Source organism: Scyliorhinus canicula, chromosome 6 (genome assembly GCF_902713615.1).
Source record: "Scyliorhinus canicula chromosome 6, sScyCan1.1, whole genome shotgun sequence".
NCBI lineage: Eukaryota > Metazoa > Chordata > Chondrichthyes > Carcharhiniformes > Scyliorhinidae > Scyliorhinus > Scyliorhinus canicula.
In genome coordinates, this window is record NC_052151.1 from 108492428 (window position 1) to 108564516 (window position 72089).

A 72089-nucleotide genomic window follows, 5' to 3' on the forward strand; every position below is an offset into this window, starting at 1 on the left:
AAATTGTTGAGGAACTGATTGGGGAACAGGCCAAGCCTAGTTAGGTATTGTGTATGAGAAAGGAATAATTGGCAATCTAGTTGTGTGAGACCCCTTGGGAATGTGCAACCATAATATGATAGAATTTATCATTAAGATTGCAGAGTGATGCAACTGATTATGAAACTAGGATCCTGAATCTAAAATAAAGGAACCTACGATGATAGACCTGAGTTGGACGTGATTAATTGGGGCGTGTTATTTGAAGGGATGAATGGGAGATAGGCAATGGCAAATATTCAAGAGCGCATGGGTAAACTGCAACAATGATTCATTCCTGTCTGGTACAACATGAGAACATAGAACATGCAGTGCAGAAGGAGGCCATTCTGGCCCATCGAGTCTACACTGACCCACTTAAGCCCTCGCTTCCCACCCCATCCCTGAAACCCAATAAGCCCTCCGAACAAAAATATATATTAAAAAAACATATTTTTATTAAGGTATTGAAAGTTTTTATAATAATACAATAACATTGACATAAACATGGTGTAATAAACATTTCCACCCATCCCAATCTTCAAATCTTCACACACTCCAAACCATAAAACAACAATCCGGGCCCTCTCACTCGCATCTTCCTCCCCCCCCCCCCCCCCCCCCCCCCCCCCCCCCCCTCCCCTGGAATACTGCATCTGCTGACATTTTAATTTTCCCCGAGACAGTTGATGAATGGCTGCCACCTCCGGGTGAACCCAACCATTGACGGGCTTCAGGCAAACTTTATTTTCTCGAGACTGAGAAACCCAGCCATGTCACTAACCCAGGTCTCTACACTCGGTGGCTTTGAGTCGCTCCACATTAACAAGATCCGTCTCCGGGCTACCAGGGAGGCAAGGCAAAGACGTCAGCCTCTTTTGCCCCCTGAACTTCCGGTTCATCCGACACTCCAAAGATCTCCGGACTCGGCACCACCTGTGATTTTAGTACGATGGACATTGCCATAGTGAAACTCTACCAAAACCCTCTAAGCTTCGGGCATACCCAAAACATGTGGACATGATTTGCTGGGCTTCCCGTGCACCTCACACGCCTGTCCTCTACCCTGAAAAACCTGCTCATCCTTGCCATTGTCACGTGTGCCCGGTGGATTACGTTAAATTGTATCAGGCTAAGCCTGGCACATGCTGAGGATGTATTAACACTGTTTAGGGCATCCGCCCACAGACCCGCTTCTATCTCTCCTCTAGCTCGTCCTCCCACTTTCCCTTAAGTTCCTCCACTGGAGTTTCCTCCGCCTCCGAAAGCTCCTGCTAAATATCTGATAGCTTCCCCTCTCCCACCCAGGTACTGGAAACTACTCTGTCCTGTATTGTAATAGTCAATATTTTTCCTGTTTCTTGACTGTGTGAGAAAGACTCAACAAAGTTAGTTTCGACAAATAAGTAGTCTTTACGAAAAGACTGCATGCAGTATTGGCTGCAACTTGAGTTCAGAGAGCAGTTGTTACCCACTGCTAATTCCTCCTCAAGTCTGCGCTTACACAAAGATCAGTTCAGTATTTAGACATTATTATCATCAAGATTGCGTGACTACAGCTTATTCAGGAATTCGATCAGTGGTAGAAACATAAGCAATGGCATAAACCATGGCACAACCTGCTGGCCTCCTGGAACTTTTTGTCTCATCACTCATACCCTTATCTTGTCCTTTGATAGAACATTAAAAGGTCGGTGACTCCTTCATCCCTGACCTTATCTTGTCTTACTCATACAGCACTTGGTTATGAGGAGTTAATCTTATCGGAAATTACAGAGGTCAGGCATTTTGGAATAGCTTGACCTTCTCTGATCTTATTCATGCTTTAGGTTATGCAGAGTCAGCATTATCAGGTCTTACAGGGGTCTGGCATATTGGAATTACTTGGTCAGCTTTTCTTACATTGTACCAAGTAGTTGGCCAGTTTTCCCATCATGCCATTACTTAATTTGTACAACATCACAGTATCCCCTGTGGCGGCAGCAGCAGAAAGGCCAGAACCTGCTTTCTCAGGAAGTCTTGCACCTGCAAATTCCTAAACCCATTCCCTGCCGCCAATTCAAATTTATCCTCCAAGGCTTTCAAGCTGGGCAAGCTCCCGTCTATAAATAGGTCCCCCATCCTTCTAATTCCTGCCCTTTGCCATCTCCGGAACCCACCATCCAGCCTACCTGGTACAAACCGATGATTATTATAGATCGGGGTCTTAACCGATGCTCCCTCCACTCTCTTATATCTCTTCCATTGCCCCAAGAATCTCAGAGCCGCCATCTCCACCGGACTTATGGAGTATCAGGCTGGCGAGAACGGAAGAGGTGCCGTTATGAGTGCTCCCAAACTTGTGTCTTTGCATGATGCCGCCTCCATTCGCTCTCATGCCGACCCCTCCCCCATTACCCCCTTCCTAATCATGGCTATATTAGCTGCCCACTAGTAATTGCAAAGGTTCGGCAGCCCCAATCCACCATTCCCCCCCACCCCCCCAACTGTGCTCCAGCAACACATTCTTCACTCGCGGGGTTTTACCCACCCACACAAAGCCTGAAATAACCTTATTCACCCGCTTGAAAATGACTTTTGGGATGAAGATGGGGAGGCACTGAAAGACAAACAGAAATCTTGGGAGGACCGTCATTTTCACGGTCTGTACCCTCCCCGCCAGTGATAGTGGGAGCATGCCCCATCTCTTAAAGTCCCTTTCCATTTGATCCAAGAGCCGGGATAGGTTTAACTTGTGCATTGCCTCCCATTCCCGGGCCACATGGATTCCCAGATACCGAAAGCTCTTTCTTACCATTCTAAGCGGCAGCTCTCCCAGTCTCTTCTCCTGTCCTCTTGCCTGGATCGCGAACATCTTGCTTTTCCCCATGTTCAATTTATACCCCAGAAAATTGCCAAATTCCCCCAGGATTCACATTACTTCCCTCATCTCCTCCAACGGGTCTGAAATATACAAGAACAGGTCATCTGCATAAAGCAAGACCTGGTGCTCCACCTCGTCTCTTTCTGAGAGCATCATGATAACATTAAAAAGCCTTCGAACATTGGCCTTGAGTTGCCTGCCCTTTACAAATCCCGTCTGGTCTTCCCCTATCACCCCTGGGACACAGTCCTCTATCCTTGTGGCCAGTATCTTAGCCAGCAGTTTGGAGTCCACATTCAGTAGAGAAATTGGCCTCTATGACCCGCATTGCTCCGGATTCTTCTCCTGTTTCAGGATCAATGAAATCGAGGCCTGCGACATTGTTGGGGGAGGACTCCCTTCTCTCTTGCTTCATTGAATGTCCTCATCAGCAATGGGCTCAATAGCTCTAAAAACTTCTTATAGAATTCCACCGGATAGCCGTCAGGCCCCGGAGCCTTGCCCGACTGCATGCCCTCCAACTCCTCGATTATTTCCTCAATCTCAATTGGGGCTCCCAGCCCTTCCACCAGAACCTCATCAACACTCGGAAACCTCAACTGATCCAAAAACTGCCTCATCCCCTCTACCCTAGTCGGGGGTTCTGACTCATATAATTTACTATAAAAGTCCTTAAACATCTCATTCACCCCCACTAGATCCAGGACAGTATTCCTGCCTCTACTCTTTACTTTCCCTATCTCCCTGGCCATCTCCCTTTTCTTGAGCTGGTGCGCTAACATTCTGCTTGCCTTTTCCCCGTACTCATAGATCGCTCCCCTTGCCTTCCTCAACTGTTCCACTGCTTTCCCTGTGGTCAACAGCCCAAACTACGCCTGTAACCTCAGCCGCTCTCTCAGTAGCCCCACGTCCGGGGTCTCCGAGTATCTCCTGTCCGCCTGGAGTATCTCCTCCACTAACCTATCCCTCTCAGCCCGTTCCACCTTTTCTCTGTGGGCCCGTATCGAGATTAATTCCCACTGCCTTAAAACTTCCCAAACCGTCACTGCAGAGACCTCCCCCATATCATTTGTTTCCAGGTAGATCTGGATTGACTTGTGAACCCGCCCACAGATCGCTTCATCCGCTAGCAACCCCACATCCAGTCTCCACAGTGGGCATTGCCCGCTCTCCACACTAACCCGTAGATCCACCCAATGTGGGGCATGATCCGACGCTGCAATTGCCGAGTACTCAGTATCCACCACCTGCGGTATTAGCGCCCTGCTCAGAACAAGAAAGTCAATGCGAGAGTATACCTTGTGGACTTGTGAAAAAAAAGAAAACTCCTTCGCCTTGGCTGTGCAAACCTCCATGGGTCTACTCCTTCCATCTGTTCCATAAACCCCTTCAATTCCTTTGCCTCAGCCGGCCTCCTCCCTGTCCTGGATTTTGACCGGTCCAATTCCGAAACAATGACTGTTAAAATCTCCTCCCATAATCAGATTATGCAACTCTAATTCTGGGATCTTACCTAACACTCGCCTCATAAATTCCACATCGCCCCAATTCGGAGCATATATGTTCACGAGTACCACTCGCACCCCTCCAGCTTCTCACTCACCATTATATACCTACTCCCCTTGTCTGACCACCACACTTTTTAGGCCAGCCTCGAGCTTCTGGTACAAAAATTCAACGTGTAGGTAAACTAACCATGACTTACAAGGGAAATTAAAGATAGTGTTAGATCCAAGGAAGAGGCAGACAAATTGGCAAGGAAAAACAGCAGACCTGAGGATTGGGACCACTTTATATTCAGCAAAGGAGGATAAAGGGATTGATTAAGAAAGGGAAAATACAGTACGAGAGTAAGCGTGCGCGGACCATAAAAACTGACTGTAAAAATTTCCATAGGTATGTGAAGAAAAAAGATTCGTGAAGACAAATGATGCCACTTACAGTCAGAAACAGGGGGATTTTCAATGGAGAACAAAGAAATGGCTGACTAACTAAATATGTACTTTGCCTCTGTCCTCACAAATGGTGGTAAAGAAAGGAGGATTTGAATAACGTACCAGAAAGTTGGGGAACAAAGGTTTTAGTGAGAGGGAAGAACCGAAGGAAATCAATATTAGTAGGGAAAACATGTTGGGGGCATTGATGGGATTTAAGGCTGATAAATGCCCTGAATCTGATAATCTACATCCCAGAGTACTAAAGGAAGTGGGGCTAGAAATAATGTTAGAAATAACACCAAGATCATGTTGGTGGTGATCTTCCAGCATTCTATAGACTCTGGAACAGTTCCTATGGATAGGCGGGTAGTTAATGTAACCCCACTATTTAAAAAGAGAATTATAGAGCAGGCAGCCTGACGTCGGTAGAGTGAAAACACCAAAGACTATTATGTAAGATTTAATGAAACTGAAATGAAATGAAAATTGCTTATTGTCACAAGTAGACTTAAATGAAGTTACTGTGAAAAGCCCCTAGTCGTCACATTCCGGCGCCTGTTCGGGGAGGCTGGTACGGGAATTGAACCCGCGCTGCTTGTCTGCTTTAAAAGCCAGCTATTTAGCCCTGTGTGCTAAACCAGCCCCTTGGTTTAGCAGAACACTTGGTATATCAATGGGAAGAGGATAACCAGGGAAAGAATAGAGCCCATTCGGGACCAAAGGGGAAATTTGTGGGTGGAGTCAGAGGACATTGTTGGAAACGATTCTCAGAGGTCTATGCACATTTGGAAGTGAATGGTCTTATTCATGACAGCCAGCATGGTTTTGAACAAGGGAGGTCATGCCTCACTAATTTGATTGAGTTTTTTGAGGAGGTCACAAAATGATTTACGAGGGAAGGGATGTTGTCTACATAGACTTTAGTACAGCATTTGACAAGGTCCCTTATGGCAGGCTGGTGCAAAAGATTAAATCACACGGGATCAGGAGTGAACTAGCTAGATGGATTCAGAACTGGCTTGGCCACAGAAGGCAGCGGATAGCAGCAGAAGGGTGTTTTTCCGAATAGAGTTTGTAACTAGTGGTGTTCCGTAGGGATCAGTACGGGGACCTCTGCTGTTTGTAATATATAAAATGACTTGGAAGAAAATGTAGCTGGTCTGATTAGCGGATGATACTAAGATTGCTGGAGTTGCGAATAGTGATGAAGATTGTCAGAGAATACAGCAGGATATAGATAGGCTGCAAAATTGGGCGGAGACACGGCAGGTGGAATTTAACCTGGACAAATGCAAGGTGATGCATTTTAGTAGATCCAATTCAGGTGGAAGCTATAAAATAAATGGCAAAACCATCAGGAGCATTGACACAAGAGAGATCTGGGCGTGCAGGTCCACAGATCCTTAAAAGTGGCAGCATAGGTGGAAATGGTGGTGAAGAAAGCATATGGCATGCTTGTCTTCATTGGACAGGGAATCGAGTATAAAAGTTTGCAATGTATGGTACAGTTATATAGAACATTGGTGAGGCCACATTTAGAATACTGTGTCCAATTCTGGTCACCACACTATCAGAAGGACGTGAAGGTTTTGGAGAGAGTACAGAAAAGGTTTACCAGGATATTGCCTGGTATGGAGGATATTAGCTATGAGGAGAGATTGAATAAATTGGGATTGTTTTCCCTAGAAAGATAAAGGATGAGGGGCAACCTGATAGAAGTTTCTAAAATGATTAGGGGTACAGATAGGTTGAACAGTTGGGGGCTTATTCCCAGGGCAGAATTGAAAATTACGAGGGGGCACAAGTACAAGGTGAGAGGGGACAGGTTCAGTGGAGATGTGCTGGGTACGTTTTTTACACAGAGGGTGCTGGCGGCCTAGAATGCACTGCCAAGTGAGGTGATTGAGGCAGATACGTTAGCGACATTTAAGGCTTATCTAGATAGACACATGAACAGACATGAATAGAAGGATACAGGCAGTTGGTCTAGATAGGCCACGTAATCGACGCAGGCTTGGAGGGCCGAAGGGCCTGTTCCTGTGCTGTCCTGTTCTTTGTTCCAATAAAAAATTTTACAGTCAGTTTTTATGCTCCCTGCAAGCTTACTTTCGTATTCTATTTTCTATTCTATTCTAAGCCATAGATTGACCATCTTTCCCATTTTACTTTTGTGCCAGGTACAATTCCTCTCTGGCCGGGGGAGATGCTGCAGATTGGAGAGCAGCTAATAAGGTCCCATCTTTAAGAAAAGTTGTAGAGACAAGCCAGGGAACGTCAGACCAGCGAGTCCCACATCAGTAATAGGGAAGCTATTGGAGAAAATTCTGAATGAGAGACTGTGGGTTGGATTCTCCAATAATGGGGCTATGTCCCCACACGGACAAGAAAACGGGCGTGAATCACTCCGGACTTTTTTGTGGAAAGTCTGGGGTGGTTCTCCATTTTTAAGGGGGCTTGCAGGGCCCGAGTGCTCCACGCAGCTCCTGCTGCCAAAACGGGGCCCTGCACTTCTGGCCGCGAGTCTGCGCTGCCTGCTGGCGGCATGGCGGACCCACACAGCGGGCCGGCGCCGAAGAAGTCGCCCCCCCCCCCCCCCAGATCACGCGTGCCTGCCAATCAGTGGCCCACGATCGCGGGCCTGGCCACCGTGGAGGCGCAACACCGCAGCCACGACTCCGAACTCCCGCTGAGTGTAACCATGTTAGAACCACGGCGGCGGGAACTTGGCCAGTCATCCACGGAGAATCGCCGTGGGGTCCTCTTTCAACGGCCCCGACTGGTTCCTTGTTGACTCCGCGCACGCAACTGCCGACGATTCTCCGGTCAGCGGAGAATCGTGTAAAGGTGTCGCGGGTCCGATGCCCCATTCTCCGCCCCCGCACCGAGTACGATTTTGACGCGGAGGCTCGGAAAATCCCGGCCTGTATCTCCACTTGGAGAGGCAAGGTTTGATCAGGAATAGTCAGCATGACTTTGTCAGACGGAGGTCATGCCTAACAAATTTGATTGAATTTTTTGAGCATGTGACCAGGTGTGTTAGTGTCGTTAATGTAGTTTACATGGATTTCAGCGAAACCTTTGACAAGATCCCACATGGGAGACTTATAAAGAAGGCAAATGGGATCCAGGGTAACTTGATAAGGTGGATTCAAAACTGACTTAGCTGAAAGAGACAGAGGGTGATGACAGGCAACTGTTTTAACGACTGGAGACCAGTGTCCAGTGGTGTACCACAGGGATTTGTGCTGGAACCCATATTGTTTGTCATTTTAAAAAACAACATAGATGACTATGTTGTTAGATTTTGTATGTTTGCGGATTACACAAAGGTTGGCTGGGTGGTTAACAGTGAGGATGGATGCCTTGGGTTACAGGAAGAAAGAGATGAGATGGTCAAATGGACACAAAGTGGAAGTTAACCCTGAAAAGTGTGAGGTGATACACTTTGGAAGGAGTTATGTGACAAGGAAGTATTCAATGAATGGGAAATTCCAAGGAACAAAGGGACCTTGGAGTGTTTGTCCATAGATCTCTGGGCGGAATTCTCCGACACCCCGCAGGGTCGGGGAATCGCCCGGGGCCGGCGTAAATCCCGCCCCTGCTGTGGCCGGAATTCTCCGCCACCCGGAATTGGCAAAAACGGGAATCATGCCCCACCGCGATTCTCCGGCCCGCAATGGGCCGAAGTCCTGCCGCTGACAGGCCAATCCCGCTGACGTGGTTTAAACCTCCTCTGTGCCGGCGGGATTGGCGGCGCGACTGGGTCCCTGGGGTTCTGGGGGGGGGGCACGGGACGATCGGACCCCGGGGGTGCCCCCACGGTGGCCTGGCCCGCGATCGGGGTCCACCCATCGGCGGGCGGGCCAGTGCCGTGGGGGCACTTTTTCTTCTGCCGCCACCACGGCCTCCACCATGGCGGAGGCGGAAGAGACTCCCCCTACTGCGCATGTGCCGGTGGTGACGTCAGCGGCCACTGACGCACCGGCGCATGCGCGGAGCGGCGAAGGCCTTTCGGCCAGCCCTGACGCCGGGTGGTGTAGTGCCAAAAGCTATGGCGCCAGTTTTGGCGCTGGCCGGCGGAGCGGAAACCACTCCGGCGCGGGCCTAACCCCTAAAGGTGCAGAGAATTCCGCATCTTTGGGGAAGCCCGACGCCGAAGTGGTTGGCGCCACTCCACTACGCCGGGACCCCCCGCCCCTCCGGGTAGGGGAGAATCCTGGCCCTGAAGGCTGAAGTGCCGGTTAATAGGGTGGTGAAAAAGGCTCGTGGGGCACTTGCCATTATCAATCGAGACATAGATAACAGAAGCAGGGTGGTCATGTTGGAGTTATATAGAACTTTGATAAGGCCTCAGCTGGAGGGATGCAGAGAAGATTCACCAGGATGTTGCCCGGGATGGAACATTGAAGTTATGAAGAGGGGTTGAATAGACTTGTGTTGTTTTCGCTGGAAAAGAGAAGATTGAGAATGACCTGATCGAAGTGTTCAAGATTATGAGGGGCGTGGACAGGGTTGATAGGGGACAGCTGGTCCCTTAGTTGAAGGGTCAGTTATGAGGGGACAAATGTTCAAGGATGAAAACCTTTTTATCCAGAACAAGGAACATAGAAAATTACAACACAGGCCCTCCCAGCCTGCGCCGATTCAGATCCTTTATCTAAACCTGTCTCCTATTTTCCTACTTCTCTCTGTTCCCCGCCTGTTCATATATCTGTCCAGATGCATCTTAAATGATGCTATCGTGCCCGCCTCTACCACCTCCGCTGGCAAAGCATTCCAGGCACCCACCACCCTCTGCGTAAAAAACTTTCCCCCTCTCACCTTGAAATTGTGACCCCCTGTAATTGACACCCCCACTCTTGGAAAAAGCTTGTTGCTATCCACCCTGTCCATACCTCTCACAATTTTGTAGGCCTCAATCAGGTCCCCCCTCAACCTCCGTCTTTCCAATGAAAACAATTCTCTGGGCTCCGATGGGTCGAGCAGCCGCCCGTTTTCTGCCAATCCCGCCAGCGTGAAATGGACATCGTCCATCCCTGCGGGACCTGGGTTGGAGGGTGGCAAGCGGAGTTGTCAGGGGTGTGAGGGGGGATCAGGCCCTGGGGGGGAGGGGGGGCACAGTGGCCTGGCCCACCGATCTGCGGGCCGGCCTGTGCTGTGGGGGCACTCTTTCCCTCCGCGCCAGCCTCTGTAAGGCTTCGCCATGGCTGGCGTGGAAAAGAAACCACTTGCGCATGCGCAGGAAACTCGCCAGCGGTCCTGCGCATGCGCCAACACACGCTGCCGGTTCTGCATATGCGCCAACTCGTGCCGGCCCACGGCAGCCCTTCGGCGCCGGTTGGCGTGGTGCCGGCCTAGACCCCGGATGTGCAGAGGATTCTGCAACTTCCGGGCGGCCCAACGCCGGAGTGGTTCACGCCGCTCTTGGCGCCGGTGTCGGGCCATCCCGCCAATTCCGGGAGAATCCCGGTCATGGAAAATTATTATTTTGTTTAAAAAAAAGGCTGAATATACGGCAAGTTTTCTCTCTGGTTTTATCGTTGGGACCAACACTTTGAAAAAATACCAAAACTTGATTTCCGTCCACAATGTTCACATGCAGAACATCTTTGATCCAATATTTTAACACACAATGATAGAATGTATCAAAATTCAAGGTCTCGGGCTGAATTCTCCGACCCCCCGCCGGGTCGGAGAATCACTGGGGGGGAGCGGCATGAATCCTACCCCCGCCGTCAGCCGAATTCTCCGGCACTGGAGATTTGGCGGGGTTGGGAATTGCGCCGCACCGGTCGGCGGAGGCTCGCAGCGGCCCATCGGCGATTCTCCGGCCCGCAGTGGGCCGAAGTCCTGCTGGTTCTTTGCCACTTCCGTCGGCGTTGATCAGACTAGGTCCCTTACCGGCGGGACCTGGCGTTGCGGGCGGGATCCTGGTTCCTGGGGGGGGCCGCGGGGCGATCTGGCCCCGGTGTGCCCTCACGGTGCCCGGGCCCACGATTGGGGCCCACTGATCCGCGGGCGGGCCTGTGCCGTGGGGGCACTCTCTTTCCACGCGTGTCAGCCTCCACGATGGCCGACGCACAGGTGAACCCTCCCGCGCACGCGCGGGGATGATGCCAGTAGCCGCTGACTCTCCCGCGCATGCGCGGACCCGTGCCGGCCGGCGGAGTCCCTTCGGCCCCGGCTGGCGCGGCGCCAAAGGCCTTCCACGCTGGCCGGCGGGGCGCAAACCACTCCGGCGCCGGCCTAGCCCCTGAAGGTGCGGAGGATTCCGCACCTTTGGGGTGGCCCGATGCCGGAGTGGTTCACGCCACCCCGTCCCGCCGGGACCCCTGCCCGCCGGGTACGGGAGAATCCCGCCCAAGATAATACAACCAAAGTTGCTGAGATATTTGTTTTTCAAATATATGAGAAAATTCTAAGTTGAAGCGTGCAGTTTAACGGCCTCTTCTTGCCCGACTTGGCGATTTAACAAAATCTCGCAAGTGTCGCGATCTGGTTCTTGCCCTCACTGGGCGTGATCCAGAGCTGCAGATTTAAATGAGCCATATGCATTCGTGGGATGGCTCGATTAGCTCCCAGGACCTAATGGCTGCAGCTGGGTCATCTCGTCAGAGCGCTGAGTACTGTTTTTCACAAATATGGACAACTCATAATGGCACCTGGGGGTGCTTCTCAGGCCATAAGAAACCCCCGAGTGATCAGGGGCTGTGCAGGGTGGTACCCCAGCACTCCCTCTGATACCTGAGCACCTTGGCACTGCCAGCCTGGCACCTGGAAGCACCACCTGGGCACCCTGACAGATGCACTGCCAGGCTGGCAATGCCAGTATGCCCAGGTGCCAAGTTGGCACTGCCAGGGATCAGGACCATGGGGCCTTACCAGGTGGAGGCAGTTATGGGGATGTTCCTGGGGTCTCCCCAACTTTGGGGAGGTATAAAACTAATGGGTGGGGGTTGCTGAAAGGGAGGGTGGAAGATCGAGGCAGGAAATGATGCAAGTGCAACCTTGACAGAGAGAAACTCCCCAAGGCCAAAAATCGGCAAAGTATCTTTGAATAGTGGGGTATTTCTGGACACTGCAGCTGCCATAAAAGGTCCGCTAAACGTGCCCAAAACCGGACATAGATTTTCTCTTCTGAATCGTGCACATAATATCACGATATAGAATTAAATTGTTGCTGGCTGAGTAAGTAAACCACTCCTGCCCTCCAGTGGCTTCAGTCAATTCTGATTCAAAGTTCTAAATGGAACTCACGTAATGAAGATGATCAACTTTATTGATGATTCAAACCACAAATAATAAAATCATGAGTTAGATATAGAACATTTAGTCAGGAATCATGTCTGTGTGATGCACTGTGATTGTATCATAGGTAATGTAAATGAAGCATAAACCAAATTAAATTTACTCTGAAATGTATTTGTACGTATCTGCAAACTTAAAGGCAATTAAACATTGTTATCGTACCATGAAGAAATGACAGTATTCTGTATTCATAAGGTATTTTTCAATAAAGGTAATATCCAGAGGACTATCATGTTTAGCAAACTGCAGCACTTGTTTAAGTTACAACCGCTCTTCTGCATCTCCTCCTGCTTTGTTGCTCCAGGATTTCCAAGGCTTCTGAGGTGGGAACGGGAAGTTGGATCTCTGCTTGAAGATGGTGTCACAGCTTATGAGGTGGAAGGGGACATTCCTACCTCATTTTCCTATTACAACACTCATTGGAAGCCCAGTGAAAAAAATACACTGTGCTTGAATTGGCCTCTGCAGGATTTCCGTGGGCTGCATGGTGGCATGATGGTTAGCACTGCTGCCTCACAGCGCCAGGGACCCAGGTTCAATTAAGGCCTTGGGTGACTGTCTGTTTGGAGTTTGTACATTCTCCCCGTGTCTGTGTGAGTTTCCTCCGGGTGCTCCAGTTTCCTCCCAAAGTTCAAAGATGTGCAGGTTAGGTGGATTGGCCATGATAAATTGCCCCTTAGTGTCCCGAGCTGTGCAGGTTAGGCAGGGTGACAGGGATAAGGAGGGGGGCTGACCCAAGTTAGGGTGCTCTTTCAGAGAGTTGGTCCAGACTCGATGGGCTGAAAGGCCTTCTTCTGCACTGTAGAAATTCTTTAGATATTGGACAGGCAGAAGGTAAAATGGCTGTTCAATTATTCTACTTCTTACACAATGTTCACAGTCAACCTAGTCTTCTGACTGCAAATCTGATTCACCCAGGTGTGCTCGTTTCTCCTCCCTTTCCCTCGTGCTAACCTGGAAGTGAGTTTGCATCAGAATGACCCCAGACCTTGCCAGTAACCTGAGACAGGAAATGACAGCATCATTGGACATAAAAATAAGGTGGCAGGAAACTTGGCCCCTCAGTTTCAGCAAAAAAAGTAAAGGACCCAATGATGTCATCAGGGAAGTGCTCTGATTGATTGAAAAATCAGCATAAATTTGAATGATCGCATTTTAAGCCAGGTTTATGAGCAGAGAACATCATGATTTTAATGCAATCGTCACTGTTGCTTCACAGCGCCAGGGTCCCAGGTTCGATTCCTGACTTTGGTCACTGTCTGTGCAGAGTCTGCATGTTCTCCACATGTCTGCATGGATTTCCTCCGGGTGCTCCAGTTTCCTCCCACAAGTCCCGAAAGACATGTTTGTTCGGCAAATTGGGCATTCAGAATTCTCCCTCAGTATACCCGAACAGGCGACTAGGGGATTTTTCAGTAACTTCATTGCAGTGTTATTGTAAGCTTACTTGTGCCACTAATAAAGATTATTATTATTTAACAATGGGAATATAATACCTTCAGTATACCTTAGCTGTTTTGACAACTGCATTGCTATGGGAAAATATCTTGCATTTTTATAGCACATTCCTTGATTTCAGGATGTCCTAAGGTGCTTTCCAACTACCCATGAATTTTTGAAGTGTCGTCCCTGTTGCAAAGTAGGAAGATAAACAATTAACAAAACAGTGAAATGAATTTCATGGACTGAAAGACTTACTACTGTTTTTATATGGTAAATGTTCTACCCACTGACTAGGAGGAGGTGAAAATCTACCCTTATTTTCCTATACTACAGAAATGGATGCAGTTTCTGAACAGATATCAGAATAATGAGGGTTTGGTCTAAATGATTTGTACACCAAAAAGAACAAAACACAGCAATATCCATCAAACATTATTCAAAGAACACTAGTTCAGCCCCAACTGTAGTAGTGACCACCACACTTTAGGAAGGATATGAAGGTTTTGGAGAGGGTGCAAAATTGATTTACGAGAATGGTTCGCTGGGTTGACAGATAACATTTATGTGGATAGACTGGAGAAATTGGGGTTGTTTGCCTTAGAGTGGAGACATTATGGAGGTGTTTATTATGATGGTTGAGATGAAGTAAACTTATTTCCAGTTGCTGAAGGATTGATAGCTAGAGGGTACAAATTTAAACGGATTGGCCAAAGTACCAGTGGTGAAATAGGAAAATATTTTTTACACAATGAAAGGTTAGGATTTGGAATGCATTGCCAGATAGGGTGATGCATACTGATTCAATCATAGTTTTCAAAAAGAAATTGGATAAATAATTAGAAAAAATTTAGGATTTGGGGATAAGTATATAAACATGTATGTACATAACTTGTTGTTGAAACACCAGAGGAGGGACTAATGAATTGCCCTTTGACAAAGCTAGCATATACTTAATGGCTGAATGATCTCTCCTGTACTGTACTATTCTATGATTTCTATAAATTCAGATTTACCAACTTAACATTGCGAATGGTATGGTTCAAGATGTCAGTAATTTGCCAAAAGATTGCACACGCTGTCCTTACAATTAATGGTGTACTGTCAAAAGGATTGATTGCTGCTTCCATCTGTTTTATGAATTTTACTGTATAAAAGGATTCTTTAGTCTCCTTTCAATTATTGCGTGTGCATTTCTATCATGGTCTAATTTTAAAGAGGTAGGAAAAATTCATGAAACTTCAAATACAAAAATAATAAAGCATCAATAAACATTTGGTTACCTGTCTAATTCATGGTTAAACAATTTATATTGGACAATGAATGAAAAATTCAGAATTTCATTAAAAATTTGTTGTGTTTGTCCATTAAAATCAGAGTACAACAAGCCTCTGTTTATGTGCTTTTAATGGAGAAACACATTCCCAGGCTTTTTACTGGTGGGAAACCATCCTAACATTGCAAGTATAAATGCAGCTACTAAGGCCATTTTGTGACTCAGTTGTGGGTAATTAATGAAGTTCCGGCTCAAACATGAGGGTAAATATTGTAGATTAACAGCCTACATGTGCATCTGCTCAGGCAACCTTTGCAACAGGGACTAGACAGAAGCCCTATCTGATTTCTGCTATTGACGAGTTTCGAGGGCTATTTTCTTCTATAGTTCTAACTAGAAAATTGCATGCAGTCTGACATGAATGGAGAGTATTCTCTCACTGATACAATCACTTTTATAGTGCGCAGCTTCACTGTCTCAGTTTATGAGGGTATCCAATTGCTATAATTCGCATCACAGGTTACCCTTTGAAAAATTCTGTTCCGGCAGGAACAGTCATGGGATGTTACCGAGTTGTCAGCAAATAATTCCTCGTGCAATAAAGGAAAAGGATGAATACAGGAAAACAGGTGTTTAATTCTAGCTTAACACTCTGATCAACCTCAAGTACATTTTCAAAAATTCAGCTTGGTATGTGGGCGTCGCTGGCTGGGTCAGCATTTGGTGCCCATCACTAATTGATTTCAGAGCTGGGCAATTAAGAGTCAACTGCATTGTTGTGTGGGTCTGGAGTCACATGTAGGCCAGACCAGATAAGGATGGCACATTTCCTTTCCTGAAGGACATTAGTGAGCCAGATGACCATTTTATGACAATCGGTAATGGTTTCAAGGTCATCATTAGAATTTTAATTCCAGATTTTTTATTGAATTCAAATTTGATCACCTGCTGCGGTGGGATTTGAACTCGTGGCCCAGAGCATTACCCTGGGTCTCTGGATTACTAGCCCAGTGACAGTACAACTACACCTCTGCCTCCCCTTGATATGAGATTTGCAAATGAGAATAATCCCGATCAGTTATTCCCTATTTAATTTTTAGTTTCACAAATTGCGTTATATTTATTTTGGTTTTCTAATTTTGTCATTTCGTATTATTTGTTAGTTTAATTAATTTAAAAAAAATTAGTACCCAATAATTTTTTCTAATTAACGGGCAATTTAACATGGTCAATCCACCTACCCTGCACCTCTTTTTGGGTTGTGGGGGTGAGAACCACACAAACACAGGGAGAATGTGCAAACTCCACACAGACAATGACCCGGGGCTGGTATTGAACCCGGGTCCTTGGCGGCGTGATGCAGCAGTGTTAACCATTGCACCACCATGCTGCCCTGAAGTTTAAAATTTTGCGTTTGGAAAACTAATTTGAGTGAGTTAAACCTTTCCTGGAAATGTTTGCACTGTCACTTTAGGGAGAGGTATGTGCTTGTACCCTGTGAGGCTGAACGTAATTGACTATGGGCGGGATTCTCCTGTTCCCAGTGGGGCGGGGGGTCCCGGCGGAACGGAGTGGCGTGAACCACTCTGGCATTGGGCCGCCCCAAAGGTGTGCAATCCTCCGCACTTTCAGGGGCGAGGCCGGCACTGGAGTGGTTTGCGCCCCGCCGGCCGGCGTGGAAGGCCTTTGGCACCATGCTAGCCAGGGCCAAAGGGACGTCATCCCCGCGCATGCTCAGGGGGGGTTCACCTACACGTCGGCCATGGCGGAGGACCACACTGCTGGCGCGTAGGAAAAGAGTGCCCCCTCGGCACAGACCGCCCGAGGATCGGTGGGCCAAGCCACCGTGGGGGCACCCCCCCGGGGCCAGATCGGCCCGCGCCCCCCCCAGGACCCCGGAGCCCGCCTGTGCCGCCACGTCCTGCCGACAAGGGACCTAATCCAATTTATGCCGGTAGCACCGGCATAGAACCAGTGGGACTTTGGCCCATTGCGGGTCGGAGAATCGCCGGGGGGTCCGCTGTGAGCATCCGCTGACCGGCGCGATTCCCACCCCCGCTGAATCACCGGTGCCAAAGAATTCGGTGGACGGCGGGGGCGGGCTTCACGCCGACCCCCGGCGATTCTCCGACCCGGCGGGGGGTCAGAGAATCCCGCCCTATTATATTTCAACTGATCTATTGCAGTACAGAACCCCTGTATGATGCTCTGTCTTACTATATTGATATAATTTTAAAATTTCACCTTTTTATAACTATTTTCCAATTTTCTTCCTTTTTTGTCGGTCACCTCTGATATTTGCTGGTTACAGTTCCACAGACATTGACCTTCTATCAAATTAACCCAGAAGCTTTTCTTTAGGTGAGAGCCTAGTTCTTGAACATGAAACATAAAAATAAAAGTAGGAGTAAGCCATTCGGCCCTTCAAGCCTGCTCCGCCATTCGTTATGATCGTTATGACTCAATACAACAGCCTGTTCTTGCCTTTACCCCATTCCCTTTCATCCCTTTCACCACAAGAACTATATTTAACTCCTTTTTGAAAACATATATGGTGGAATTCTCTGACCTCGCAACCGTGTGTTTCTCAGTGGGAGGAATCAGTGCGTTGTTTGCTGGTGGGGGATTCTCTGCTCCCACCGCTGCCAAAGAGAATTTCCATTGAAGCCATCTCAGCCGTCGGGAAACCCACGATAGGGGGTGTGCTACTAGAAGGATCAGCTAATCCCACCACCAGTGAGTGGCCAAAGAATTCGGGCAACATGTTTTGGCCTCAACCACTTTTTTTGGTAGCGACTTCCACAGGTTCACCATTCGCTGGGTGAATACATTTCTCCTCATCTCTGTCCTAAATGGTCTACCCCGTACCCTCAGACTGTGACCCCTGGTTCTGGACACACCCACCTTTGGGAACATCCTTCCTGCATCTACTCTGTCTAGTCCTGTTAGAACTTTATAGGTTTCTAAGAGATCCCCCTTCATTCTTCTGAACTCCAGCAAATACAATTCTAACCGATTCAATCTCTCCTCGTACATCAGTCCTGCCATCCCAGGAATCAGGGACAGCACGGTAGTATAGTGATTAGCACAATTGCTTCACAGCTCCAGGGTTCCAGGTTCGATTCCCGGCTTGGGTCACTGTCTGTGCGGAGTCTGCACATTCTCCCCGTGTGTGCGTGGGTTTCCTCCCACAGTCCAAAGATGTGCAGGTTAGGTGGATTGGCCATGCTAAATTGCCCTTAGTGTCCAAAATTGCCCTGAGAGTTGGGTGGGGTTGCTGGGTTATGGGGATAGGGTGGAGGTGTGCGGTTGGGTAGGGTGCTCTTTCCAAGAGCCGGTGCAGACTCGATGGGCCAAATGGCCTACTTCTGCACTGTAAATTCTATGAATCAGTCTGGTAAATCTTCACTGCACTCCCTCTATAGCAAAAACAACCTTCCACAGATAAGACCAAAACTGCATACAATAATCTAAGTGTGGTCTCAGCAAGACTCTGTATAATTGCAGTAGGACAATCCTGATCCTGTACTCGAATCCTTTCGCTGTGAAGGACAATATAACAATTGACCTCTTTACCATCTGCTGCACCTGCGGGGCGTGGGGCGATCTGTAATCTGCATGATTACCTTCAGTGACTGGTGTGCAGTCACACACAGATCTCGCTGCACATTCCTCTCTCTCAATTTATAGCCATTCAAATAATAATCTGCCTTCCTGTTTTTGCTACCGAAGTGGATAATTTCACATTTATCTACATTATACTGCATCTGCCATGCATTTTCCCACTCACTCAACTTGTCTAAATCACACTGAAGCATTCTGCATCCTCCTCATAGCTCACCTTACCACCTAGCTTTGTGCCATTTTAAATTTGGAGATATTACATTTAGTTCCCTATTCTAAATCATTAATATATATTGTCAAAGGCTGGTATCCCAGCTCCAATCCCTTCTGTACCCCACTAGTCACTGCCTGCCATTCAGAAAAAGACCCGTTTATTACTAGTCTTTGTTTCCTGTTTGCCAACCAGTTTTCTATCCATCTTAATACACTACCCCAATCCCATGCACTTTAATTTTACATGTCAATCTGTTAAGTGAGATGTTGTTGAAAGCCTTCTGAAAGTCAAAATAAACCACATCCACTGGCACCCCCTCATCAAGTCTACCAGTTACACCCTCAAAGATGACCAGTAGATTTGTCAAGCATGATTTCTCTTTTGTAAATCCATGTCGTCTCTGTCCGCTTCTACCGCTGTTTTCCAAATCTTCTGTTATAGAATCTTTGACAATGGATTCTAGAATTTTCCCCACTAAGCTGGTGGGTCTATAATTTTCTGTTTTATCTTTACTTCCCTTTTTATATAGTGGAGTTACATTAGCTACCCTCCAATCTGCAGGAACTGTTCCAGAGTCGATAGAATCTTTGAAGATGACCACCAATGTATCCATACTTTCTAGGCTCACTTACTTAAGTACTCTGGGATGTAGATTATCAGCCTTTGCTCAAATACTATCTCTAATTTCCCTTGTAAGCGATGGTTTGGCCACCTTTCTCATTTTACTTTTGTGCCAGACAGGAATAAACAATTGTTGCAGTTCACTCATGTGCACTTTGAATGTTTTCCATTGCCTTTCCACTGTCATCCTTTTAAATAATGGGCGGGATTCTCTGATCCTGAGGCTAAGTGTTAAAGCCACCGTAAACGCCGTCACGTTTTACGACGGCGTCAACAGGCCCCCAGGAGCAGTTATTCCAAGCCCTTCAGGAGGTCAGCAAGGCACTGGAGTGACCCACGCCGTTCCAATTGCCAATACCGGCCTCAAATGTGTGCCGCGGGTCTGCACATGCGCGCCGCAACCGTCGCAAATGCGCGCATGCGCACTGCGACTTGTGCGATTGCGCGCATGCTCGGTGGCTTCCTTCTCCGTGCCAGCCCGGACGCAACATGGCCTTGGGGTACAGGGGCCGGCGCTGAGCAAAAGAGGCCTTAGCACAAGAGGTCGGCCTGCCGATCGGTAGGCTCCGATCGTGGGCCAGGCCACAGCCGAGGCCCCTCCCCAGGGTTGAGCCCCCCTTCCCCTCCAACCAGGCCGCCCCCGAAAGGATGCACGCCGAGGTCCTGTTGGGTAAGACCACACGTGGACGGCACTGGCGGGACTCTGATTCCTTTGCAGCCACTCGGCCCATCCCGGGCGGAGAATTGCCGGGGGCGAGCATAGAGCGGTCCCCGACCAGCGCCGCGCCGACCGTTTCGGTGCCAATGGCGCCGATACTCCACTCACCGGCGTGGGCTGAGAGAATCCTGCCCAATGTTGCCCAATCCATCATGTCCAACTCGCCATACACCATCACAGTTTCCTTTATTTAGATTCAGGACCCTAGTCTCAGAATCAACTACGTCATTCTCCATCTTGATGAAGAGTTCTATCATATTAAGTTTGCTAATCCCCAAGGGGCTTCACAAAACTAGATTATTATTCCAGTCTAATTGCACAATACACAGTCTAGGATGGCCTGGTGTCCAAATAGTTCCACAATGTAGTGATCCAGAAAACCATCCCAGGAATTTCTGATCTACAATATTGTTACTAATTTGGTTTGCCCTATCTATGTCCAGATTAATTCCCCCATAATTACCGATGTTGCTTTATTGCACGTGTCTCTAACTTCCTGTTTAAAGCTATTCCCAACATCACCACTTTAGTTTGGGCATCTATATGCTACTCACCGTAATGTTTTTTGCTGCTTGGAGTTTCTCAGGCCTCCTGCACTCCCGCAACGCCAAAAATCGCGAGTCCCCACCCTGGTTTGACCCTGGATCCAACCACCCTCGACACCGTCCCTGCCACCCCCTTCCAGAATTCTTCCAGTGCTGGGCATGCCCAGAACATATGGGCGTGGTTCGCAGGACTCCCCGAACATCTGGTGCACCTGTCCTCACCCCCAAAGAACCTACTCATCTTAGTCCCGGACATGTGGGCCCGGTGCAGCACCTTAAATTGGATGAGACTAAGCCTCGCACATGACGAGGAAGAGTTGACTCTCTCTAAGGCATCCGCCCAAGTCCCGTCCTCTATCTGCTCCCCAAGTTCCTCCTCCCATTTAGCCTTCAGCTCCTCCACTGACGACTCCTCCACCTCCTGCATTACCTTATAGATGTCAGACACCTTCCCCTCTCCGACCCACACCCCCAAAAGCACTCTGTCCATCGTCCCCCGCGACGGCAGCAGAGGGAATCCCTCTACCTGTCGCCTAGCAAACGCCTTTACCTGCAAGTATCTGAACATGTTCCCTTGGGGAAGGCCAAATTTATCTTCCAGTTCCCCCAGGCCCGCAAATCTCCCGCCAATAAACAGGTCCCTCAATTTGCTGATGCCCGCCCTTTGCCACCCCCTAAATCTCCCATCCTTGTTCCCGGGATGAACCGATGGTTGCCACCCAGTGGAGGCTCCATCGAGCCCCCTGTTTCCCCCCGATGCCGTCTCCACTGTCCCCAGATTCTTAGGGTCGCCGCCACCGCCGGGCTCGTGGTAAACCTCTTAGGGGAGAGCGGCAACGGTGCCGTTACCATGGTACCCAGGCTCGTACCTCTACATGACGCCATCTCCATTCTTTTCCACGCCGCCCCTTCCCCCTCCATCACCCATTTACGCACCATTGACACATTGGCTGCCCAATAGTACCCCAGAAGGTTTGGCAGCGCCAGCCCGCCTCTATCCCTCCCTCGCTCCAGGAACACCCTCTTCACTCTCGGAGTCCCATGTGTCCACACAAAGCTCAAAATACTGCTAGTCACTCTCCTAAAGAAGGCCCTGGGGATAAAGATGGGCAGGCACTGAAAGAGGAACAAGAACCTCGGAAGCACTGTCATTTTGACGGACTGTACCCTCCCCGCCAACGATAATGGCAGCATGTCCCACCTCTTGAACTCCTCCTCCATCTGATCTACAAGTCTGGTGAAGTTACGCTTGTGAAGAGTCCCCCAGTCCCTGGCCACCTGCACCCCCAGGTACCTAAAGCTCTCCCCTGCCCGCCTAAGCGGGAGCCTACCAATTCCTTCCTCCTGGTCTCCAGGGTGCACCACAAACACCTCGCTCTTGCCTAAATTTAATTTATAACCTGAAAAGGTCCCAAACTCGGCTAGCAACTCCATCACTCCCGGCATCCCTCCCACCGGGTCCGCCACATACAGTAACAGGTCATCGGCATACAACGACACCCTATGTTCCTCTCCACCTCGCACCAAGCCTCTCCACCTCTCTGAATACCTCAACGCCATCGCCAGCGGCTCGATTGCCAGTGCAAACAACAAGGGGGACAGGGGGCAAGCCTGCCTGGTCCCTCGGTAAAGCCGGAAGTACTCCGACCTCCTCCTATTCATGGCCACGCACGCTATTGGGGCCTCATATAGCAGCCTTACCCATCTAATGAACCCTTCACCAAATCCAAACCTCCCCAACACCTCCCATAGGTACCCCACTCCACTCTATCGAAGGCCTTCTCCGCATCCAGTGCCACCACTATCTCTGCCTCCCCCTCAATCGCCGGCATCATGATGACATTCAACAATCTCCGCACATTCGTGTTCAGCTGCCTTCTCTTCACGAAACCTGTCTGGTCCTCGTGCACAACCCCTGGCACACAGTCCTCTATCCTGGTGGCCAGGATTTTTTTTTTTTTTAAATTTAGATTACCCAATTATATTTTTCCAATTAAGGGGCAATTTAGCGTGGCCAATCCACCTACTCTGCACATTTTTGGGTTGTGGGGGCGAAACCCACTCAGACACGGGGAGAATGTGCAAACTCCACATGGACAGTGACCCAGAGCCGGGATCAAACCTGGGACCTCAGCGCCGTGAGGCGGTTGTGCTAACCACTAGGCACCATGCTGCCCTTGTGGTGGCCAGGATTTTTGCCAGGACCTTAGCATCCATGTTGAGGAGAGATATGGGCCTGTATGAACCACACTGCTGGGGGTCCTTGTCCCTCTTTAAAATTAACGAGACCAGCGCCCGCGACATCGTCGGGGGCAAAGTCCCCCCTTCCCACGCTTCATTGAGTGTCCGCACCAGCAAGGGGTCCACTAGGTCCACAAACTTTTTATAAAATTCCACCGGGAACCCATCCGGCCCCAGTGCCTTCCCTGACTGCATCTGCCCGATCCCCTTAACTAGCTCCTCCAGCTCAATCGGCGCACCCAACCCCTCCACCTTCTCCTTCTGCACCTTTGGGAAAGAAAGCCCGTCAAGGAACCTCTCCATTCCCCTCCTCTCCCCCGTTGGCTCCGACCAGTACAGTTCCCCGTAAAAGTCCTTGAAGACCTCATTCACTTCTACCCCCTTCCGCACCACATTCCCACTCTTGTCTCTCACTCCAGCAATTTCCTTAGCCGCATCCCGCTTGCGGAGCTGATGAGCCAGCATCCTACTCGCCTTTTCACCATGTTCGTACACTGCCCCTTGTGCCTTCCTCCACTGTGCCTCCACCTTTCTAGTGGTCAGCAAATCAAATTCAGCCTGCAGGCTGCACCTCTCCCCCAACAGTCCCTCCTCTGGTGCCTCTGCATACCTCCTGTCCACCTCCAGCATCTTTCCCACCAGTCTATCCCTCTCACTCCTCTCGCTCCTCTCCCTGTGTGCCCGGATGGATATCAGCTCCCCATGAATCACTGCCTTCAGGGCTTCCCAGACCGTCCCCATCTGAACCTCCCCCGTATCATTCACCTCGAGGTACCCCTCAATACTTGCCCGGACCCTCCTACACACCTCCTCCTCCGCCAACAACCCCACATCCAACCGCCACAATGGACGTTGGTCCCGCACCTCCCCAATCTCCAACTCTATCCAATGCGGAGCGTGGTCGGAGATTGCAATGGCCGAATACTCGGCCTCCTCCACTCTTGGAATCAGTCCCCTACTCACCACGAAGAAATCTATCCGAGAGTAGACCCTATGTACGTGGGAGAAGAAAGAGTACTCGCGTGCCCTCGGCCTCACAAACCTCCATGGATCCACCCCACCCATCTGATCCATAAACCCTCTCAGTACCTTGGCCGCCGCCGGCCTCCTACCCGTCCTAGAGCTGGACCGATCCAGTGAAGGATCCAACACCGTATTGAAGTCCCCCCCCCATGATCAGACCTCCCGCCTCCAGATCCGGGACCCGTCCCAACATACTCCTCATAAAGCCCGCATCGTCCCAATTTGGGGCATACACACTAGCCAGTACCACCTTCTCTCCTTGTAGCCTGCCCCTAACCATCACATACATACCCCCCTTATCCGCCACCACCTCCGATGCCTCAAACAACACATTTTTCCCCACCAGAATTGCCACTCCCCGGTTCTTCACATCCAACCCAGAGTGGAAAACCTGCTCCACCCATCCCTTCCTCAGGCGGACCTGGTCCGCCACCTTCAGGTGGGTCTCCTGAAGCATTGTCACATCTGCCTTTAGCCCCTTCAGGTGAGCCAGTACCCTCGACCGCTTCACCGGCCCATTCAACCCTCTCGCATTCCAGGTGACTAACCGGATCAGAGGGCGTCCCGCCCCCCCTCCCCCGTTGACTAGCCACAGCCCGTCGACTGCCCGCCCCAGGCCAGCACCCCCTGCCCGATCCAGCGCGGGAAACCAGAGGAAAGCCTGCGCTTTCGCACTGCCCCACCACACCCTTCTGACGCAGCTCCCAAATAACAGCCCCACTCCATACCCCCAACCCGACATAGAATACAACAAACCCCCCCGACCCTCCCCGCAAGATACACAACTCAACCAATGCCCCACAGCAGAAAAAAACATAGCAGAACAACACCCCCATAAATAACCATATCAAAATTGTAAAAGTACAAAAAAAAAGAACATAGCAACAGCAGAATCCAGCGCTAAGATATTACAACCGACCCCGCAACCCCAAACCCCTAGTTCGAGTCCAGTTTCTCCGTCCGCACGAAGGCCCACGCCTCCTCCGGGGAATCAAAATAATAATGCCGGTCCGAATAAGTTACCCACAGGCGCGCGGGCTGCAACATTCCGAACTTTATCTTTTGCCTGTGAAGCACCTCCTTCGTCCGATTAAATCCGGACCACCGCTTAGCCACCTCCGCACTCCAATCCTGGTAGATCCGTACTACCCCATTCTCCCACTTGCTGCTCTTCACCTTCTTGGCCCAGCGCAGCACACACTCCCGATCACTGAACCGGTGGAACCTCACCACCACCGCACGCGGGGGTTCATTCTCCTTAGGCCTCCTGACCAGCACCCTGTGCGCTCCCTCCAGCTCCAAGGGCAGATGGAAAGACCCGGCCCCCACTAGCGAGTTCAGCATTATATCCACATAGGTTGTCAGGTCCGACCCCTCCAGCCCCTCCGCAAGTCCCAAGATCCGCAGGTTTTTCCGCCTCATGCGGTGATCAAGCTCCTCGAAGCGTTCCTGCCACTTCTTGTGGAGTGCCTCGTGCCCCTCCACCTTACTCACGAGGACCACGGCCTCCTCCTCTCGTTCAGTGGCCTGCGTCTGCAACTCCTTGATGGCAGCACCTTGGGTGGTCTGAATCTCCGACAGCCTTCTGTTTGTTTCCTGCAGAGAGCTCAGTACCTCAGCCTTGAAGTCTGTGAAGCAGCGCAGGAGAGCAGCTAGTTGCTCCTGGGCCCACTGTTTCCACTCCTCTGGAGCTCTGCCGGCGGCCATCTTGGATCCCTTCCCCCGTTTTTTCTGGGGAGCTGCTGCTGCTTTTTCCCCCTTTCCACTCCGAGTTCGAGTCATGGACTGCGGGGAAAGTCGTTCAGCACACCTTCCCCCCACCGGGAGACGACGAAAAATTTCCGTTTTGGGCTCTAAAAAGAGCCGAAAAGTCCGTTTAAAATGGGAGCTCCCAAATGTGTGGCTTCCTACTTCATCACAGCCACCGGAAGTCCTCATTCAGATTTTACTGTCGGAGTTAATATCTTTTTTCACTACTGTGTTAAATTCCTCTTTAACTAGCAACGCAACTCAAGAATAACGGTTATTTACGTTTTGAGGAGGCAATATATCTGAGCCCAATCATGTCTTCAAACAACAAGTTCACACAACCATAGTCCTTTGAATAATGATTAAGGGCAGAATCTCTGGACTTGTCTTCTCTCAATCTAACCCAGTTAAAGGCGGGGGAGGGAAGCTAAACCCATGGTTGAACATCCAGCTGAGATCACCTAACCCAAAGCAAACTAGAGACCAAACCCAGAACTTTTCTTAGTATTTGGGATTTGTTCTACCCGACATAATCCATTCAGCAAAATGTTTGCAAAGTAGAAAAATTTCTAAAGTTTCCCAAGAAAATCCAACCAATATAATTGTAAATGAATTCTAATGATGCGGGTGCTTGGGAATGAGTTTTGATGAGGATGTGTTCTCCACTAACTTAGCATGAACCCCCCACCATACTGAAAATTCAGGTCTATGTTGCCGTTCCTTCACTGTCACTGGATTAAAATCCTGGAAGTTCCCCCCCCACCCCTCACCCCGACACGAGCAACACTGTGGATGTCCCTACACCACGTGGACTGCAGCTGTTCAAGAAGTCACCACCAACTACTCAAGGGCAATGTGTAGCCTAACCCACCTCCTGTGAAAGAACAAATTAAAAACAACTAATATGAAACTGCAGTATTTAATTGCAACTTAATGCATTTTTCTAATCTCACTTTGTATTGTGATACAGTTTTATTTCTTCACATTTGATTTCTCTTTTCTTTTCAATTTTTTTCTTTATTTTCTCAGCAATAGATAACTTTGAAAGTAGCATCATGTTTCCCGGTTATTATATTTTATCACCATCACTTTTATGCAATTTCCTCTTCCAAGCAATTCATTTTCATGTGATAAATCAACAACCAAAGGATAACACCCCTATCAAAAATAATGCCATGACAGTCCTCTTAACTAGAGAGTTGAGCTCCACCATTTCACCCACTAGCGTTCAGTAAGCATTGCATTCTGATTGACAAAACAATCTTTCTACATTTCCTACTTTCATCAGATGGTAGCTTCAGGCACATTGATGTACTCGCCAAGATGGCATTCAATCTGGTTCGCTGATATGTGGACACAAGATCAGATGCCATTTTTGCACCAGAAGTGCCCAAAAGAAAAGGTAGGATTAAGCATGATTTCACACCAAGTATGGTTAAAATACAAAATAGGCATAATTCATTGATGATACACTGAGTCCCATCAAAGGCCCAAAATTCAAAAATTCTGACTTTTACGATCTCTGTCCTGGCCTCAAACTTCTTATGTTGATGTCTGCTGATTTTTGGAGCCTGCATATGCAAGAATGTTACCTTGTTTTGTGTGGTACGTTACCTGATTCTGAAATGTAATTTTCTAAATTATAAATTTAATAATAGTAATTATTATTATCTTTATTGTCCCAAGTAGGCTTACATTAACACTGCAATGAGGTTACTGTGAAAAGCCCCTGGTCGCCACATTCTGGCGCCTGTTCGGGTACACAGAGGGAGAATTCAGAATGTCCAAATTACCTAACAGCACGTCTTTTGGGACTATGGGAGGAAACCGGAGCACTCGGAGAAAACCCACGCAGACACAACGAGAACGTGCAGACTCCGTACAGACAGTGACCCAAGTCGGGAATCGAACCTTGGATTCTGTGAAGAAACAGTGCCACTGTGCTACCGTGCTGTCCCAGTCATGACTTTCATCTTTGCCAGTCTTATTTAGCATGTGGTATTTGTGTTGCTCAATCAAAAGGGGATAGAGTCATAGAATCATAAAGCACAGAAAATGCACTTTGCCTCATCACGTCTGCATTGGTCAAAAACAATCAGTTAATTATTCTAACACTCTTTCCACTGCTATTACATCCCTCCTGTAATGTGGACTCCAGAACTGCACACAGTACTCTAGCTGTGGCCTAACCAATGTTTTATACAGTTCCAGCATAACTTCCCTGCTCTTAAACTCAATGCCTCCGCTAATAAAGACAAGTATACCATATGCCCACTTAACCACTGTGTCTACCTTCCTGCAAACTTAAGGGGCCAGTGTACATGCACAGCAAGATCTTCTCTGATCCTCGGTGCTTCCAGGGTCCTGCTGCTTATCATGTGTTCCCTTGTCTTGTTTATCCTGCCCAAGTGGATTAACTCATACTTATCCAGATTGAATTCCATTTGCCACTGATCAGCCCATCTGACCAGCCCGTCTATATCCTCATGTAATTGAAGGCTATCTCCTTACTATTTACCACGCCAATAATTTTCTTTTCAACTGCAATCTTACTAATCAACCCTCCTACATTCCTATCTAAATCATTTATAGTAATCACAAACAGCAAGGGTCCCAGAACTGATTCCTGCAGGACCCAACTGGCTTCCATTCAGAAAAACACCCCTCGACCATCACCCTCTGCTTCCCACCACTCAGCCAATTTTGGATCCAATTTGTCAGACTTTCTTAGATCCCATGGACTCTTACCTTCGCTATCAGCTTCCCATGTGAGACTTCATCAAACGCCTTGCTGAAGTCCAAGTAAAGTACTTCAAATGCATTTACCTGATCTACACACCTGGTCATCTGTTCGAAAAAACTCAATCAAGTTGGTCAGACATGATCTCCCATTAACAAATCCATGCTGACTGTTCTCGTTTAATCTCTGCCTTTCTAAATGCAGATTAATTCTGACTCTTAGAATTTCTTCCAATAGTATACCCACGACTGAGGATAGACTGACTTGTCTGTAGTTTTTTTTCATTCGTTCATGGGATGTGGGCATCGCAGGCTGTGCCAGCATTTATTTCCCATCCCTAATTGCCCTTGAGGAGGTAGTTAAGAGTCACCCATATTGCTGTGGGTCTGGAGTCACATATAGGTCATACCAGGGAAAGAAGCAGATTTCCTTCACTGAAGGACATTAGTGAGCCAGACAGGTTTTACGACAGTCGACAATGGTTTCAAGGCCACTATTTTAATTCCAGATTTTTATTGCATTCAAATTTCACCATCTGCAGTGGTGGGATTTGAATCTGGGTCCCCAGAGCAATACCCAGTGATAATACGACTATGCCACCTCCTCCCTGTTTCCTGGTTTATCCCTTCCTCCATTCTTTATTAATGAGACCACATTGGCCTCCAGTCCTTCAGCACTTCTCATGAAAGGAATTGAACGTCATTCCCAACATCCCTGCTATTTTCTCCCTTGCCTCACTCAGCAGCCTGGGATACATTTCATCTGGCCCTGAATATTTGTCTACTATTAAGCCTGCCAGACTACTGAAAACCTCCTCTCTTTCAATGTTAGTCTCTTTAATTTTATTACAGTACTGTCCGGTGGTGGACTCCGGGGGCGGTTCTTCCGGAACTTCGTTCCTGCGGACTGGTGTGCCGGGTGGAAGGGAGTGCGGAAACCAAATAGATGCGGGGGCGCAGGTGTAGTGTGGGAGGTACATTAGTAGTAGTGGTGAAGGAGCCTGCGGGCGCCAGATCTCGGAGGGAGACGGTATCCTGCTGGCAGTCGGGGTGTTCTATGTTTGCATAATGTGGGTTCGAGTGCAGGAGCTGGACCCTCTCTACCAGGGGGTCGGTCTTATGGGCCCAAACGTGTTTCCGAAGGAGGACAGGGCCTGGTGTCCTCAGCCAGGGCGGAATCGAGGTCCCTATGGTAGTTCCCCTAGAGAAGATAACCAAGCGGTCATGAGGAGTCTGGTTTGTGGCCGTGCAAAGGAGGGACCTAATAGTGTGGAGCGCATCTGGGAGGACCTCCTGCCAGTGGGAAACCGGGAGATTCCTGGACCGTAGGGTCAGTAGGACGGTCTTCCAGACCGTTGCGTTCTCCCTCTCCACCTGCCCGTTCCCCATGGGGTTGTAACTGGTAGTCCTGCACGAGCCGATGCCCTTACTGAGCAGGTACTGACGCAGTTAGTCGCTCATGAAGGATGAGCCCCTATCACTGTGGACATAATTGGGGAAACCAAACAGTGTGAAGACGCTGTGCAGAGCTCTGATGACGGTGGGGGTGGTTATGTCGGGGCATGGGATGGCAAACGGAAAACGGGAGAACTCATCTATAACTCATATATATTGCGATTATTTGAGGGGAGGGGCCCTTTGAAATCAACACTGAGGCGATCAAAGGGCCGGGAAGCCTTTACCAGGTGGGCCTTATCTGGTCGTTAGAAGTGCGGTTTACACTCCGCATAAATTTGGCAATTCCTGGTTACAGCTTTGACCTCCTCGGTGAAGAAGGGCAGGTTGCGGACCTTGATGTAATGGGCGAGCAGGGTGATCCCCGGGTGGCAGAGGTCGTGGTGGATAGTCTGTAGTCGGTCGTTTTGCGCGCCGGCGCATGTGCCGCGGGACAGGGCATCTGGGGGCTCGTTGAGTTCCCAGGACGATATACTATATTGTAATTATAGGTGGAGAGTTCGATCCTCCACCTCAAGATCTTATCATTTTTGATCTTGCCCCGCTGCGAATTATCAAACATGAAGGCAACCGATCTTTGGTCGGTGATGAGGGTAAACCTCCTACCAGCAAGGTAGTGCCTCCAGTGCCGCATGGCTTCCATGATGGCTTGAGCTTCCTTTTCGACTGAGGAGTGTCAAAGTTCAGAGGTGGAGAGGGTGCGTGAAAAAAATGCTACCGGCCTGCCTGTCTGGTGGCGGCGAGAGCGACCTCTGAAGCGTCGCTCTCCACCTGGAAGGGGACATACTTGTCCACCGCACTCATGGCGGCTTTGGCGATGTCCGCCTTGATTCAGTTGAAGGCCTGGCGAGACTCGGCTGACAGTGGGAAAAGGGTGGCTTTAAATAGTGGGCGGGCTTTGTCCGCATACTGGGGGACTCACTGGGCATAATAGGAAAAAAATCCAAGGCACCTGTTGAGGGCCTTGGGACAGTGAGGGAGGGGGAGTTGTAGGAGGGGGCGCATACGGTCAGGGCCGGGCCCCAGGACCCCGTTTTCCACGACATAGCCGAGGATGGCTAGCCTGGTAGTGCGTAAAACGCATTTCTCCTTGTTGTAAGTGAGGTAAAGTTTCGAGGCGGTTTGGAGAAATCGATGGAGATTAGCGCAGTGGTCCTGCTGATCATAGCCGCAGATGGTGACGTTGTCCAAGTACGGAAACGTGGCCCGCAGCCCGTACTGGTCCACCATTCGGTCCATCACTCGTTGGAACACCGAAACCCCGTTCGTGACGCCAAAGGGGACCCGGAGGAAATGAAAAAGACGGCCGTCTGCCTCAAACGCCGTGTAGTGGCGGTCCTCCGGGCGGATTGGGAGCTGGTGGTATGCAGACTTCAGATCCACCGTGGAGAACAAGCGGTAGTGCGCGATCTTATTCACCATGTCTGCAATCCGGGGAAGGGGGTACGCATCAAGGTACGTAAACCGGTTAATGGTCTGGCTGTAATCAACCACCATCCGGAACGTTTCCCCGGTCTTGACGACCACCACCTGAGCTCTCCAGGGGGTATAGCTGGTCTCTATGACTCCTTCCCGCAAGAGACGCCGGACCTCGTACCTAATAAATGCCCTGTCCTGCAGACTATACCTCCTGCTTCGAGTGGCTACTGGCTTGCAGTCCGTGGTGAGGTTAGCGAAGAGGGAAGGGGGGTCGATTTTTAGTGTTGCGAGGCTGCATATAGTGAACGGGGGCAGGGTCCACCAAAACTAAGAGTTAGGCTCCTGAGATTGCACTGAAAATCGAGTCCTAAGAGGAGAGGAGCGCAGAGGTCTGGGAGCACGTACAATTGAAAATTGGTATACTCGGCGCCCTGTATCTTTAAGGTTGCAGTAGTGCGTTCGTGGATTTGCACTGAGTGCGACCCAGAGGCGAGGGAGATTGTTTGTTGCGTCGGGAATATCGGGAGCGAACAGCGTCTTACCAGATCCGGGTGGACAAAGCTCTCGGTGCTCCCAGAGTCGAACAGGCAACGTGTCTCATATCCGTTAACCCGGACGGCCATCATGGAGCTCTTGAGGTGCTTGGGTCTTGACTGGTCCAAGGTACTGCACTGAGTTGGGGATAGTCGGCGGCATGGTCGGAGGTGCTGGGGCGGCCCCGCGATGACTGTCCATGCAGATTGTATGCGTTGAGCGGCGTAGCGGGTGATGACCAAGATGGAGGCCCCCATGGATCGCACGTGGCTTGCCGCATGGGGGAGGATTGCCAAGATGGCGGCCCCCGTGAGTTGCACATGTTGTGTGGAGTCGGGGTCGGCAGACACGCTGCCACATTATGGGGTCTGCGGGCCTGAGAGTCGGTGAATCGGGTTTGTGCGTTCGAGTTCGAGTGTTTGGGCATGTCCAGGCAGACCTTTACGAAGTGTCCTTTTAGCCCGCAGCTGCTGCAGTTCGCGTTGCGGGCCGGGCATTTTTGCCGGGGGTGTTGGGGCTGGCCGTAAAAATGGCAGGATAGCCCCCTGTGGTGGGCGGGCAGCTGCGCGGTGCAGGCCTGGGGTAGTCTCTGATGGGGGCCCACGAGGGAGTTGTGTGATTGGCCGGGAACGCAGTGAGACTCTGAAAAGCGACCTCCAGTGAGGTCGCCATTTTTACCGTGTCATCCAGGTCCTGGGCCCCTTTTTCGAGCAGGCGCTGCCTCACATAGTTCGATCTGACCCCCGCAACGTAAACATCTCGGACGGCGAATTCCATGTGCTGAGAGGCTGTAATGGCCTGATAGTTACAGTCCCGCGTGAGGGCTTTGAGGTCGCGCAGATAGTCATCTAGCGACTCCCCAGGGCGCTGGCGGCGAGTAGTGAAGATATGTCGCACATAGACTTCATTCACGGGCCGCACGTAGATGCCTTCGAGTGTCGCGAGGGCCTCAGTATAGAAGGTGGCTTTGTTGAGTTGGGCAGAAAGGTGATGGCTCACCTGGGCGTGGAGAAGACTCAATCTCTGTTCGTCCATGACGGATGATGTCGACGACGTGGCCATCTAGGCCTTGAAACACCGAAGCCATTGTGAAAAACTTTCTTTCGCCTCCGTGGCCTGTGGATCGAGTTCCAGTCTGTCAGGTTTGAGGGCTGACTCCATCGTAGTTCTCTAAGCTGATTAAATTGATGCGACCATCAATTCTTGGAGACTCGAGTTTTTATCAGCTTACAACTTTGCCTGTCTGTGACTGGTACATTACTGAAGGCGGTCCTGCAGGTCAGCTGCTCTTATACTTCCTATAAGGGGCGGAGCCATGGGTGGAGCCCGTACATGCTCCACATCTCCCCCTGTGGGTGAAGCCACACAGTGGCCCATAGATGGAGCCCACAGGGTTAATGGCATGGCATAATGCAACACAGTATACTGGTGAATTACTAGTGCTTATACATTCACCACAGTCCTTAATGGCCCTCATCTTTCCCTAGTTATCATTTCACCCTTAGTGCACTTGTAAAACAACGTATGATTTTCCTTTATTTTACCTGCCAGTATAATTTCATGTCCCCTTTTTGATCTCCTAATTTCATTTTTAAGTTCTCTCGTGCATATTCTATATGCCTCCAGGGATTCTGCTATATTGAGCCCTCAATATTAGCCATAAACCTCCCTTTTTCTACTTATCCTTATCCCTGTACTCTCCCTATTCCCTTTTTGAATGCATCCCACTGTCCTGTCACAGATTTACCTAAATGTGTTCGCTCCCAGTCCAATCTGGCCAAATCATCTTATTAATATCGGCCTACCCCGAGTTTAGAAATTTGGTTTCAGGCCCATGGTTATCTTTTCCATAACAATCGTGAATCTGATGGAGTTATGTTCACAGTCTGCAAAATGTTCTCACGCTGATACTTCAACCACTTGCCCAGTTTTGTTACCGAAAATGAAGTCCAGGATCACCCCCTCTCTTGTAGGTCTTTCTACGTGCTGGCTTAAAAAGTTCTCCTGGATGCATCTTAAGAATTCTGCTGCCTCTAAGTCTTTCATACTTTGGCTTCCCTGGTTAATATTGGGGAAGTTGAAATCCCCCACTATCACTACCATATTACTTTTATACTTCTCTGAAACGTTCTACATGAACAAAGGAATACATGCATGCATTGACTAATACAAAGGAATGGATACAAAGGAATCCTACCTGAATAACAACACATAGTGTTTTGAGAGAATGTTTAGATAGTAGTTTGTGTCCATATGCAGCAAAACCTGAACAATATTCAAGCTTGTGCTCACAATTAAGTCAGTGTCAAGTAACATTCACAGCCAGCTCTCCAATAAGAGAGAAGGCATCTGCCCTTGACATTTAATGGCATTATCATCACTGAATCCTCCACTATCAACATCCTGGGGATCACCACTGGGCAGAAACTGAACTGAACTGAACCAGCCATATAAATGCTGTAGCTATAAGATCAGGTCAGTGGCTGGGAATTTTGCGGTGGGTAATTCACTTCCTGACTCCCTAAAGCCTGTCCACCATCTACAAAGTTGAAGTCAGGAGTGTGCTGGAATAATAATCTCCACTTGCCGAATGAGTGCAGCTTCAACAACACTCAAGGAGCTCAGCACCATCCAGGACAAAGCAACTAACTTAACCTTTAAACATTTGCTCCCTCCACCACGAACACATACTAGCAGTAGTATGTACCATCTACAAGATGCACTGCAGCAGCTCACCAAGGATCCTCAAATAGCACATTCCAAGCCTGTGACCTCTGCCATCTAGAAGGTCAAGGGTGGCAGGTGCATGGGAAACACCTTCATGATCCCCTCCAAACCACTCACCATCCTGACTTGAAATATATCACTGTTCCTTCACTGTCCATGTTTCAAATCCTTGGACCCCCTCCTTAACAGCAGAGTAGCTGTACCTACACCACATGGACTGCAGCAGTTCAAGAAAGTTCACCACCACCTTGTGAAGGACAATTAGGGGTGGGCACTAAATGCCGCCTAAGCCACTCACGCCCACACTTCTTTCAAGATTTTTTTAAAAATTCAGCGTTAATTCTAAATGACACAAGCTAAAATATATTCTCATTGGAAGACCCAAGTTGCTCACAGGGAGCCTATTCAACTTATATAGAAGGAAAACGGTGTTCTAAGTCAGAACTGTCACATAGTTAGCATCTGATGCTCTTATTTAAAATAATAATTGGCTCAAAAATGTCTAATATGACAATTAAAATTGCATGTATTCCTGAAATATTGAGAAGTCCAGAGAGTTAAGGATTTTAATGCAGACAGCCAGGCATTACTAGGATGGGACCAGTCCTGCCATCCATGGTGCGCTTCATCATCCAACTTCCGCTCTAATCTTACACATAGTTATTTTCCTGGCAACCTTTACACGGGTCACTGAAGTGTCCACCTGAATTGGCAGGAGCCTCATTAAGGTAGCAAACCCATGTCCTAAGGCGTACATTGTATCCGGATGTAACTTCAATTATAAATGTGTGAAACCTGTTCTGTGCATCTAAGATCATGAAAGTTTCAACTGAAATGTAAGCAGAATAAAAGATGGTTCCTAAAGAGGCTGCTGTGGGTTGTTCCTTAAATATCCCACAATCTTTTTTTCAGATTATGATTTTGTGAAGCTGGATAAGTGCAGCTCCATCAACATTCAAGAAGCTCAGCACCATCCAGGACAAAGCACTTAGCTTGATTGGTACCCCAACCACTACCTTAAACATTCACTCTCTCCAGTGCTGACGCAGAGTAGCAGCAGTGTGTACTATCTAAAAGATTAACTGCAGCAATTCACCAATGTTCCTTCAACAACAGCTTTACAATCTGCCAACTCCAACACCTGGAAGGACAAGGGCAGTAGATGCATAGGAACACCAGCAACTGCAAGTTCTCCTCCAGTCGACATATTACCCTGACTTGGAAATATATCGTTGTTCCTTCACTGTCGCTGGGTCAAAATCCTGCAATTTCCTTTCTAATAGCATTGTGGGTGCTCCTTCCACACATGCACTGCTGTGGTTTCAAGAAGGCAGCTTACCACCGCCTCCTCATGGAAAATTAGGGATGCGCAATAAATGCTGACCTAACCAGCGAGCACACAGTGCATGAACGAATATATTTTTTAAAGTCTTGAGTTGCAGTGGGATGTCTGTTCACCGTTTGCAACTAGTCAGCAACATAGAAGTGAGGCTTGGACCTCTGGATTGTTGAAGAATGGGCAAGTCTCAAAACCAACCCTTTAAAATTTATATTCACAACATTTACACATGCATAAAAACATTACCAGTGCAAATTAGTCAAATTGAAAAATAGTTTGTTTGCTATCCAGTTTTACGCACAGTTTGCTATTTATGTTTAGTTTAGTCAATGGTAAAGTCCGATCTAGAAGAACCTGGCTGAAATATCCTGCATGTACAAATGATTGATACAGCTTTTCTAAACCAAGAAAAGAAGAAGCCGTAGATTATGGGATTGAATGTAGAATTCAAGTAACCAAACCAAACAAGAGCATCAAACAAAACGGGTGGGATTGTATAATTGACAAAACCATCCACTGTGTTGCAAATAAAAAATGGAGTCCAACACATCAGGAACACACCCATCGCCAGCCCTAGAGTTTTGGCAGCTTTTCTTTCATTGTTTCGTGAAGATCCACTTTTGCTATCTTGGAGGCTTGAAATTTGAACTGTTATTCTGTTTATGCATCTGACCTGCTTCATAGCCACAAAATAAATCTTACAATAAATACACAACATTGTGACTCCTGGAATGTAAAAAGAAATCATCGAGGAAACCACCCCTGATATTTCACTAAACATAATTACGCAGCTTCCATAGCAAGCAGTATGATTGGAGTAAAACCCTTCAATCCCTTTTAGGTTTAATTCTAAAAAGATTAAGAGAAAAGCAAAAACAGCTGAAATGGCCCAACTGAAGATGATCATCAACTTCACTGACGAGAAAGTCATTCTTATTTTGTATCTCAGTGGGTCACACACTGCATAGTAACGGTCAACAGAGATGACACACAGATGTAATATTGAAGCTGTGCTGAGCATGATATCGCAGCTGGAATGAATCTTGCAAAACAACTGCCCTAAGTACCAGCATGTTTCCACAGATCTCACCATGCTGTAAGGCATAACCAAACAGCCCAACAGAAAATCAGCTGTCGCCAAAGAAAGAATAAGAACATTGGTAGGTGTATAAAGGTGTTTGAAATGCAAAACCGAAATGATGAGTAACATGTTACCAATAAGAGTGCAGAGAATCATTAGCACCATAAATATATACATTGTATACCGAAGGCCATTTGATCGGGTTGCTTTAGGGCAAGATCCATTTACAAATTCAAAACAGCATTGAATGGCTTCTGTTGTCTCAGATAGATTTGTGTCCATCGTTCTTCCATTAAAAGCTCATCAGTATTTGACTTCTCAATCTGGTCCAAAGTCGCTATTGAATCCGGTACTTTGTTGCTTTGCCTCTTCATCCCATCAACATATGCTGGAAGAAGTTCAAAACAAAGTAAATAATGATTCTTTTCAATTCCAGTACCTACTCTAACAAGCTAAAATGCTCAAAATGTCTATGTTTATATGAATTAAGCAAACTTCTATGATTATGAAATAAAGTATGACATACTAGAAATATTAGTCCTTTTAGAATAGTATGTCATATTTTCCAAGTTGTATTTGATTTCATATCAAACATTAAAACAACTTTCTGACATTATGGTCAATGTATATCCAATCTACTCGAATTATTGCTAATTTTTACATGATAATTAGATCAGTATCGGGTTTGATTGAGAAGATCTTTGTACAGAAACAGTATTTATAGAATTTACAGTGCAGAAGGAGGCCATTCGGCCCATCGAGTCTGCACCGGCTCCTGGAAAGAGCACCCTACCCAAGGTTAACACCTCCACCCTATCCCCATAACCCAGTAACCCCACCCAATACTAAGGGCAATTTTGGACACTAAGGGCAATTTATCATGGCCAATCCACTTAACCTGCACATCTTTGGACTGTGGGAGGAAACCGGAGCACCCGGAGGAAACCCACGCACACACGGGGAGGATGTGCAGACTCCGCACAGACAGTGACCCAAGCCGGAATCGAACCTGGGACCCTGGAGCTGTGAAGCGATTGTGCTATCCACAATGCTACCGTGCTGCCCTAAATGAGTAATGCTAAAAAAAGAGACATGTTGCCAAAGCTTATCGTTTTGCACTCATCAGGACAAGTGCAAGAATGCCAAATTTCAAATGATCACAGCAGTTTATACCACAAAAGAAAAAAGGCCTGAATTGTTGGCAGGTCGATTCTGATTGGACTCTGAGAGAAAAATGGGAGACTAATAACTCCCCAACCCCTTTCAAAAAGGTCCTTTTGCTTGCAGAGAACTGGTCTCTCCAGATGTCATTTCCAGCAAGTGTAAAGGTGCAACATTATTAGGCTTGACTGATTATCTTAAATTCACTGTTAGTGTAGCTATTGCACATTCAGGATTGTTCAGCTAGCACGAAATCGTGGCATCGCACCCAACAGTAAGCATTTTATTTGGTATTTTGCAAGTGCAGGGTGGTTGAGTATTGCCTGTGTTGAATAAATGAAGGAACATGCTGTTTGTTTTAACCAGCCAGTTGCCAAGTTTATGGGTGCGATTCTCCGATCGCGGGACAGAGTGCCCGCGCTGTCGTGAATGCCGTCACTTTTCATGATGGCGCGAAACGGGTGCAGGCACCAGGGGGCCAACATGGTGCTGGAGAGGTTCACTTCCTGGTGCGCACTGGGGGCAGTGCCAACCTGCACATGCGCGGTGGCTTTACGGAACGCACTGGCCCCGCCGCAACATGGGGGTTCTGGGGCCGGACGTGCAACAAAGTAGGCCCGGGGGGGGGAAGAGGCCGGCCCGCCGATCGGTGGGCTCCGATCGCGGGCCAGACCCCATCAGAGGCCCCCCCCAGGGACAGAGCCCCTCTCCTCCCCCACAGGCCGTCCCCCGGCCCTTCGCAGGCAGTAATCAGGTGTGGACGGTGCCTGCGGGACTCTGATTTTTCCGCGCGGTCGCTTGGCCCATCCAGGCCAGAGAATCGGCGGCCCAGCCTCGTACAGTGGCCCGCAACCAGCGCCGTGCCAAATGTGCCGGTGTAAATGGCGCCGATTCTCTGCACCTCGGAGATTCGCACGCCGGAGTCAGGGCAGCGTGGCGAGATTGCGCCGATTCTCCGGCCGGCGCGGGGCTTGGAGAATCGTGCCCCATGTATCTGGTATCTCACTGGTTAATTCTGTGGTAAAATATGATTTTGAAAATTAGCATTCTTGCATTTACCCTGATGAATTCAAGACAAAAAGCTTGGGCAAAATGAATTGTTTTTCATAAACAGTACAATTAAGTGTACTTTGTTGGTTTTTGGAATTGGCCATTTAGAACTGAGATACGGAGATATTTATTCACTCAGAGGATTCTGATCTTTGGAATTCTCTGAGGGCCATTAATGTTCAACCATTGGCTATATTCAATTCAGAGACTGATAGATATTTGAGCACTAATGGAATCAAGCATTATGACAGTATGAGGGCAGGAAAGTGAAGTTGGTGTAGGAGTTTAGCTTAGTCATTTTGAAGGAAGGCTCACTTTTTTTATTTGTTCTTGGGATGTGAGATCACTTTCAAGGCCAACATCTATTGCCCAACTCTCATTAATTTTGAGAAAATGGTGGTGTGCCTTCTTGAACTGCTGCAGTCTATTAGGTGTGGGCGCACCTGCAAAATTTTCAGTGACGGAGTTGCAAGATTTTTAACCAGCAGCAGGCAAGGAATGGTGACATTATTCTAAGTCAGAATGTGTGTGATTTGAATGGGATTTGTCGGTGTTTCCATACATTTGTTGCCTTTGTTAATCTAGGTGGTTGAGGTCATGAGTTTGGAAGGTACTGTTTAAGAAGCATTGACATGTTGCTGCAATGTACTTTGTAAATGGTACACACTGCTGCCACTGTGCACCACTAATTAAATTAGTGAATGTTTAAAGTGGTGGATAGGTTGCCAATCAAATGGGCTGCTTTTCCTTGGATGGTGCTGAGCCTCTTGTGTGTTGGTGAAGTATGTACTCATCCAGGCAAGTGGAAATGATTCCCATCACAATCCTGACTTGTGTCTTGCATATTGTAGACAGGCTTTGGGGAGTCAGAAGATCAGTTACTCACTGCAGAATTCTCAGCCTCCTACCTGATCTTGTATCACAGCTTTTATATAGCTGGTCCAATGAAGTTTCTGGTCAATGGTATCCACTAGGATGTTAATGGTGGGGATTTGAGGCATGGTGATATAGTTGAATGTCAATGGAGATGGGTAGATTCTCTTTTATTGGAGATGGTCATTGCTTGGCCCTTGTGTGGAATGAAAGTTAGCTGTCATGTATCCGTCCAAGTCTGAATGTTGCATAAGTCTTGCTGTGTGCAGGTACGGACTGCTTCAGCATCTGAGGGCTTATGAATGGGACTGAAAGCTGTGCAATCAGTGGACATTCTCACCTTTGACCTTATGATGGAGAGGAGGTCATTGATGAAACAGCTGAAGCTGATTGTGCTGAGGTCACTACCCTGAGAAATGGCTGCAGTGGTCTCTTGGAACTGTGAAAGTTAGCCTCCAACAACCAGGCTTACGTTCTGATGTTCCTAAATTGGCTGTCAGGTGCTAAGATCACATGTCTGTAATTAACTTAATTTCCTGTGAAGAAAATGGTCATTTTATGCTTGAGGAGTGGCAGTGGTACAGTGGTGATATCAATGAATTAGTAATGAAGAAACCCAAATTAATGCTCTGAGTACATGGATTCAGATTCCACCATCATAACTGCAGGAGGAATTTAAGTTCAATTAATAAATCTGAAATATAAAGCTCCTCTCAGTAATGGTGATTATGGACAAAATTCGGCATTTGGGAGGCCATCCGTTGCCCAATGCCGATATCATAATCAGTGATCGGGCGGAGAACTCTTGTTTATGACTGAATCGGGAGTGGGGCCTATTTTCAGATGCTCCGCCTCCTCCAAAATGGCGTAATCAAGGAGTACGCTGCACGCCGTTAGGACGGCCTCAATGTACCTGAAAGTTCTCCCCCGTGCTCCGACCATGATATGCCGAGTTCCCGACATGTGTGGGACAAGGTGGGACATGTGTGCTCTCAGTTTTTGTGAACCCAGCGTGGCGGACCGTCTCCAGCGGCAATGTAGTCAGGGGGCGTGAGGAGGCTGTGCTGTTGGTTGGGGGTGGCTTCGGCGAGGGTGGGGGGGACTGGTGGGGGATGGCCCGGGGGTTGGCAAGGGGGTGTCAAGAAGGCCACTATCTAGCAGGTCAGGTCCGCGCACGGCCAGCGCCATGTTGTACAGCGTGACCGCGGAGGTCGTCACTGTACATATGCGTGATGACGGATCCAGCAATTCTCCAGACTTTTATATCGGGAAGGCTGTGTGTTTTACGTGGCGCGACAGCTAGCCCCTCACGGGTCAGAGGATCGGTCCTGGGGCCTCATCGATTTTGTCATCGTAAAACCGGACATAGCCTCAAAATCATAGAATCCAGCCCAATGTTCTCCCACCGGAGTTGAATTGCGATTGATTTTAACTCACTCTGGGAGCACAGATCAGGAAGCAATTCAATATCCTTCCCCATAGTTAAATGCTGTCAATTACAAGCTAAGTACTTCAAAATCACTCAAGCGTGAAGAGGATTGATTGGAATGCACTTAACTCTCTTTGAAGTGGTTGATGTTTGTAAACATTGTGGTTACAGCACTTCAGAGTGATTCCTCTATAAAGGGAGATGAATGAAGCAAGGCTGGTAGGTGTGTTTGTGGAATGTGTCAATCACAGCCCACTAAGAGAAATGAACGAATGGCTTGCAGCTAAAGGATCTGAGGGGTTTTAACACAGGTGATTGCTTTTTTCTTTCCAGAAATGGATACAAGGTGCTTCCTTTGACTGAGCCAGCACATGTATGCCCAGATGAGTGTCACTGCAATAGTTTTTTTTTTACACCCTCCGGCCTGACTGACTGCTCTCTAGCTTCCAGACAGTGGTCTTATTTCTGGGGGGGAGAAGTCTCTGGGGGAGATCCTTTAGTTAGGAGTCTCCATGAGGTCCTTCTTTAGTTAGGGAGTCTGTGTGGGAGGTTCCTTTAGTTATGGGGTCTCTGTGACGGGTCTCCCTATTTAGTAGGTCCCTGGGGGTTTCCTTATATGGGGGTTCTGTGTGGGACGTCTCCCTATTTAGGGAGTCTCTGGGGAGTTCTCCCTATCTAGGGGGTCCTTGGGGGTCTCCCATTTTAGGGGGTCTCTGGAGAGATGGTGGGGGTATCTTGAGGGGAGGGGTGTTCAGATCATGCATGGTTGGGGGGTTGCCCTTCAATGGACTTTGTGGGCAATTTCCTTAATGAGTTAAAGCCTTGCCCCACCGCGAGGCCCAAGTCAGAGCCATGCTAGTAAATACCAAAAGTGATCCTCGCCCCCGTGATTCCTGGCCCAGAGGACCGGAGAATCACACGGGCCTTGAGTTCTGGTGATGGTCCACTAAATGGATGCAAATGGGTCATCAAAACCCATTTGCTTTCTCTCACTGGCGTGTGTGTGCGAACCCCGATCCCGCCACCAGCAGGGGGCCAAATCATCAAAAACAGATTTGCGTCCGCCGCCACCCAGCGCCAATCTCAATTTCCTCTAGCGCCCGATTCCCTGTTGCATCGGGAACTCTGCTGCCAGCGTTGTGAAACAGAAAATCCAGGCCTGTGCCAATTGGTGAGAAAAGTCTTACTTATGTCTTTCAGGGAAGGAAATCTGCCATCCTAACTTGCTCTAGCCCAGTGTTTTTCAAACTTTCTTTTGGGACCCATTTTTACCAACTGGCCATCCTTCGGGACCCACGCCGGCCGACATTCGCGTCCCACCATTTTCTCTTACCTTTTATGTGAGAGGTGAGCCTGGGCTTATATTCTATAGTTTAGAGTAGCGAAGAATGAGAAATGACCTCATTGAAACAGGCATTATTCTCTCAGGACTCTACAGAGCAGATGCAGAATGTAAGTTTTCCTCAGATGGGTGGTTTACAGCCTGGGGATATAGTCTGCAAATTACAATGCGATGAATTTAGACATAGATGAGGAGGAATTAGTTAACTCAAAGTATTGTGAATCATTTTAATCTCTAAAATTCACTATCAAAGAGAGCTCTGCAGGCTCAGCCATTGAACATATTCAACAGATGCAGGAAGATTGAATTTAATTTAAAAAAAAATCTTCTCCTGGATCAGCTCGCTGACGTCAGGAGGAGGCGGTGTTTCTCACTGAGCTCCGGGCATGCGCATAGATGAGCGGGCACGCATGCACAACGCGCCTGCCTTTTTAAAGGCTGCTGCGGCCGTCATTTTTAATGACGCTTGCAGCCGGCATTCTTAAAAGCTGGCTGCTGCGGCCGTTGCGCCTGAATTCCCGTGATTGGTGAGGCCACAATGGATGGCTCCGTGACCTTCCCAACACCCCTCCGCGATCCACCCGCGGGTCACGGCCTTCAGTTTAAAAATGCCTGCTCTAGCCGAGATGTGACTCCAGATCCACAACAATGTGGTTGACTCTTAACTGCCCTCTGAAATAAATGACCTCGTAAGGCACTCAGTTCCAGGACAATTAGGGATGGGAAAAATGCTGACCCAGCCAGTGACATCCACATCCCATGAAATAGAAAAAAAAGGTTTAATTATTCAAGAATAAAAATTGTGTTTGAACATTTTATAATCATATATAAAGTATAGATATAGCATTATACACACATATAATACACGTGAATTCACTTACTTTTGCTTTCTAAACATATTTATGGAAATCCTCTTATGTCTGAGGTATATATCCACAATGATTAATTCTCATTTATCCCAATATGTGATAATAATCTATGGAACATATGTTGATGTTTAGTTCGATATGTCAGTATGCATCACTGATAATAAATTATATATTATTTAAATGAACAAAACCTGGATACTGTGCCATGTAATATTTTTCTATAATGAGGTTTACTTATAGAATAATAATCAATGCATTGTAATAGTTAAGTTGCAACAGAAATTATTGCTTTTGGTAGCCAGAAAACATTTAAGGACATCTAATTGTCAAGTTGAACAGTCACTTTCATTTTCAAGGGTATTTAAATATCTTTCACTTAAGTCACCTTTTCATTGTTGTTATTTATGAAACCTTAAATTAAGATCAACAAGCAATCTTTTCTGTTGAAATATTGCATAGGTGGAACATCTTGAGTTTAAAGGACTGATGTTAACCAAACATTTATCTGAAGCATTTAATAAGAACATAAGAACTAGGAGCAGGAGTAGGCCATCTGGCCCCTCGAGCCTGCTCCGCCATTCAATGAGATCATGGCTGATCTTTTTTTAAAAAATGTTTTTATTGGGTTTTGTTGTACATTGCACAGCATTACGGGCAGCACGGTAGCATTGTGGATAGCGCAATTGTTTCACAGCTCCAGGGTCCCAGGTTCGATTCCGGCTTGGGTCACTGTCTGTGCGGAGTCTGCACATCCTCCCCGTGTGTGCGTGGGTTTCCTCCGGGTGCTCTGGTTTCCTCCCACAGTCCAAAGATGTGCAGGTTAGGTGGATTGGCCATGATAAATTTCCCTTAGTGACCAAAATGGCCCTTAGTGTTGGGTGGGGTTACTGGGTTATGGGGTTTGGGTGGAGGTGTTGACTTTGGGTAGGGTGCTCTTTCCAAGAGCCGGTGCAGACTCGATGGGCCGAATGGCCTCCTTCTGCACTGTAAATTCTATGAAATTAAAAACATACAGAATGATAAGGCTTTTGCAAGGGAGTGCACCTGGGTTGTGCCGCTAATACTATTTACATTTTGGTCATTTTAAAAATTGTTTATTTACACGAGTTTAGACTTTAGACCGTTTCTTCTTTTGGTTCTGTTGTTCCCTTTTCACCTTGCTGCATTCATTACGGCTGTTTTGTTCCCCTGCGTTTCCTTTCCAGCTTGTGTTCCCCTCTCTTTTCTCCCTTCTTGTTCTCCTCCATTGTTCCCCCCCCCCCCCCCCCCTTCTCTGCTGCCCCCCTCCCGCTCGGTTTGGTTACATTTTCTTGTTTCCCCGGGAATGAATGGTTCCTCTGTTGTGGAAACCATCTTCCGACCCACAGATGGAGAATTTTATTTTCTCCATTTGGAGAAATTCCGATAGGTTGGACAGCCAGTCTGCATCTTTAGGTGATGCTGCTGACCGCCAGCCGAGCAGAATTCTATGGCGGGCAATCAGGGAGGCAAAGGCAAGGGCTTCGACCCTCCTCTCCAAGAACAGACCTAGCGTCTGATAGGCTGCCACTTTCGGGCATGGCTCGACCCTCATCCTCACCAACTTGAACATTGCCATGAAAAAGGCTGTCCAGTACCCAGCAAGTCTGAGCAAGACCAGAACATGTGGGCGAGGTTGGCCGGGCCACCTTGGCACCGTTCACATTTATCCTTCACCTCTGGGAAGAAACTGCTCATTCAGGTTCTGGTCAAGTGGTCAAGTACCACTTTTAGTTATGTTTGGTTGAGCCTTGCGCATGTGGAGGTGGTGTTGACCCTGTGTACTGCTTCACTCCAGAATCCCCATCCTATTTCAAACCCCAAGTCTTCCTCCCACTTCCTCCTTGTCGCCTCCAGTTTGGCGTCGGCCCTCTCTATCAATCGTCCATACAGGCCACTACAGTTCCCTATGCCTAGAATGTCTGCGTCCAGTAATTCTCCTAGTTCATATAGGAGGTTCATAGTAGGTTCATTCTCCTTTTCATAGTAGTCACTGTCATGGCAGTCATGGGCATGCCATTGTTTCATTCCTTAGGAAGTTTTTAAGCTGCAGTTACTTGTATTCGTTGCCCCCTGCCAATTGAAATCTCTCCATCAGTTCATCCAGTGTTGTGACCCTACCATCGGTGTATAGCTCTCTAACTGTCAATGTCGCCCCGTCCTGCCTCCATCTTTTAAAGATGGTGACTGCGAGTGCCGGCATGAACCTGTGGTTGTTGCAAATAGGGGCCTTATCGGTTATTTTGGTTAGGCCGAATTGTTGTCGTAGCTGGTTCCAGGACTGGAGTGTTGCCACCACCACTGGGCTGCTTGAGTTCTTCTTGGGTGGGGTGGAGAGGGCCGGAAGGGAGGTCCCCTTGCATGAAGCCTCTTCCGCATGCACCCACTTGGCTTCTGGCTCCTTTATAATAATAATAATAATATCCATCTTTCTGCTGTTGCTGCCCAGTGGCAATACTGCAGGTTTGGGAGGGCCAGCACCCCTCTGGATTTTGCTTTCTGTAGGACCTTCTTTGGGATCCTTGCATTCTTCCCCCCCTCCCCTCCCCACACAAACACCATAATTAGTTTCTCCAGTGAGTTGGAAAAAGCCTTGGGGAAATAGATTGGGATGGATTTAAGTAGGAAGAGTTATCTGGGCAGTACGTTCATTTTGATTGTCTGCACTCTCCCGCCAGGGAGAGTGGGATACACCACCAGTTCCAGGTGGTGAATCCTGTTGCGAGCTCAAACCGCTCCAGCATCTCTATGAGGTACTTCCTCTCAACTCTGTCGAAGGCCTTTTCTGCATCTCGGGAGACGATCACCTCAGGTGTTCTCTCCCTAGATGGGGGTCATGATCCAGTTTAGCAGGCGCCTGATGTTCGATGTTAGCTGTCTACCTTTGACAAAGCCCGTTGGTCTTCTGCGGCCTCCTCTGCTATGCAGTTCTCCAGCCTCTTGGCTAGGATTTTGGCCAATATTTTGGAGTCTCCATTTAGCAGCGAGATGGGTCTGTAGGAATCGCAATCTGTTGGGTCTTTGTTGTTTTTAGGTGTTAGCGACATTGAGGCTAGTGCCATTGTAGGCGGCAGTGTACCTCTCGCCAGTGAGTCTGTGAGCATCTCCCACAGGTGTGGGGCCAGTGCTGTTGTGAGTTCTTTGTAGAAGTCCGCTAGGAAACTGACCGGTCCTGGGGCCTTCCCTGTCTGCATGGAGCTAATACTCTCCATGATATTCCCAGTTCTAGCGGTGCTTCTAGGTCCCATTTCCTGTCCTCCCCATGACTGGCATGTCCAGTCCATCGAGGAACTGTTTCAGCCCCGAGTTCACTACTGGGGGTAAAAGTCCTCGAAGGCTTTGTTAACCTTGACTGGGTCTATTTCTAATGTGCCTCTGCTGTCTCTAATTTGTGCGATTTCCCTTGTGGTTGCCTGCTTTCTCAGCTGGTGTGCCAGCAGGCGGCCGGCTTTGTCTCTGTATTCATATAGTGTCCCCCGTGCCTGGCGGAGATGGTGCACCGCTCTCCTCATGGAGAGCAGGTCAAATTCCATCTGTAGGTTTTTCCTCTCCGCCAGAAGCACTACGGTTGGGGCCTTGGAGTATTTCCAGTCCATCTCCAGTATGGATTCAACTAGCGTTGCCTTGCCGCCCTCTCCTCCCTGTCTCTTTGCCCTTTAAAATTTTTCCCCTTATCACAGCCTTTAGCGTCTCCCAGAACATGGAGGGTGAGAGCTCCACGTTTTGGCTGTTTTTTTTATGTATTTGGCTATGGCCTGTGATATTTTCTCACCAAGGGCCTTGTCGGCCAGTAGTGCAGTATCCAACCTCCATCTGGGGCAATGGCCGCTGCCTGTCTCCAACGTCACATCCATATAGTGTGGAGCGTGGTCGGAGATTACAATTGCGGAATATTCCACCTTGATCACCCCTGGAAGCACCGATTTTGCACTGCAAAGAAGATGATCCTCGAATATCCATTATATACTGGGGAGAAGAAAGTAAACTCTTTCTCCCGTGGGCGGGTAAATCGCCATGGGTCACCGCCTCTATCTGCTCCATAAAAAGACCGAGTTCCTTTGCCATGTTGGAGATCTTTCCCTTTTTGGGGTTCGACGTGTCCTGTATACAGTTAAAGTCCCACCACCTCCCCAGATCAGTTGGTGCATATCTATGTCAAGCATTTCCGCCATGGTCTTTTTTATAAATTCTGTGTTGTCCCAGCTGGGAGCGTACATGTTAATGAGGACTTTCGGTGTCCCTTCTAGGACACCGCTGACCATGATGAACCGTCCCCCTGGGTCCGTAACCTTCCTTGTCACTGTGAACATTGTCCTCTTATTAATTATTGTGGCCATCCCTCTGGCCCTTGTCCCGTAACAGGAATGGTAGGTCTGTCCCACCCAGCCCTTCCTTACCCGCTAATGTGGTGTGCCCCCCACCCGTGAGTTACTGTCCCACTTTTCCTCGCCCGCTCTCTGGAGTTCCTGCTCACTCTATCCCCCGTCTTACCCTGTACTCTACCTGATTGTCACTCTGCCATCCCTTTGTCGCTACCCTCGTTGTCTCGAAGGAGGCCACGTTCTCCCGCGTAAAGCGGTCTCTTAGGTGATGGGTTGCTGTTGTACATGTTGTGGTGGGGAGGGAGAGGGTTTACTCTCTTCACCTCCCCGTGTCAGCCCATTGCCGCTTTGCTGTCTTTTCCCGTGAGCTCCTCATCGCTTTTCTTGTAGTTGCTGCCCAAGCCCACAGTCCACCACAAACCTGTCCGCCTCGGCCGGGCTGTAAACAAATGTTCCTTGCCCCAGTATGTGACCCAGAGCATGGCTGGGTACAGCATACCAAAACATATGGCATTCTTGTACAGGGCGGCCTTTGCTCTGTTGAATTCGGCCCGGCGCTTGGTCAGGTCAGCCCCAACGACTTGGTAAATTCTAACTTTGTGTCCTTCCCAGATGCAGTTCTTGGACTGCGTGGCCCAGCACAGGATTCTCTCCCGGTCCTGATATTGGTGCAGTTTTGCGATTGTTATGTGCCAGGGCTTAGAAACTCCAAAATGTACTTCAGGTGTGATTCATTCGACTTCCTGGGTGCTTTTATCAAAACAAAGTTTATTATAAGAATGTAGTTAACAGATGTAGTACAAGAATTTGTTATCAATTACAAACACAAAAAAACACACAACAGCTACAGTAATCCATGCATATAACTCTTAATGACTCTCCCTTAGTAACTGTTCCAATTCAATACAAAATCCAATAAACCAATAAACCAAAACCCCTTCCAAGGGCATGGCCCGGCAAACTGTAATCTCACTTGAATGGGACTGGTCCTTTCCCTGAGATCAGCCTCCAACCAGCAGATTCAAAACTCCTTCTGGAAAGCAACTCTATCTTTAAAGTTACCAAGTCAGTTTGCCAAACCCAATATATTTTCAGTCACTGGAATAGCTTAAAATGAAAACCGGGAAACACTGCTTCTCTTCTGCAGGCCAACGCAACAAACCGAAACTACAACCAAAAACCTAAACCCCCTCTCATCTGACAGCCACAGCCCAGTTCCACCATCACTGAAGCTGTGCTACAAGTCATGTGGTAAGACTAAACGTTTCTTAAAGGGAGACTCACGTGACACTATTACTGCCCTTGGTTGGACACTGGCTTTGAGCTTTAGTTGCAGCGAACTTTGGTTGTGCTCTGTCTATTTCTGGTGGGTTGGGGAAGATCTCCCTTCCTACCAGGTTACCCAGCATTTGGGCCAAATAGTTTATGGGGTCCCTACCTTTGATCCCCTCTGGAAAGCCCGTGATTCGCAGGTTTTGTCCCCTTGAACTGTTTTCTTGATTCTTGACTTTTCTTTTAAACTGCCCTCAGTCGCGACCAACCTCAAAATCAACTGTGTATTCTTTAGGAGTACATGTCGAATCCAAGTTAGGAGTATTAATACATTTATAGCTTTGTTTAAGTTCAAGCTACTTTGTGGTCTTTGCGAACACTACGCCAACCATCGTGAATTAAGCAATACAAAAAACACCACACTCCCCACACCTGCCCCTTGCACTCCCCCACCACTTATTGACTTAGAGTAGTAGTTACCCAGGAGAAGTTAGATGAATTAGAAGATAGTGACCACAATTCGGTGTCTTTCACTATAGCAATGGAGAGGGATAGGGCCATACGGCAGGGCAAGGTTTATAATTGGGGGAGGGGTAATTATGATGCAATTAGGCAAGAATTAGGGAGCATAAGATGGGAACAGAAACTGTCAGGGAAAGGCACAAATGAAAAGTGGAGCTTGTTCAAGGAACAAATACTGCTTGTCCTTGATAGGTATGTCCCTGTCAGACAGGGAGGAAATGGCCGTGTGAGGGAACCATGGTTCACAAAAGAGGTTGAATGTCTTGTCAAGAGGAAAAAGGAAGAGTATGTAAGGATGAGAAAACAAGGATCAGTTGGGTCGCTTGAGGGTTAAGAGGTAGCAAGGAATGATCTTAAAAAAGGGCTTAGGAGAGCTAGGAGGGGGCATGAGAAGTCCTTGGCAGGTCGGATCAAAGAAAACCCCAAGACTTTTTACTTTTATGTGAGAAATAAAAGAATGACCAGGGTGAAGGTAGGGCCGGTCAAGGACAGTAGTGGGAGCTTGTGCATGTAGTCAGAAGAAATAGGAGAGGCATTGAATGAATACTTTTCTTCAGTGTTCACCAAGGAGAGGGACCATGTTTTTGAGGATGAGAGTGTGATACGGACGGGTAGGCTGGAGGAGGTAGATGTTCTGAGGAAGGATGTATTAGCAATTTTGAAAAACCTGAGGGTCGACAAGTCCCCTGGGCCAGATGGGATATATCCAAGGATTCTTTGGGAGACAAGGGATGAGATTGCAGAGCCTTTGGCTTTGATCTTTGGGTCCTCGCTGTCTATGGGGATAGTGCCAGAAGACTGGAGAGTGGCGAATGTTGTTCCGCTGTTCAACAAAGGGAATAGGAATGACCCTGGTAATTATAGGCCAGTTAGTCTTAATTCGGTGCTCGGTACATTAATGGAAAAGGTCCTGAAGGATAGGATTTATGACCATTTGGAAAGATGCAGCTTAATCCGGGATAGTTAGCACGGATTCGTGAAAGGTAAGTCTTGCCTCACAAATTTGATTGAATTCTTTGAGGAGGTAACCAAGTGTGTAGATGAAGGTAGAGCAGTTGATGTCGTATACATGGATTTTAGTAAGGCGTCTGATAAGGTTCCCCATGGTCGGCTCACAAAGAAAATAAGGAGGTGTGGGATGGAGGGAAATTTGGCCAATTGGATAAGTAACTGGCTATCACATAGAAGACAGAGGGTGGTGGTGGATGGAAAATTTTCAGACTGGAGACCAGTTACCAGCGCTGTGCCACAGGGATCAGTGCTGGGTCCTCTGCTATTTGTGATTTTTATCAATGACTGGAGGAGGGGGCTGAAGAGTGGGTCAGTAAATTTTCTGATGACACCAAGATTGGTGGAGTAGTGGATGAGGTGAAGGGCTGTTGTAGGCTGCAAAGAGACATTGATAGGATGCAGCGCTGGGCCGAAAAATGGCAGATGGAGTTTAAGTGCGGGGTGATTCATTTTGGTAGAAAAAATTTGAATGCGGATTACAGGGTCAACGGCAGGGTTCTGAGGAATGTGGAGAAACAGATAGATCTTGGGGTTCATGTCCACAGATCTCTGAAGGTTGCCACTCAAGTGGATAGATACGTGAAGAAGGCTTATAGGGTGTCAGCGTTTAATAACATGGGGCGTGAGTTTAAGAGCCGTGGGGTTATGCTGCAACTATACATGATCCTGGTGAGACCACATTTGGAGTATTGTGTGCAGTTCTGGTCACCTCATTTCAGGAAGGATGTGGAAGCATTGCTGCCTGGTTTGCAGGATAGGTCTTATGAGGAAAGGTTGAGGGAGCTAGGGCTTTTCTCTTTGGAGCGGAGGAGGATGAGTGGCAACTTAATAGAGGTTTATAAGATGCTGGGGGGATAGATAGAGTGGATGTTCAGAGGCTATTTCCTCGGGTGGATGTAGCTGTTACAAGGGGGCATAACTATAAGATTCAGGGTGGGAGATATAAGAGGGATATCTGAGGTAGGTTCTTTACTCAGAGAGTGATTAGGGTGTGGAATGGACTGCCTGCTGTGACAGTGGAGTCGGACACTTTAGGAACTTTCAAGCGGTTATTGGATAGGCACATGGAGCACACCAGAATGACAGGGAGTGGGATAGCGTGATCTTGGTTTCGGACAATGCTCGGCACAACATCGAGGGCCGAAGGGCCTGTTCTGTGCTGTACTGTTCTATGTTCTATGTTCTAATTAAAATCCTAGGTAAATATAATGCTGACACGCATCATACTCACCCCAACCCCTGGCATGACACAATCCCCCGGTCACCCCAGCCAACAACGCATCCCCCCACCATCCCCATGAGCTACTGCTGAAGAAAGGGGTCATGGCCTCCTTACCTCTGACTCTCCAGCCCTCAGCTGAAGGCCTCAGGAGCACACTACCCTCCACAGTCAGCCTGCCCTGACTTTGATTGACACTCCATAGAAATTCAGACCCAATATATTTTTGATAAGTTTAAGATATTTCAGCTTCTACCAACTTCCAGAGCTATGTCGTGATCTTTATTATAAAGTTATAAAATATATTAAATGGTGAAGGATAAGTTGCTTTTAATTTGCTCATTTGCCGTCAGAAAGAATGCTTCAATAGCCATTAACTGCTTATTCTGCTTTTTCTCCAGGCAATGATCTGGTCACTCTGGTCTGTTGCAGCCCTTTCCATGTCTTTGATCGTCGCATCTTGGGCTTTTAGTCTCTTTTCCGCTTTCTCCAGGGAGAGCTGCATGTGTGCCAATGCTTCGACTATTGCGCCCTTTACCGCTGCCTGGATGTCCATTTTCGTTTCCTGCCTGTGTTCCATCAGTGTTTCCGAGAAGAATGCCATCCAGCTACCCCCGGTGAGGGAGGGCTTTGTGTGCGGCTGGTCTGCCTTTCTCGCTCCGGTGAAACTTGGGCTCCACCACCTCGTGCGCTGATTGGCCCGTCTGACTGTTTCTGCTCCAGGCTCCTTCCATTCCTGGTCTCTGCTCTAGCCCTCGACTGACTTTTTCCGGGCATTTTCCCCTTCTCTCTTTACCCTCGTTTTACTAAGCTTGGGGGTTGAATTTTCAGGGGGGGTTTCGATGAAAAATGGCTCTTTTGTAGGTCCGCGGGAGGAGAGCCACCTGATGTTCAACTGCTCAGCAAATCGTCATCACCGGAAGTCATGGCTGATCTTTATGTGGACTCAGCTCCACTTACCCGCCATTCACCTTAACCCTTAATTCCTTTGCTGTTCAAAAATCTACCTTTGCCTTAAAAACATTCAACGGGGTAGCTTCAGCTGTTTTACTGGGCAGGCAATTCCAAAGTATTTGATTATATTGTTTCTATTAAAGATCTTGAATAAACCTGATATTGAGCTATTCATGTTGTATATAAATCACTAGCACTAGCACGGGTATATAAAGCACCCATTATGTCACAAGGTTGTTTTGATGTCAGAAGTAAAATCATTGCAATTTATGAAAAGGAAATAATTTGTATTTTGGAAAATTAGGGGCGGCATGGTGGCACAGTGGTTAGCACTGTTGCTTCCCAGCTCCAGGGTCACAGGTACAATTCACGGTTTGGGTCACTGTGCGGAGTCTGCACGTTCTCCCCGTGTCTGCGTGGGTTTCCTCTGGGCCCTGCGGTTTGCTCCCACAATCCTGAAAGACATGCTGTTAGGTAATTTGGACATTCTGAATTCTCCCTCTGTGTACCCGAACAGGCGGCGGGATGTGGTGACTAGGGGATTTTCACAGTAACTTCATTGACTACTTGGATAATAAAGATTATTATTGTTATTAAACGGTATCTTAGACGGTAAAAATATGAATGGGTATTTTTAACATGTGGCCCTGTAGCGTAGTGAGTAGTATCACTTCCTCCAAAGCAGAAGCGACTTTGAGTCCCACCCTGATACCCGATGGCCAGTGAATGTGAGTTCATAATGCGGTCAAACAGGTTGAGTGCATCAGCTTGCTGATCCTTCCAAACACATGAACGGCTGGTGGTAAGAGTGGGAGGGACTGCTGGTCAGCCACGCTAGATGTGGAGTGACGCCCCACAAGCTATAAGTTCCTGGTGACAGACTAATGACCTGTTCTGGGAATTACTAGCTGTGGAAACAGACGGACGTCTGCCTTAGTGCACCTGTATGTGGGAATAGAATTGGAATAGAAATTTTAACATGTTGATTTTTCTTAATAACTAACTGGATTGTTTGGCTTGCATAAATTGATGACATTTCTTATTTATTTTTGCGTCATATGAACCATTTTCTACTTTTTAAGTAGCCTAATAGCAGGTGAAATGTTTAAATAGTGAGATGTGTCAATAAGATTTAGATCTAATCAATAGAATTTTTCAGCGTTATCAAATCTGTAACACAGCAAAAATGTTGGGAGATAATTATTTAATATTCTCATTGCTTATGCATTTACACATAAGAAGTTTTACACTTTCTTATAACTGGAATCTGATACTTCAGCTCAAAAGTGATATTAATTTTTTCAAATCCTCTTCTCTCCCCTTTCTCTGACCTGAAGACATAGGGCGAAATTCTCCGCCCCCCACGACGGGTGGGAGAATAGCGGGAGGGCCTTCCCGACATTTTTGCCACCCTCCCGCTATTCTCCCCCCCCCCCCCCGCCGAAGTCCCGACCCGAATCGCTGCCGCCGTTTTTTTACGGCCGGCAGCGATTCTCAGCTGTTAGATGGGCCGAAGTCCCAGCCCTTTCCGCCGTTTTTACGAACGGCAAACACACCTGGTCTTGCCGTTCGTAAAACCGGCGTCACAAACTCGCTATTAATAACCATGGCACCGATTGGCACGGCCGTACCACGCATGCGCGGGTTGGAGTCTTCCAAACTGCGCATGCGCGGCTGACATCATATGACGCGTCAGCCGGCGCTAACTCCGGCAAGCGGGCTTAACGATTTTCGTTAAGCCCGTCTTGCTGGAGCCTACGGCGTCAGGCTGCTAGCCCCGACCGGGGACCAGAATCGGTCCCCCGTCGGGAAGGGGCGCGCTGCCGTAAAACCCGCCCGGGTTTTACGGCAGCTTTACGATTTCTCCCGTTTTGGGAGAATCTCGCCCATAATGTTTCATTTTGGGTGTATAATTCCATAGAATGCCTTCTGATACCTGATTCTAAGTGGCTGGCAAGCATTTGTGATCCCAGGTAGTGTTCATCAGCAGGTTATTTAACTGTGACTTGAAGGAATAATCCTAGTTGATGATTATTCTTTCATTTATCAGACCACAAAGGTATGCTCCGACTAAAGACCTAACCACATCACTCAACACAGAACAGTCAAAGGGTAGGTGTAATCAACAGTAAATTTTGTACAATATGTTTTATAGAGCTTAAAATGTAATCCTACAGAACATTAAATGAAATATGTATTTTTTAAAATATAAATTTAGAGTACCCATTTATTTTTTCCAATTAAGGGGCAATTGAGCATGGCCAATCAACCTATCCTGCACATCTTTGGGTTTCCAGGGGTGAAATCCACTCAGACGCGGGGAGAATGTGCAAATTCCACACTGACAGTGACCCAGAGCCGGCATTTGAACCCAGATCCTCAGCGCTGTATGCAGCAATGCTAACCACTGTGCTATGTGCTGGCCTTATATGAAATATATATATAGACCAGTTGTTTAAATGGATGAGCAGAAAAGCAGCACACTGCCAAAATCAATTTTTTATGTTTTGATGAGTTACAGAAACAATGCAAAAGGAAGAGAGACTGATCACAAGACATCACAAGGAGAATGATGAGAATAGTATTCAGTTGGCTCAGTTATAGAGTAAGGTCATGTTGAAGTCCAAAGTTGAGATCCTGGTCCTGCTTATGGAAAGACCTGAATAGAATAACAGCAATGAGCAGAGAGCTGTGGGAACTCGCAGAGAGTTAATTCCAAGGATACATTTTGTGGTGTTTCAGAATTACCTGTTTAATGACTGACTGGCTAAAATGACATGGATGCCTGAAATGCCAGGGAGGTATGGTCCTCACACATTGCCAAAAATATGTCTGTCAAAATGTGTATGCAGAACAGGTCCAGTATCTAAAACGCCACTTCAATTTGAACTCGCCTGCCAATTCCCAGGTGGTCCATTCTTGCTGGGTTCAGCAGAGGATGAGGTGGTTTTTGCACTGGGGGCACGTGAGGAGGTGGGGGGCGGGGGGGGGGGGGGGGGGGGGGGGGCGGGGGCGGTGGGGGGGGGGGGTTGCGGGGTGGAAGGTTGAGATGGGAAGTGGATAAATTCAGTGTTGTCATTTCTGAATAGTGGAACCTGGGAAAGTTCATACACGCTCATACACATATATTTACACGCATATCACACACACCGCACACATATACACCACACATGCATACAGACTAACGTTGCAGGTATGCCCACAAGCTATACATACAAAACACACAAACATACAACATATACACCAAGCAGACATTTACGCCACACCTACCTACGTACACCATACTCACAAATATACATCATATGCAAAACACAAAATTACACATAAACACACACATACACACACACATGTAATCCCACATTTGTTTCAGTTTGAACAAACTGTTAGAAGTAGCTCATGTGGAACACCTCTTTGGAATGAAATAGCAATCTGTGAATTGAAGGACAATAACATGCAATGTTAAAAGCAGTACTGAAACCTGAAGAAAGATTGGGCAAAATTAAGCACCTTCTAAGAAATGACAAGTTGAATTAGAACATAGAACATAGAACAGTACAGCACAGAACAGGCCCTTCGGCCCTCAATGTTGTGCCGAGCCATGATCACCCCACTCAAACCCACGTATCCACACTATACCCGTAACCCAACAACCCCCCCCCCCCCTTAACCTTACTTTTTTTTATTTTATTAGGACACTACGGGCAATTTAGCATGGCCAATCCACCTAACCCGCACATCTTTGGACTGTGGGAGGAAACCGGAGCACCCGGAGGAAACCCACGCACACAGGGGGAGGACGTGCAGACTCCACACAGACAGTGACCCAGCCGGGAATCGAACCTGGGACCCTGGAGCTGTGAAGCATTTATGCTAACCACCATGCTACCCTGCTGCCCCCTTATTGAATTGAAATGGGAATCCATGTACTGAAATGTTCTGCCTGGTCACTAAAGAATTATGGATGTGAAGCCTGGAGCATTGGGAAAGAGGAAGAAAAGTCAACCAATAGCTTCGGTATGTGCTGTTTATGAAAGATTCTCAGGATAAGCTGACAAAGAAGTAATGAATGAGATCAGAAGAAAAAGAGAACTCTTAAATAATGCCAAAACAAGACATAAGGAATTATTTGGACTTATCCATGCAGAAGGGTTGGAGTGCCTAATTACCACCAGAGAGATTAATAGAAACAAAATAAGAGATTGATAGTGATGGAAGCAGCTAGATAACATTAAAGACTGGCTTGATGCGAACTCCCACAACTAAGTCATTCACTATTGCAATGATTCTAAAGTTTGGAAGCCCATGGTCATCTACTTCACTCAACAATATGGCACTTAGAAGATGACAACGTCAACGCATGAATAACCTTATCCTAATGAGGTAGTAATACTTTTGCTAAAATAGAGAAGTTAATGTATACAAATGCATTAACCTATCAATTACTAACTGAGCACATTATGGTTACAATTTACAAGAATTTAATAACTAAAAATGGAAATATAACTGAGATTCACAATTACTGTTTATAAGAGACAAATACTTTCTGCTTGATTTTCTTTAAGACCATATCGTGTAGCAACAACATGCTTATAGTACACATGATGAGGTCACCTATCAGAAGAGAAAGATTATGAAATCTTCAATTAATCTGATAATTTCTCAGTTTACTACAAGTATATTTTCAAGAAAATTTAAGCATGCACACCATAAAGCTTTGTAAACTTCATGGGTTTGAATCAAAACTGAATACTTACCACATATACTTCTTGCCTCACTGACCCCTGTCATCATCAGTGCTTACCTCCTTAAAATCAGTATTGTTTATATACTTTCAAATTAATCTGTTCTATGAATCAGATTTAGCCACAGTCATTGTAAGATGCAAACCAAGAATTCAGGTTATTCACTCAAGGGACAAACAACAGGCTCAACACCCAGGACTGCATGGGCATTAGAGAATATTCTCTCTATTTATGAACAACACTGTATTAGCCCTTCACAAATATTTACATAAAGCGAGTAGTTAGTCATTATTCCTTATACTACGAAGTGCTCTGTACAAATGCCTTTTTGACAATGTCCTTTACATTCAAAATGTCAATTAAACATAAGGCTAATGGCAAACAATATCAATGAATGGGTTGTTAAGGGAACAAAAGTTCTGATAATAATTGCATTGCCCAGAAGTAAATACCAATATTAACTTTTTAACATACGCATTTATCCAAGAATAGATATTTCACAATCCCAGAATGTAATTTATTTTACTTGCTTATAAAATACTTTGTTTTTTATTAAATTTTGTGTTTTAAAATGAAAGCAAACAAAGTTTAATGCCGTTAATAGGAACATGTTGCATAAATGACAATTTTATAGTACATATAAAGGGCAATAAAATGTGTCACTTTTCTTCCACCTACTTAGGCAATAGGGTTCATAGTTCTATTATTACCTACCTCTCAACTAGAAGTGTTAAATATTTATACAATCTGAGGTGTAAACTACTATATCATATAGTTATTTCCACACTTTGAATATTTTAAACAATGAGGTGAAGGTTTTCCCATTCCAAAAGACCATTTTTTATTTGTCCATGGGATGTGGGTGTCACTGGTTAAGCCAGCATTTATTGCATATTCTGAACTGCCCTAGAGAATATGGTGGGAGCTGTCTTCTTGAACTGCAGTTCATGTGTTGTAGAAAGACTCACAATGCTGTTAGGGAGGATGCTCCGGGATTTTGCCGCATTAACAATGAAGGAACAGTGACATATTTTCAAATCAGAATGGTGCATGGTTTGGAGGAGAGTCTGAAGGTGGTAGTATTCTTGTGCATCTTGTCCTTCTTGATGATACAGGACATGGGTTTGGAAAGTGCTATCGAATGGGACCTTGGTGAGTTGTTGCAGTGTATCTTGAAGTGCTGCCACTGTGCGTTGGTTGTGGAGGTAGTGAATATCAAAGGTGGTGGATGGGATGCTTATGAAGCGAGCTGTTTTGTCTGGGGTGATTTCAAGCCTCTTGCATGTTGTTGGAGCTGCACTCATCCAGGCAAGTTGCGGGTATTCTACCACACTGCGGACTTGTGCCTTTTAGATTGTAGACAAGCTTTGGGGTGTCAGCAAGTGAGTTACTCGCCAAATTATCCCAGCCTCTGACATGCTCTTGGAGCCACAGTATGGGTGGGATTTATTAACCAACCCACTGCATGTTTTTTGGCAGTAGAGGTGGCCTGCCAGCAGGATTCTCCGGTCCTGCCATTGTCAATGGGATTTCCCGTTGACAGCACCCCTCATCATGGGAAACCAGTGTGCCAGCATGGGATCAGAATATCCTGCTGGTGTGAACAACTGGTAAATCCTGCCCTATTTATCTGGTTGATCCAGATCAGTTTTTGGTCAATGGTAACCCTCAGAATGTTGATATTGATGGAAATGTCATTGAATGTCAAGGGGCAATGGTTAGATTCTTGCTTGCTGGAGATGGTCATTGTCTGGTACTTGCATGGCGCCAGTGTTACTTCACAGTTATCAGTCCAAACTTGAATATTGTCCAAGTCTTGCTGCATATGGCCATGGGCTGTTTCAGTATCTGAGGAACCGTGAATGTTGTTGAACATTGTGTAATCATCAGCAAACATCGCCAATTCTGACCTTATGATGTAAGGAAGATAAAGTAGCTAGAATCATCGAGTCAGAGATGTTTACAGCATGGAAACAGGCCCTTTGGCCCAGCTTGTCCATGCCACCCAGTTTCTATCACTAAGCTAATCCCATTTGCCTGCATTTGGTCCATATCCCTCTATACCCACCCTGCCCATATAACTGTCTTAACTGTTATTTAAAGGAAAACAATTGTACCTGCCTCTACTACTGCCTCTGGCAGCTTGTTCCAGATGCTCACCGCCCTCTGTGTGAAAACATTTCCCATCTGGTCTCTTTTGTATCTCGCCCTTCTCATCTTAAACCTATGCCCTCTAGTTCTACACTCCTCTAACTTTGGGAAATGATGTTGACTATCTACCTTATAAATGCTCCTCATTATTTTATAGACCTCAATACGATCACCCCTAAGCCTCCTATGCTCCAGGGAAAAAAGTCCCAGCCTATCCAGCCTCTCCTTATAACTCAGACCATCAAGTACTGGTAGCATCCTTGTAAATATCTTCTGAATTTTTTCAATTTTAACAATATCCTTCCTATAATAGGGTGACCAGAACTGAACACAGTATTTCAATGTGGTTTTACCAATCGTACAACTTCAACAAGATGTCCCAACTCCTGTATTCAGTATTCTGACTAATAAAACCTAGCATGCTGAATGCCTTCTTCACCACCCTGTCCACCTGCGACTCCACCTTCAAGGAGCTACAAATCTGTACCCTTAGATCTCTTTGTTCTGTAACTCTCCCCAACTCCTCACCATTAACTGAGTAGGTCCTGCCCTGATTTGATCTACCAAAATGCATCAACTCACATTTATCCAAATTAAACTCCATCTGCCATTCATCAGCCCACTGGCCCAGTTGATCAAGATCCTATTGCAATCTTATATAACCTTCTTTACTAACCACTATGCAACAATTTTGGTGTCATCTGCAAACTTATTAATCATGTCTCCTACATTCTCATCCAAATCATTAATCTATACATAACAAATAACAGTGGACCCAGCGCTGATCCCTGAGGCACACCGCTGGTCACAGGCCTCCAGTTTGAAAAACAACCCTCCACAACCACCCCTTGGCTTCGGTCACCTAGCCAATTCTGTATCCAGTTGGCTACCTCACCCTGGATTCCATGCGTTTAACCTTTTGCGACAACGTACCAAGTGGTACCTTGTCAAAGGTCTTGCTAAAGTCCATGTAGACAACGTCGACTGCACTGCCCTCATCTACCTTCTCAGTTACCCCTTCAAAAAACTCAATCAAATTCGTGAGACATGACTTTCCCCTTACAAAGCCATGCTAACTTTCCCTAATCAGCCCTTCCCTGTTTAAATGCCTGTAAATCCTGTCTCTCAGCATACCTTCCAACAACTTACCCACTACAGAAGTAAGGCTAACCAGCCTATCCCTACAGCCCTTCTTAAACAAGGGCACAACAGCTGAAGGATTGGACAAGGTAGGGCATTACCCTGAGGAACTCCTTACCAGCCTCCCCGAACAGGCGCCGGAATGTGGCGACTAGGGGCTTTTCACAGTAACTTCATTGAAGCCTACTTGTGACAATAAGTGATTATTATTATTATTATGTAGTGCTATCTGGAGACTAAAAAAATTGACCTTCAACAACAACAACCACCTTCATTTATTCTAGGTATAACAGTTATACGTTCCTATCTGGTGGAATCATAGAACAGGAAAAACAGCCCAACAATAGCTAACAAAAGACATTAAGGATAGTATTAGATACAAAGAGAAGTCAATAAGTTGCTATAAAAAGTAATAAGACCAAGGATTGGGAACAGTTTAGCAAATCAGCAAAGGAAGACCACGAGATTGATTAGGTAGGGAAAAATAGTATGAGAGTAAATTTGCAAGGAACATAAAATCAGATTGTAAACAATTCAATAAGTGTGTCAAAAGAAAAGATTAGAGAAGACAGATGAAGGCCCCTTACAGTCTGGAACAGGATAATTTATAATAGGGAGTAAAGAAATGGCAATTAAACAACTGCTTTAGTTCATGGAAGAAGACACAAATAACTATCTAGAAATGTTAGGGAACCAAGGGTCTCGTGAGATGGAAGATTTTAAGGAAATTAGTTTCAACAAAATATTTGTGCTTGAGAAATTATTGGGACTGATATTCCACACCCCAGGGTACTAAAGGAAGTGGATGCACTGGTTGGCATCTTCTAAAACTCTGTAGGTTCTGGAAAACACCCAGCAGATTGGAGAGTGGCAAATATAATCCCACTATTTAAAAAAGGAGGGAGGGAGAAAGCAGGGAATTGAAAACCAGTTAGCCTAACATCAGTGGTAGGGAAAATGCTGCAGTCTATTTTAAAGGATGTGATAACTGGACACATAGAAAATATCAATGTGATTAGACAAAGTCAAAATTGAATTATGAGAGTTAATTATGTTTGAAAAACCTACTGAAGTATTTTGAGACTGCAACTAGTGGAACAAATAAAGGTGAACCAGTGGATGTGCTGTATTAAGATTTTCAGAAAATGTTTGATAAAGTCCCACATGAGAGGTTAGTGTGCAAAATCAAAGCACATGGGATTGGGAGTAATACGTTGGCAATGGTTGAGAATTAGTTAGCAGACAGAAAAAAAAGAACAGGATAAATGGTTTTTTTACAGAGTGGCAGGCGTTGTCTGGTGGGGTACCACAGGAGTCAGTGCTTAGGCCCCAGCTAGTCACACTATACTTCAATGATTTGGATGTGAGAACAAAATTTAATATTCCAAGTTTGCTGATGACACAAAACTAAATGGGAATATAAATGGTGAAGAAGATGTTAAGAGGCTTCAAGGTGATTTAGACAAATTGAGTGAGTGGGCAGTGGTAGCAAAACATGGATGTGGGAAGTTATCCACTGAAAAACAGAATGGCCGAGTATTATTTGAATGGTGATAGGTTGGGAAATGTATGTATGTGCAGCAAGCAGTTTGAAGGCAAATTGCACTTTGAGCTTCCTTGAAAGAGGATTTGAGTACAGGAGAAAGGATGTCCTGCTGCAACTGTACAGGGCCTTGGTGAGACCACAGCTGAAGTATTGTATGCAGCATCCACAGATGATGTCAGGCCTGCTGGGATTGTCCAGTATTTTCTGCTTTTGTTTCAGATTCCAGCATCCACAGTAAATAGTTGTTATATTATTGTATGCAGCGTTTATCTAAGATACAAGGGGTCACAGTCTCAGAATATTGGGTAGGCAATTTGTACTGACATGAGGAGACATATCTTCACTCAGTGTGTCATGAGAATGTCGCTTTAAGAAATGTTTGGCTGCTCATATTACTGCAGAGATGTCAGAGTGTGGATGGAGCTGGGCTGTCCTATCAGCTTTTTACTTTCATTTTTGAGCAGGTTGCAGGGTGTGTTTTAGTTTTGTTTTCAGATCTGGATAGCTGCAGTCACAGCCAGAAGGTGTATGAATCTCTCTCTGTAATCTAAAGACTGTAAATCGAACCTGGTGATTTAAAACTCAGAATTGTAAAAGATCTCAGTATTGAATGTAAACCTATTGTGCTTCTGTTTGGAGGTCTGTTAAGTCTTTTGGATATTAAAAGGATAGCTTACAGGGCTACTTAGTGTTGTAGTCTTTGGGGTCATGTTTGAATTAATGGTTGCTTAGATGTTCATTGTTTGTTTTAAAAAAGGTTAACTTGCGTTCCTAGAATAAACATTGTTTTGTTTTTTAAAATACTTGTCCATTTCTGAAGTACCACTCTTGTAGAGTGGGCCCTGTGCTCCCCATACCACAATCTATTAAAGGTTGTGGGTCAGGTGAACTCCATGATACACCTTGAGGTTCTCTAAACCCTGACCCATAACAATTGGGGGCTCGCCCGGGATAAAAGTCTATCTATGGGATTGGTTTAGTGAACTTAAAGACAGTGAGGGGTGAGCATATTGTGGTTGCTTTTCAGGTGTGGTATTCTCTAAGTAGGGAGTGCGTTGTGGACAATGGCTCTTTCAGAGGCTCTGATGTTTTTGGGGGTGGAGACGGTCACATGCAGTATCTTACGGACAGAGACTAAAAGCAGACTGTTAGATTTTGCAAAAATATTTCAGTTAAAATTACCTGACAAAATGCGAAAAGATGAGGTAATTATGGCGGTGGTTAAGCATTTGAAGTTGCCTGAGATACAGTCTGACTCATTAGAAATGGCAAAGATCCAATTGCAGATTAAGCAACTTGAACATGAAAAAGAATTAAAGCAGCTTGAATATGCAATGAGAGAAATAGAAAGAGAGAGGGAGATACAGATCAGGGAAAAAGAAAAGGAGAGATAAGGCAGAAACAAAGAAAGAATAGCCCTAGCAGAACAAAAAGAAAGAGATAGAGAGGAAAGGGAAAAAGAGAGAGAGATTGAACTTCAGAAAATGGCCATGAAACATGACAGTCAGTTGAAATTGGCAGACGTAAAGGGAAACGTACCGTTGGATAATAGTGATGAGGAGAGTGAGAAAGAGCGTCATAGTCGAAGGCGTGGTGGTATTTAAATATGTCAAAGGATTGCCAAGGTTTGATGAGAAGGAGGTAGAAGCCTTTTTCATTTCATTTGAGAAGGTAGCTAAACAAATGAAATGGCCACAGGACATGTGGGTATTACTGATTCAAACACAGCTGGTAGGTAAGGCTAGTGAAGTGTTTGCATCACTACCGGAGGAGGTATCTGAGAGGTATGAGGAGGTGAAAAAATCCATCTTAGGTGCATATGAACTAGTGCCTGAAGTTTACAGACAAAGGTTTAGAAATTTAAGGAAATAATTTGGTCAAACAGACATGAGTTTGAAAGGCTCAAACAGAGTAATTTTGATAGGTGGATAAGGGCTTTGAAAATAGACAAAACATATGAAGTTCTCAGAGAAATTATGCTTTTGGAGGAGTTTAAAAATTCAATTCCTGATGTAGTGAGAACTCATGTGGAAGAGCAGAGGGTTAAAATTGCGAGATTAGCAGCAGAAATGGCAGATAATTATGAATTAGTTCATAAATCAAAGCTTGGTTTCCGACATCAGTTTCAGCCTGTGAGGGATAGAAACTGGGGACATGAGAAATACTCAAGTGGTAAAGGTAAAGGTGATCTGATGGGAGATAATAAGGAGAGATAAAAGATATGAAAAGTTTCAAAAGTTTTCACTGTAATAAACTAGACCATGTAAAGTCACAGTGTTGGTGGTTGAAGAAAAGCACTGGGAAGGCTGATGTCGTAAAACAGGACAAGACAGTGGGGTTTGTTAAAGTGGTAAAGGAAAGCCCAAGTGAAGTGAAGGAGGTGCAAAAGATTGTACAACCTGATCAAGAGGTGATTGATAAGAAGGTGCCAGATCTCTTTAAAGAATTTACTTGTGTGGGTAAAGTTTACTCACTTTTTTGGCAGATATGTCCTGGTGATTTGTCAAGTTCAGTTCAGTGGTGCTACCGAGTCACTCTTGGTGATGAACTGTGAAGTACTCCCACACAGAATACATTCTCATAGAGTCAAAGGGGGAAATTTTCAGCCCGTGTTAGTCAACAGCGAGAATGGCGACGCGGGAGGAAAATGCGATTCTCACCAGCTAGATCGCGTTTTCTGATTTTACGCACCCCATTGCTAATGACATAATGAGGTTCCCCCCCTTAAAGGGGGCACACTATCCCCCCTCACTGAATATTCATACCTCACTGATGGTTCACAACAGGTTTTGAGGAAAATGAATCAATTGAGTGGAGTCCCCAGGGGACAGGTAAATGTCGGCCAGAGGGGGAGAGGGACACACCAGGGCACTGGTGGATGGATTTGTTTATTGTCACATGTACCAAGGTACAGTGAAAAGTATTTTTCTGCGAGCAGCTCAACAGATCATTAAAGTAATGCTGACCCCTGGCATTGCCCCTGGCAACTATGAATGATCCCGCAGGAGGGGGGTAGACCAATACCCCACCATCAGAATAGTTACCTGGCATGTCAGGTGACTTAACGGCCCAGTGAAATGATCCAGAGTCTTCACTCACCTGAAAAGTCTGAAAGCCGACAGAGTCTTCCTCCAAGAGACAACCTGAGGGGAAGGACCATCTGCGGTAAAAAAGGACTGGGTGGGACAGACACACCATTCCTGCTACGGGATGAGAGCTAGAGGGTAGCCACACTGCTCAATAAGAGGACAGCATTTCCAGCGACGAAGATGTAGGGGGAATGGTTAGTCATGGTTAGTGGTGTCCTGGAAGGGGCATCAGTGCTTCCGGTTAACATGCACGCTCCCAACTGAGATGACATATTTGTGAAAAAGACAATGGCAGAAATCCCCAAAATAGCTACACACAGATCATGGCCAGGGGGGGGGGGGGGGGGGGGGGGGGGGGGGGAGAGACTTTTAACTGTGTACAGGACCCATGGACAGACAGGTCAATTCCCAAAGCGGGGAAAAACATCAAGACTAACTAATTTAGTGGAATTTTTTGAGGACATTACCAGTGCAGTAGATAACGGGGAGCCAATGGATGTGGTATATCTGGATTTCCAGAAAGCCTTTGACAAGGTGCCACACAAAAGGTTGCTGCATAGAATAAAGATACATGGGATTAAGGGTAAAGTAGTAGCATGGGTAGAGGATTGGTTAATTAATAGAAAGCAAAGAGTGGGGATTAATGGGTGTTTCTCTGGTTGGCAAGCAGTAGCTAGTGGTATCCCTCAGGGATCCGTGTTGGGCCCACAATTGTTCACAATTTACATAGATGATTTGGAGTTGGGGGACCAAGGGCAATGTATCCAAGTTTGCAGATGACACTAAGATGAGTGGTAAAGTGAAAAGTGCAGAGGATACTGGAAGTCTGCAGAGGGATTTGGATAGGTTAAGTGAATGGGCTAGGGTCTGCCAGATGGAATACAATGTTGACAAATGTGAGGTTATCCATTTTGGTAGGAATAGCAGCAAACGGGATTATTATTTAAACGATAAAATATTAAAGCATGCCGCTGTGCAGAGAGACCTGGGTGTGCTAGTGCATGAGTCACAGAAAGTTGGTTTACAGGTGCAACAGGTGATTAAGAAGGCAAATGGAATTTTGTCCTTCATTGCTAGAAGGATGGAGTTTAAGACTAGGGAGGTTATGTTGCAATTGTATAAGGTGTTAGTGAGGCCACACCTGGAGTATTGTGTTCAGTTTTGGTCTCCTTACTTGAGAAAGGACATACTGGCACTGGAGGGTGTGCAGAGGAGATTCACTAGGTTAATCCCAGAGTTGAAGGGGTTGGATTATGAGGAAAGGTTGAGTAGACTGGGACTGTACTCGTTGGAATTTAGAAGGATGAGGGGGGATCTTATAGAAACATTTAAAATTATGAAGGGAATAGATAGGATAGATGCGGCCAGGTTGTTTCCACTGGCAGGTGAACGCAGAACTAGGGGACATAGCCTAAAAATAAGGGGAAGTAGATTTAGGACTGAGTTTAGAAGGAACTTCTTCACCCAAAGGGTTGTGAATCTATGGAATTCCTTGCCCAGTGAAGCAGTTGAGGCTCCTTCATTAAATGTTTTTAAGGTAAAGATAGATTGTTTTTTGAAGATCAAAGGGATTAAGGGTTATAGTGTTTGGGCCGGAAAGTGGAGCTGAGTCCACAAAAGATCAGCCATGATCTCATTGAATGGCGGAGCAGGCTCGAGGGGCCAGATGGCCTATTCCTGCTCCTAGTTCTTATGTTCCTATGTTCTTATTGTGAAGGATCGAGGAACATTCATCAAACAGATGGGGGCAGTGGACCCATGGAGGGTCACACACCCAGGGGAGAAGGAGTTCTCCTTTTTATCCCAGATGCACATGGTCTACACCAGGATCAGCTTCTTTGTAGTGAGGAAATCGGTGCTTCCAGGTGTTGTCGGAACAGAATAGTCCGGAATCGTAATCTCTGAGCACACTCCACACTACATGGATATGAGGTTGGAGTTGGGCCGGGCTCATGGAAATTGGAGATGGAGGTAGGGAATATATATATATAGAGAAAGACAAGAAAGAAAGAAATGGTAAAAGAAAGTTAAAATAAAATGGAATGAAAACAAAGGAGTCGACGTGGGATAGACTTGATATCTCTGCAGGCTACAGCCTTCCGGTCTCAACATTACATTCAGCAACTTCAGATGATTAACCCGGAGGAAAGGGAGGTCGCTGACGCGGAGGTCGGCGGCGGGTGAGCAAGTGAGACCCTGCTTAATTGCGCATCCCCATGACACATGTGTGGACACTTCCTCCCCCTCCACACCTCTCTCAATTTCCCCCCCCCCATGCCACCCCCCCTCACCAAACCCCCCCACCCCACCCCCCCACAGCCCACACCCTCCCCAAACCCCTGTTGTACCTTTTAAGCCACAGAGTAAGTGTGCCTGTAACTCGTATATGTTGGATAAATGACCACAAGTTGTTCAATATGGTAATAGTTTATTATGCACACTCACTGTCAACACACACATACAATTTGCACTCGTCCGAGGCATATAGGCCTTCCCAAATAAGGAAACCCACGCCACCAAGTTTGCCACATATTGTTACTTTCTACCTGGAGTCCATTGTCCCTGGATTGGGTTCTGCAAGATCCAGGCTGCAGCGCTTGCATATTTGACCAATTTCCCATCGATCTGTGTGGATGGCCATTTTGGATGCCCATACCCCCCAACCTCATCCCTCAACCCTCACCCTCCTCACCCTTAACCCCCTCACTCCTCTCAACCCCGCCTGTTATCTGCCAGTGCCCCCGGTCCTGGTACCCATCCCTGCTGCCAGGGGCACAGTTGACTGGCATTGCCCTCACTGGGGGATGCCGTGGGTGAGGCCCTGGGTGGTTGCCGGTTTGGTGGGGTGTTCGGTGCCGGGGGGGAGGGGGGCGCTGTGGTGGGGGGGGAATGCGAGGGTTGGCGTACCCGTTCGGCTGGTGCCACTGTGTAGAACCAGGGGCCGGGGTGGGTGGTCGATCAGTGGGTGTTCAACAGGATGTCGATCAGTGTCTGAGCACTGCCCCAGTCCTGTGGGGGGGCACCCCGGCTGCTCGGCCTGTCCCCCCTTCCCTTCCCCTGGCCCTGGCAGAGCCCCCCCCCCCCCCCCCCCCCCCCGCCGCAACCCGCACGGCCGGTGTCAGGGCCAGCAACCTGCAGTCACTTCACAACATTTTCTTCTGCCGCTCTCTTGCTCAACAGCCAGGACGCCAGGTTCACGATTTGTGAGAGCACAAGTGAACCACGCATTCACAGACGGGGACCAGGCATCCTGGCACTTGGAGGGGTGGTCTCCCAGGTGGTTGGAGGTCACTGGGTGGTTGACCTCTGGGCTGGCTGGCACTCTGGCAGTGCCACCTGTGCATCCTGGCAGTGCCATCTGGGTATCAGCCTGCCAAGTGGCTCAGTCAGGCTGTCAGGGAACTGCCAGACTGGCAGTGCTCAGGTGCCAAGCTAGCATTTTGCCTACACCAGGGATCGGGCCCGTGGGTGGCTTGCCAGTATGTTGTGGGGGGGGGGGGGGGGGTGGACTCGAGGACTCCCCAACAGGTGAGTTAGGGGCATTGGGGGGGTGTCCAGTGGGCACTTCGGGGTGTTGAAAAATTGGGGCACCAATTAGAAATGGCACCCTTTCACAAGTCTAGAGGATTTGGGAGAGATGTATGGATTGGCACAGGATGAAAGGTTTAGATACATGCAGATTTGGGATTTTGCAAGAAAGATTTTCCCGATCATCCCGACTGCACTGGCCTCTTCATTGCAGTCAGCGGGCTGGGGTTGTCTCGGCGATCTATGGGAAGATCCTGGCAAAGGATAGGGTGTCCATGGAAAGGATTAAGGCGAAGTGGGAGGAGGAGCTGCGGGGGGGGGTTTGCTGGAAGAGAGAATATGGTGTGAGGTGCTGTGGATGGTGAATGCCTCGACTTTGTGGGTGAGGTTGGGGCTGATACATTTGAAGGTAGTGTACAGGGCGCACCTCACAAAATCAAGAATGAGCCGGCTGTTCGAGCAGTGGATGATGTCTGTGATCGACGTGGGAGGGCCCCTGCAAACCAAGTTCATTTGTTTTGGTCCTGCCCGAAGCTGGAAAGGTTTTGGAGGATGGTATTCATTATAATTTCGGTGTGGTCTTCCATGTGGATGTGGAGCCCGGTACCCTAGAAGCCATATTTGGGGTGTCGGACCGGCCCGAGCTGCAGGTGGGTGCGCGGATAGATGTCTTAGGCTTTGCTTCACTGATTGAACAAAGGTGGATCTCGTTGGGGTGGAGGTCAGCTACTCCAGCCTGTGCCTCAACATGGCGGGGGGACCTGCTAAAGATTTTGACCCTGGAAAAGCTGAAGTTTGAGCTGAGGAGGGTGACAGATGGGTTCTACGACTGCGAGGCTTCTTCATCATGCACTTTTGGGAATGTTGGGGGCGTCTGGAGAGGGTGCTGGGGGGGTTTCCTGGGTTTCTCCAGAGCCTGCAATTGCAGCAGAATACCTTGAGATAATCCCAAACAGAATGGACTCTGAATTTTTTGGTTAAATCATGCCCTTTGTCATTTTTTGAGCCTTGGAGAGTTTCTCCCCAGTCTAAACCCACTTAGAAATGTTTTCATCAGTGTGGAACTGAACTCTCCAGCAAGACCGAGTGCTCAGAGATCGGGGCGTAATTTTGAAAGGTGCCCCAATTGCTAAGTGTGCTTGAGGGTCCCCCGCAGCCCCCCCCCACCCATGGGAAATGCCAACTCCCCTCCCGCAGACATGGGTATTACCCATCCCCCTAAGTGAGGATACTACGGGGTTGCTGAGGGCTTCCCCTTTTTCAGGCTCACTATCCCACTTTTTGCCATCCCCTTTAAGGACCCACCCCTTCAACCTCCCAATCATTATGAAGCCTCTTCATTCCCCCTTCATCTCCCCACTCCATACCCCTCCTCATTCCCCTTTCATGGGCTTGGCCCTGCTCAGACCCTTGGCAGTGTGAACCTGGCATCTCTGCACCTTGGCTCTGCCAGCCCAGCCAATGTGCCCATGTGCCAGTGGGAGTGCTGGGATGCCACCCTGGCCAATGCTTGATCACCTGAGGGTTTCCAATGGCTTGGGAAATTGCCCCCCCCCTCCCCCCACCAGGTACCATTACGATTGGTCCTCCTTTATGTAGACCAGTACTAAACACTGCCCTAGCGAGCTCTCCCAGGCAAGGTCGGTGAATTCCGAGCCCTGGGAGAATTGGAGAATGCATATTTAAATGAGCAGAACGGCTCATTTAAATATGTATATCTGGATCTCTCCCAGCGAGAGCAAAATCCAGATCACGACATCTTGCGAGATTCAGTTAAATCCTGTAAGACGTTTTGAACATTGCGAATCTCACGAGGGGCCTCTTGCGAAATTCAATAACCTCGCCCCAACACCAAGTCATAGGGGCAGCACGGTAGCATGGTGGTTAGCATAAATGCTTTACAGCTCCAGGGTCCCAGGTTCGATTCCCGGCTGGGTCACTGTCTGTGCGGAGTCTGCACGTCCTCCCCGTGTGTGCGTGGGTTTCCTCCGGGTGCTCCGGTTTCCTCCCACAGTCCAAAGATGTGCGGGTTAGGTGGATTGGCCATGCTAAATTCCCCGGTGTCCTAAAAAGTAAGGTTAAGGGGGGGGTTGTTGGGTAACGGGTATAGGGTGGATACGTGGGTTTGGGTAGGGTGATCATTGTTCGGCACAACATCGAGGGCCGAAGGGCCTGTTCTGTGCTGTACTGTTCTATTCTATTCTATTTTATTCTAAGTCGGGTGAGGTGAGGCTATTGAACTGTGCCCTTGATCTCTTGTCTGGCTACAGATTTTGATGGTTTTACTTTCAGAATTGGGGTGATCTGAAGTTGCAGATGTTATTTTTATTCTCTGGAGATGTTGATATAAAATTTAAATCTTTATTTAAAAAATCTCTGTCCATTGCAGGAATGAAGAAACAATCACATTTATCTTTATGATCAAATTTAGTAGACAGGGCTCAGTGTTAAGAGCAGTGATGAGATACCTACCAATACGGCCCATCAGGGTTCTGAGTGTGGCCCATGAGACATTTTGTTGACTGGTGCCCATGTGCAGAGTTATTACATTCCCGTGGTTTCCATCTGCCTAGCTTTTCCTACAAGTATGACTGAAGTGGTATGCATGTGAAGCAAGGGCATATGAAGTGAGGTGTGTGCTGATTACGCACAACATTGACTGTGAGAGACGTGCACTCCCTCAGCATCCAATCGAATGTAAATATTTATTCTGTTTTTATCACTTGAAGTTGATGGCAGTTCTATTAATATATGAATGATTAAGCATTTTCTGTAACTTGTTATGAAATATTCGGTTTATATTCAATCTTATTCATGGTTAGTCAACATGCCCGATTTCAATCTTGCAGCCCAGTGAGATGAAGGAGGGTCACTCATGCAGTCCACTCACTAGTCTGGGTTGCCCATTACGACTTTGGAGGGAGAGAGAGGATGTAGGAGGATTCCCTTCACTCAACTGCTCCTGAAGCCTGTTTGGCCA

At 47.2% G+C, this 72089-nt stretch overlaps 1 protein-coding gene across 3 annotated transcripts; it reads right to left on the reverse strand.

The window, feature by feature from the left end:
• Window positions 1-35954: 35954 nt before the first annotated feature.
• Window positions 35955-57860, reverse strand: LOC119967384 (trace amine-associated receptor 1-like). Of its 3 annotated transcripts, none has more exons than XM_038799881.1 (3): window positions 57668-57859; window positions 42718-42880; window positions 35955-37259 (listed from the first exon to the last, which is right to left on the reverse strand). In XM_038799881.1, exon 3 carries the CDS (start codon window positions 37151-37153, stop codon window positions 36113-36115), a length of 1041 nt encoding a protein of 346 aa, XP_038655809.1. In that variant the 5' UTR covers window positions 37154-37259; window positions 42718-42880; window positions 57668-57859; the 3' UTR covers window positions 35955-36112. The 3 variants fall into 3 exon arrangements, with proteins under 3 accessions (XP_038655809.1, XP_038655811.1, XP_038655810.1); XM_038799883.1 differs by lacking the exon at window positions 57668-57859 and adding an exon at window positions 43608-43992; XM_038799882.1 differs by lacking the exon at window positions 42718-42880 and having other exon boundaries at window positions 57668-57860.
• Window positions 57861-72089: the final 14229 nt, after the last annotated feature.

Bases quoted from the DNA above. Each gene is read 5' to 3' on its own strand.
- LOC119967384 (XM_038799882.1), bottom strand. From the start codon at position 37,153: ATGGACACAAATCTATCTGAGACAACAGAAGCCATTCAATGCTGTTTT.